Source organism: Lathyrus oleraceus, chromosome 4 (genome assembly GCF_024323335.1).
Source record: "Lathyrus oleraceus cultivar Zhongwan6 chromosome 4, CAAS_Psat_ZW6_1.0, whole genome shotgun sequence".
Lineage (NCBI taxonomy): Eukaryota > Viridiplantae > Streptophyta > Magnoliopsida > Fabales > Fabaceae > Lathyrus > Lathyrus oleraceus.
The window spans coordinates 501,434,774-501,506,862 of record NC_066582.1 but is presented as its reverse complement, the minus strand read 5'-3'; the positions used below and the strand labels follow the sequence as shown (position 1 = coordinate 501,506,862).

Here is a 72,089-nt window from a genome sequence, read left to right as displayed (position 1 = left end):
TTCGTGTTAGCGCAGGAACAGCTTTCTGTCTTGCGTTAACCGGTTAACCCAGGGTGTTAACCGGTTAACACTGTTTTGAATTGTGAAAAATTATTGTTTTCCTTGCGTTAACCGGTTAACCCAGGGTGTTAACCGGTTAACACTGTTGTGAATTGCCAGGAAGTGTAACACCCCAATTAAAATAAGCTAATTATTTAATTTAAATTAATATTTTTTTTTTATTATTAATTTAATTGAATAATTGGAAGTTTGAATTAATAATATTATTATTTTGGAATAATAATTATTGGGATTATTATTATTGGATTATTATTTTTATTATTGGAATAAAAGTGGAAATCGGTAAAAAGGTCCCATTGAGTAAAAAGAGTTACTTTCACGTGAAAAGGGAAAAGAGACAGAACGTGGAAAAGGGCAAAAAGAGAACCAGAGAACGAAGGTTGAAGGAAGGAGAAGCTTGGAGCTCAGAGGCTGCCGGATTAACTCAGGTAAGGGGGGTTTATCGTTGATTGACGGGTATTATATGATAATATGTCATGGGTAGTGATAGACCTTTAATTTACCTTTGAATTGGATGATTATGATGAATTTGTGGAAATAATTGATGAACGAAATTGGGTGATAATCGAAAGAAATTCGTAGGGATTGTATGTGATAATGTTAGGAGTTGTGAAATCGAATAGGGAATGATTCGGGTTAGATGATATGAGTGAATTGTGTGTGAAATTTGGACTTAGAAGGTTGATTTGGACAGATCTCGTAGCAGAAGAAAGCCATTGCAGATCTGAGAATTCTGATCTCTGGTCATACGCGTATGGCACTAGGCAATACGCGTATGAGATGTTGGTACGCGTATGGGGGGAAGCCTTACGCGTATGGGAGAAAAAGATGACATTTTGAACGTAAATGGGTCTCTGGTGGTACGCGTAATGGGATATTGTTACGCGTAGCATACGCGTATGGGATAGGTGGTACGCGTATGAGTTGGGCGAGGAAATGCGCAATATGCGTAAGAGAGTGGGCATTACGCGTATGGAGTTGGCCAGGTTTGGGCAATACGCGTATGGCACAGGCAATACGCGTATGGGCAGAATTGTGATTTTTCTGTGCTACTGTTGTGCAGTTTTGGTTGTTTAGGCTGAGTGATGCGACTTAGCTGAGATGTGATGTGATAGGGATCATTTCCCGTTATTTTGAGCGATATAGGTATTAGTAGAGTGTGCTAATACTGTGTTTGATTATGTGGCATGATATGATATGCTTTTGTGATTAATTATGTTGATAATGTGTGATGGTATACATGATGATGTTGTCATACGGTGAACTGGACTTTATTGGATTTGTAATCGCAATGTCGCGGTTAGCAAGAGTCGCCACCGACTTTTCTTTTATCCCATAAGGAAAGGCGGAAAAGAACAGGAAAGACCTAAATTTTAAATTCTTAGGTTCGGGAGGTACTTTATACAAAGGGAAGGTATTAGCACCCTTTGTATCCATGGTTATCCATGGGCTCTTAATTGCTCAATCATTTATGTTTTCTAGTTTGAAAAAGGTGGTTGAGAAATGTGTGAAAAATGTTTTGAAAATGAGAATTTAACTTTGTAATGATTCTTGCATGAATGTATACAAAGTGGTTATCTCATTTAGTTTTTCGAAAATAGTTTAGAAAAATATAACTTGGCAATGATCCTAGTACGGATGTATGCTAAGTGGTGATTTTCTAAAAGATGTTTGAAAGGTGTGAGGTGTGAAAAGCATTTTTGTTATGAATGAGCAATTAAGGTTATACCTGTCCGAGGTCTTTCCGGGCGTTTCCTATCCTTATGAGGGTAAAACTGTCCTTACTATTGAGAAGTAAGTAGTTTTCCCTTGGGATGTAGAAGGGTCATCGATAGGTCATTGAAGGCAACAGTTGTGAGGATACCTTAGCATTCGAAGGGACTATCATCATTTAACCGTAGGCTACACCGAAGGGTCATCGAGGGACAACATCGTATTTTTGAAGGCAACATCCGAGGGACTATGATGATTTTACCGAAGGGTCTTTGCTAAGGATATCCCCATATTCGCGGGACATGACCGTAATATTGTAATCGTGGGGTAATAGAGAGAGGTCCGATATCATTAATTTAAAGTCCATGTTTTAAGTTCATTAGGTAATTATGGTGAATTTCCACATTAAAACCAATTAAAACCAACACATTAAAATCAATCAATACATTAAAAATCGACACATTAAAATTAATTGGTAATCAATATGAATCTTCACATTAAAGTGAAGTACTTTGGACTCCATCTCCACGAAAGTCTCTCGCACGTAAGGGTACCTAGCCGGCCACTTCATTGGGGATATGGAAGCTTTTACATCATTCAACGCACGGGTTAGAGCATAAGGATAAAATATGATTTAATTAATACCATAAAATGCCATAAAATAACAGTTAGAGTTCAGGCCAAATGATGCAACAATAATGAAATACACATAAAATGGAACAGCAAAGGGACAAAGCAGCCACTGTCCCGTTCGCTGCTGCCTCGCCTAGCGAAGGCTCAGCGAAGGCTCGCTGCAGGCTCGCCTAGCGATGAGCTAGCGAGCGACCACGGGTTTGGAATTTCAGAACAGCATGACTCCAGCATATTACATATCTTATCACATTCCATTACAGCAATAACAGGGTCCAATATTCATGATGTTCAGACACATTTAAGCTTGCATGCAAAGTATGAACTCGTATCCAAAAATTCAATATATCATGCGGTGTTATGCATTTAGAGCTTATGGAATGAAGACATAAAACGGTAATGATACACAAACCTGTTAGCAACCTAGTGATGAGGCTGAATTGACGGATCCTTGCTGGTGTCGGGTTGCGTTGGGCGGTGGTAACTCCGGTGCGGATACGTGGCCGTCAAAGTTCCCGTGCTAGGGTTTCCGTCCGTCTTTCTCTGCTTTTCCGTGTTGGTTCTCCGTTTTTCGTCCGCCTCTGGGTTCTCTTTTTCGTGGCAGAAGAGCATGTATTTATAGTAGTGGCAATGGTGACCTAATGGGCTTGAAATGAGGTCCAAAATTTCCAATTTTCGCAAGCTTCGCTAGGCGAAGGAATTACTCGCCTAGCGAGCAAATTAGGTTTGGGCTTTTTCTGGACCTGACGCTTCGCTGGGCGAGTGGCATGCTGAGATACTCGCTAGGCGAAGGAGCTGCTCGCCTAGCGAGCAAGCTACTCTGGACCGCCTGTGGATTGGGCCTGTAGTGAGCTGGGCTTTTGTCCGTTTGGCATCAGTGCCTTGCGGAACAAGTCAGAGGGTCTTGGAAAATGCTTTGTAACACCAATGGGCAAATTTTGGGGTATGACAGTTGCCCCTGTTCAATATTCTCGAACCGAGAGAATAGAATGGCACGTGCCGTTCGTGGTCTGGAGGTGAAAGATTATTGAACACTAGAATGCCCCGAAAATTTGCGCTTGTCTTTCGGTCTTGCCGGAGATGGGCTTAGAGATGCCATCCAAGAAACTTGCTGAGGAGATTTCCAGATTGCGTCGTACGTTAGACGATGTCTGAAGATATGGATGTCATACCGGGTCATACGCTAGACCGTATGGTGAGCCATCCATTATGCTGTCGACTTCGCTGGGGAGTCAGAGTATGCTATATGCTGCTGGGGATATGGGATCAGCATGGGTCGTATGTTAGACCGCGTCTGAATACCAAAGTGAGCTGTTCATTAGGCGGATGACCTTGCTGGGGATGAAAGATCAGAATGGATCGTATGCTAGATCGTATCTGAGTTGCAGAATGGGCCGTACGTTAGGCTGAATCTGCTGAAAAGGGAGTAGTCGTGTACCAGACCACCATTCAGAAATGTACCTGTCCGAAGGTATCACCTGAGTAAGGGAGTAGCCATATACCAGACTATCATTCAGGAATGTACCTGTCCGAAGGTAGCACCTGAGAAAGGGAGTAACCATATACTAGACTACCGTTCAGGAATGTACCTGTCCGAAGGTAGCACCTGAGACAGGGAGTAGCCATATACTAGACTACCATTCAGGAATGTACCTGTCCGAAGGTAGCACCTGAGAAAGGGAGTAGCCGTATACTAGACTACCATTCAGGAATGTACCTGTCCGAAGGTAGCACCTGAGAAAGGGAGTAGCCGTATACTAGACTACCGTTCAGGAATGTACCTGTCCGAAGGTAGCACCTGAGAAAGGGAGTAGCCGTATACTAGACTACCATTCAGGAATGTACCTGTCCGAAGGTAGCACCTGAGAAAGGGAGTAGCCGTATACTAGGCTACCATTCAGGAATGTACCTGTCCGAAGGTAGCACCTGAGAAAGGGAGTAGCCGTATACTAGACTACCATTCAGGAATGTACCTGTCCGAAGGTAGCACCTGAGAAAGGGAGTAGTCGTATACTAGACTACCATTCAGAAATGTACCTGTCTGAAGGTAGCATCTGAGTAAGGGAGTAGCCGTATACTGGACTACCATTCAGAAATGTACCTGTCCGAAGGTAGCATCTGAGTAAGGGAGTAGCCGTATACTAGACTACCATTCAGAAATGTACCTGTCCGAAGGTAGCACCTGAGAAAGGGAGTAGCCGTATACTAGACTACCATTCAGGAATGTACCTGTCCGAAGGTAGCACCTGAGAAAGGGAGTAGCCGTATACTAGACTACCATTCAGGAATGTACCTGTCCGAAGGTAGCACCTGAGAAGATGAAGGTTTAACTTGGTCGTACATTAAACCATACTTGAGTTATTGAAGATCAGAATGGATCGTACGTTAGATCGTATCTGAGCTAGAGGTCCAAATGGGTTGTACGTTAGACCGTATTGGAGTTGCTGAGAGTGAGCCGTACGTTAGGCTGTATCTGAGGATTTGAGTATCCAAATGGGTCGTATGTTAGACCGTATTGGGGTTGTTAAGAGTCAGAATGGATCGTACGTTAGACCGTATCTGAGTTGAAAGAGTCATATGTTGGACTGAATCAGAATGAACTGTACGTTAGGCTGTATCTGATAATATTTGTTGCATTGGCGATAAATGTCCGGGAGTATATCTGGGAGGTGTAGTTGAATCCTGAATGTAATGGATACAGATGTCCGTCTGGATGGACCTTTGTGTTGATTGTATCAAGAGGATAATTAACCTGAAAAACAACATTAGCCTCATGCAATGTCATGATGCATGAGATGTTTTATGCCTGCGAACCTGGTATGCATGTATATGCCTGTATATGAAATGATGTAAAGTGTATGATGCGGAATGAAATAAATGTGGGCGTTGTATGCAGGTATGTAGTATGAAATGATGTAATGAATGCACTAGGCGTCTGAAGCATTCTTCCAGGGGACACTACTGGGGAGATAGATCTCAGTCTGATGGTCAGAGGCATTGGTGTTGATGGCCCTTCCTTAGCTGGGGATTTGGGTTCTGTCCAACGGGCCTGGCTGGGGATGGAAGAGATGACTTGTCTGTCTGGTGTTGCCGACCTCTTCTGGGGAATAACTGGCGTTGCCGGGGAATCGGATTAGCAACTGACTCCTTGGGGAAGCGTGGTTAGACCTTCTCCACGATCCTGAAGTCGTGTAGTAATTGCTATCGCTATTTTAAGCATGCATTTTTGGTAAACATCGATCATATTCAAGTGCATAAGTCAATTCAAATGAAACCAATGGACGTTTACGCAAACAAAACAGAGAACGTGAAACAAAAGCATCTTTTTGGAAATGAAATTGTATTGATGTTGAAAGAGGGCCTATAAACAGGCAATTTATGTACAAGGAGACGGAAATCCTATTAAGAGGAAATTGTCAAGAAAAAGAGAAAGCTATGCAGAAAAAGTCCTATTGATTTTGATTCCACTATTGTCATTATGTCTTTAAGTATCTCATCCCCTGCTGTCGGATAGAAGTGATTGGCTTGTTCAGTCCCTGGAACTGGGTTGAAGGGGCAGAGAACGGGACATAGTCATACGCTTTAATCCCTAATTTTTGCCTGGACCGCCTTTTCAGGTTTTCAGTCCACCGGGATACCCTTTTTTGCCCAAGCCGCCTTTTCAGGTTTTCGACTTGCCGGGTATACGTCTTTATATATTTATCCCTAATTTTTGCCCGAACCCTTTTGGTTCGCCGGGATGCCCTTACTTTTGCCTAGGTACGTCGACCTAGCGGGTCTCTTTTATGCGTAGTATTTTTTAACTATGTCCGCGTTCACAGGATGCGGGAAATCTTCGCCATCCATTGTAGCAAGTATCATGGCTCCACCCGAGAATACCTTCTTAACCACAAATGGCCCTTCGTATGTGGGAGTCCACTTGCCTCTGGGGTCACCTTGTGGTAGAATGATACGCTTGATCACCAAGTCGCCTACCTGATATACCTGTCTCTTGACTCTTTTGTTGAATGCTTGGGTCATGCGCTTCTGATATATCTGCCCGTGACAAACAGCCGCAAGTCTCTTCTCGTCAATCAAGTTTATTTGATCGAGTCGAGTCTGAATCCATTCATCTTCGTCTAAGCCCGCCTCTTTCATGATTCTTAGAGAGGGAATCTGGACTTCCACCGGTAAAACGGCTTCCATTCCGTAGACTAAAGAGAAAGGAGTTGCCCCTGTCGAAGTTCGCACGGAGGTACGATAACCATGAAGAGCAAATGGTAACATCTCATGCCAGTCTTTGTATGTTACCGTCATCTTTTGTATGATCTTCTTGATGTTCTTATTAGCAGCTTCTACGGCGCCATTCATCTTTGGCCGGTACGGAGAAGAATTATGATGCTTTATTTTGAACTGCGTGCAGAGTTCCGTAATCATCTTGTTATTCAAATTAGTACCATTGTCCGTGATAATTCTTTCAGGGATGCCATACCGACAAATAAGACTATTTTTGATGAACCGTGCCACCACATTCTTGGTGACAGAAGCGAAGGAGGCTGCCTCTACCCACTTCGTGAAGTAATCAATAGCGACGAGAATGAAGCGATGTCCATTTGAAGCCGTAGGTTTAATCTCTCCGATCATATCGATGCCCCACATTGCAAAGGGCCAAGGAGCTGTCAACACGTTCAATGGAGCAGGAGGCGCATGTACTTTATCCGCATAGATCTGACACTTGTGGCAGGTTCTGGAGTGATGGTGGCAATCAGCTTCCATGGTAGACCAATAATACCCTGATCTCAGAATCTTCTTGGCCATTGTATGTCCATTAGAATGAGTCCCAAAAATGCCGTCATGCATGTCTCCCATAATCTTTTCTGCTTCCTTTTTATCCACACAGCGAAGCAGAGTCGAGTCATGATTACGTTTGTATAACACTCCATTACTCAGAAAGAATTTAGCGGAGAACTTCCTCAAGAATTTTCTGTCCTTGATGGATGCCTCTTCAGGGTATTCCTGGGCTTCTAAATATCTTCTTATGTCGTGGAACCAAGGTTTCTCCTGTACCTTTTCAGTGTTAAGTCCATAACAGTATGCTGGTTCATCTAATCGTCCAATGGTAATCATGGGAGCCTCGCTGCCCCATCTGACTCTGAACATAGATGACATGGTAGCTAATGCGTCCGCCAACTGATTCTCCTCTCGTGGAATATGTTCAAATGTAATCTCCTCAAAGTATGGGACCAATGTCATCACCCGCTCTCGATAAGGGATGAGATTTGGATGTTTAGTCTCCCATTCTCCGTTGGTCTGACTGATTACCAAGGCCGAATCCCCATACACACTCAAAAACTTGATTCGCCAATCTATAGCAGCTTTGAGTCCAAAGATACATGCTTCATACTCAGCCATATTATTGGTACAATGAAAACATAGTCTAGCAGTGAGAGGCGTATGGTAACCTCCAGGAGAAATGAGTACGACCCCAACACCATGGCCCAATGCATTAGAAGATCCATCAAAGACCATAGTCCATCGGGATCCCCATTCGGGTCCTTCATCCGGTTTAGGTTTTTCATTATCAGTAACAAACATGACATCCTCATCTGGGAACTCAAAGTTCATAGATTGGTAATCATCCACCGCTTGATGAGCCAAATGATCAGCCAACACGCTTCCTTTGATTGCTTTCTGGGTAGTATACTGGATATCGTACTCTGTTAAGATCATCTGCCACCTTGCTATTCTTCCGGAGAGGGCAGGCTTCTCGAACATGTATTTGATGGGATCCATCCTAGAAATCAACAAAGTGGTATGATTCAACATATACTGTCTTAGTCGGCGAGCAGCCCAGGCCAAAGCACAGCAAGTTCTCTCGAGCAGTGAGTATCTTGTTTCACAGTCGGTAAACTTTTTGCTCAGGTAGTATATGGCATGCTCTTTTCGACCAGACTCGTCATGCTGCCCCAATACGCACCCCATTGAATTTTCTAACACGGTCAAATACATGATTAGAGGTCTTCCTTCCACTGGGGGTATCAGAATCGGAGGTTCCTGGAGGTAGTTCTTGATTTTGTCAAAAGCTTCTTGGCATTCGTCATTCCACATCATCTCTTGATTTTTCCTCAGTAATCTGAAGATGGGTTTGCAGGTAGCGGTCAAGTGGGAGATAAATCGAGCAATGTAGTTCAAGCGTCCCAAGAAACCTCTGACTTCTTTCTCCGTACGGGGAACTGGCATTTCCTGAATAGCTCTTACTTTAGCCGGGTCAACCTCAATTCCTTTACCACTGACAATGAAGCCCAAGAGTTTACCGGATCTTACTCCAAAAGCGCATTTGTTCGGATTCAATCTCAACTTGTACTTCTTCAACCTCTCGAACAGTTTGTATAAATGATCGAGATGCTCTTCTTCAGTATGAGATCTGGCTATCATGTCATCCACATATACTTCTATCTCATGATGAATCATATCATGGAACAAAACCACCATAGCACGCTGGTATGTTGCCCCGGCGTTCTTTAGACCGAATGGCATTACTTTGTAACAGAAGGTGCCCCATTGCGTCACAAACGTAGTTTTCTCCATGTCCTCAGGTGCCATCTTAATCTGGTTATAACCCGAGAATCCATCCATGAATGAGAATACTTTGTGTTGAGCGGTGTTATCTACCAGAACATCAATGTGTGGGAGTGGAAAGTCGTCTTTGGGACTTGCTTTATTCAGGTCTCGGTAATCTACGCACATTCGCACCTTACCATCCTTCTTTGGCACAGGCACCACATTAGCAACCCATTGAGGATAAGAAGTAACAGCTAGGAAACCGGCATTGAATTGCTTCATAACCTCGGCTTTGATTTTCTCAGACATTTCAGGACGCATGCGGCGAACCTTTTGCTTGACAGGACGGCAATCTTCCTTCGTAGGCAGCCGATGCACCACTATATCAGTATCCAACCCAGGCATGTCTTCATAAGACCAAGCGAAAACCTCTACATAGTCATGTAACATCCGAATCAATCTTTCCTTGACACTGCTTTCCAATCCTGCTCCTATTTTGACTTCTTTTCTGTCTACCTCAGTACCCAGATTTACAATTTCGAGGGATTCTTCATGCGGCTGTATAGTCCTTTCCTCTTGCAGTAATAGTCTGGCAAGCTCTCCAGGGACTTCACAATCTTCCTCACTTCCATCTTCGGCTTGGTAGATTGGATTTTCAAAGTCATAATGAACAGTAGCGGAATTATTATCAATAGGATCCAGAGTGAGTACGGATCTGCAATTTGTTACGTGAGTGTGTGTAAGAATGCATAGCTTATTTGAAAGACGACAGGAAAAATAAAGAGCGCAATATTTGAATGCGAAATGTCCATTGATTTATTGAATATGAAAATATGCTTTTGAAATGACAAAACCCTTAACAAATTAGCTATTGTGCCCCGGGTATAGACACAATGCTTTACGAAGTTCAATTAAAATTTGCAATGCTAAATAGACAATAACAATTACTCCTGACTAAAGGAGATCGGGATGATGTCTTCAGCCTTCCAATTATTGAGTCCGTTGCCAATTGTTGGGTAGATCCAGCTATCCAGGTCGCAATCACTGTCAGCATCTTCTACAACATTGATTTGATCTTTGACCATCTTTTCAGAGTTGAATCCCAGACCAGCTTTGTCAGACTTGTACGGTACGTTGATCAGTTGACCCCAGCCAGTACAGCCACCATCTTCCACTACAGCTTGAGCATCTTTCAGAGAAATCATAGCAGGAGGAGCACGAATAATCTTGGGCACACAGGGAGTTGGCTTAAGGACAGGATCGGGCGGAGAAACCACTTCAAATGACTGAGTCGGAGTCTCGAAGAATTCACCATCCATTTCAACGTATCTGAAGGTATGCACACTACTGACAATGTATTCTTCTTCCCCACACACAGTGACGATCTTACCCTCTATTGGATACCTCAGCTTTTGATGGAGAGACGAAGCTACAGCGCCTGCCTCATGAATCCAAGGGCGTCCCAGTAAGCAGGAGTAGGCAGGGCGAATGTTCATTACATAAAAAGTAGTGTTGAAGACTTGAGGTCCTATCTTGATAGGGAGAACAACTTCACCGTGGACAACACTCTTTGCACCATCGTAAGCCCGCACCACAATGTCACTAGGCTTCAGCTCAATGCTCTTGCAGTCAAGTTTCTCGAGCACGGCTTTCGGTAACACATTCAAAGAAGAGCCATTATCGATCAACACATGAGACAGGGTGATTCCTTTACACTCAATAGAGATATGCAGAGCCTTATTATGGTTCTTTCCCGCTGGTGTCAGGTCAGCATTGGAAAAACCTAGGCCACCGTCGACAGTCAGATTAGCAACATAGTTTTCGAACTGATCAACGGAGGTCTCCTGAGGTACATGGGCAGTCTTCAGGAATTTTATCAAGGCATTGGCATGAGATTCAGAAGACAACAACAAGGACAACATCGAGATTTTGGAAGGAGTGTGCCCCAACTGCTCTACCACATCAAAATCACTCTTGCGGATGATTTTCAACGCTTCTTCCATTTCTCGTTTGGCAACGTCTTCAGTAGTAGCTTCGACCGGTGTCTCTGACTGGGAAGGATTGACTGGTTCCTTTCCTCGAGTCTCAGGAGCTGGGGGTGAGATCTCTGGAGAGAAGATCCTTCCGCTTCGAGTAATTTTACTAGTCCCCACGATTTCTTTAGGATTAGCAGAATCACCAACTTGCTTTACGCCATGGATGTACACCTCGCCTCCATAATTCCACGGAATGGCCTTGCTTGAGGAGTACGGTATTGGGCCAGGTGCAGTAATGATCAGGGGAGCTGCTCTAGGCTCAGCAATGATCTTCACAGGTACCCTGGGAGCGGTAATCTTTACTGGAACTTTGGACCTTGCAATCACAGATATTTCTTCAATAGGGTTTTCCGTTTTAGAAACCCTTTCAAAGAGAATTGTACGGTCGTCCATCAGCCGTTGAATGCCATTTTTCAATTTCAAACAGTCCTCGGGCCAAAGTGTGCAGAGATTGCAATCTTCAGTACAACCTGGAAATAAACCAGCTTGCAATAAATTCCGCTTTATGATCGGGAGAGGAGATGTTAAGTCCGCTACAGTAGTGATGAGAGAATCGTCATCGAGAGCATTAACAGCCTTGTCATGATTAGGCATAGGTGCATTGATGACATTAGGAGTCTCCGGAGGCTCGAACTCAATTTCCCCAGCATCGATCATGTCCTGAATCTTATTCTTCAACAGCCAACAATCATTTGTATCATGCCCGGGGCTATCGGAGTGATATGCACACCTGGCGTTGGGATTATAACGAGGCGAAGCAGTGTTGGCATTTGCAGGAGGACCTCTGAGAGTGATTAGGTTTACCTTCAGCATACTTTGCAGTGCTTGTGCTAAAGTCATATTGAGCTTGGTAAACTGCCTTCTTGGTCTGTCTTGTCTGTGCTGGAAGTTTTGCGCTGGCGGGGCCGCGATCGTCACTGCTCCAATGGCATGGTCACCGATTTTCTTATTATGACTCCTTTGACCATACACAGCATTGGATTCATTCTTCCCATGGTAGGACCTTTTACTGCTTGTAGAAGTAGTTGCCTGTAACTTTCCACTTCGAATGCCGCTCTCCACCCGTTCACCTGTCAATATAAGTTCAGTGAAACCTGATGAAGAACTCCCCAGTAGGTGGCTGTAGAATGGGCCAGTCAGGGTACCCATGAACAGGTCTACTAATTCTCGGTCAGTCATAGGGGGTTTGACCCTGCCGGCCAAATCTCTCCATTTCTGAGCATACTCTTTGAGGCTTTCTTTAGATCCCATGGCCATATTCTGCAACTGTAGCCGAGTAGGTGCTAATTCTGAATTGTACTGGTACTGCTTATAGAAAGCTGTTGCTAAATCAGTCCGGGTGCGGATGTCAGAACTCTCGAGCTGATAATACCATTCCAATTGAGTGCTAGACAGACTTTCTTGGAAGAAATGGATCCATAGTTTCTTATCAGTGGTATGCGGCTGAATCTTTCTCACATAAGCCCTTAGATGCATCTGAGGACAAGACGCACCATCGTACTTATTGAAAGTGGGGATTTTGAATTTGCGAGGAATGGTCACATCGGAGACCAGACCCAAACTTTCGAAATCCAGACCAGGTGTCTGCTGACCCTCCATGGCTAGCATGCGTTCTTCCAGCAGTTTGTATTTATCATCCCTTGGAGAGTACTGTTCATTTTCATACTCTTCATCAACATCCTCAGGGTTAGAGAAATCGACATTCTCCTCCTCTGAATCATTTTCCTCTCCCTCTTCTGGGCCATTCGGGATTCCAAATTTGATTCCCGTAGCCTGTCCTTTACGCCTTCTGCCCGGGTTAATGAAGCTCACAGTTTTCTTGTCCTTCTTCTTTTCAACCAAAAGAGCCTTCAGCTCCTCCTGTCCCTTGGATAAGCTTAACATCATCTCCTTGAACTGAGCATTTTGAGTCTGGAGATCTTTGACAGTCTGTTCGAGATCCATTTTTCTGTTTAAGAGGCAGACCGTGAGAATATGGTCTTTTAGAACACCTGTTATGCAATGTTATGTTATGCGATGCAATGTATGAAATGTTTTCAAGGACTTTTGGAATTTAACTTTGCATAAATCCCCAACAAGAGAGAAATGTTTATTGCTACTTTTTTTCAATATTCATTACAAAAAGAATAATAGTAAAACTACGATGAAAGCTCAGGTCTCCCAGGGGCGACTTCTTTTCGGGCGAAGATATGCATTGAGTCTTCGTTCCTCGTTAAGCTGACTGGTGAGCTCTAACACTTTCTTCCTTTCTGTATTGAACTGAGCCTCGAAAGTATCTCTCTCCTCTCTCAACTGGGTCCAGGATCTTTTCAATTCCTCAGCATCAATAGGCATATCTGGATAAGAAATGATCTGAGAAGCAACTCCTTCGACCTCTGATTCAGCAATGAATGGTCCGACTGCAAGATATGGCATGACAAGTTCACGAGCTCGGGCGCGTACCCATCTGAGATAAGGCTCCATAGGAATAGAATTTTTCTTTCCTAAATTGCTCCTTTTCACCATGCTCCAGGCTCGTACAAACCTTTGGCGGAGACCTTGAGAGTCATTGTCATAGTCAAACACTGTACCTTGAATAATCATTTCATGTGGACCATCTCTTCGGGCCTGCCCAAACTGACGTAGGGCTAAGGCAGGATTATAAGTAATACCTCCTCTTATCCCCATGAGTGGTACATTAGGGAATTCTCCACAACGGTCGATGAGGGTGACGTTTTCTCTGAGACTGGAACACCAACGGATGTCTGAATGGGAGAGTGCCATTATCCTTTGAGACCATTTCAGATTTTGATTATTCTTCGGGACTGATTGAGGGAGGTGCGAAATAAACCACCTAGACAACAAAGGTACGCAGCACATGAGAGTCCCTTGCCTCCTCATAGTACGAGTGTGAAGGGAATGCAAGACATCTCCAAGCAAGGTAGGCACAGGGTTATGAGTGAGGAATATCTTAATAGCATTCACATCTATGAATTGGTCCGGATTAGGGAATAGCACCAAACCATAGATTAGCAATGCTAGAACATCTTCAAAAGCACGGACATTCATAACTTTTAAGAATTCTCGGGCCTTACTTGTCAGAAATTTGGCAAGTAAACCTTTTGTTCCACTCCTTGTTACCCAATTGGTCTCAATGTCAGACTTTGTCATGTGTAAAGCTGCGGCAACTTCTTCAGACTTTGGCATCTTTTCTAAACCACTGAAGGGTATTTGATCCAGGATAGGTATCCCAAGTAGCTGGGAGAATTCTTCTAATGTGGGTACCAGCTGATAATCTGGGAAAGTGAAGCAATGATGTTTAGGATCGAAGAACTGGAATAGAACTCTCATCATATCTTCTTTGAAACCAGTGGTAACTAAGTTGAGAAGATGACCATGTTTCTTGTTGAACTGAGCATGATCGGGAAGTTCTAGCACCAAATCCTTGAGTTGAGGAGAGATTGCTACAAGATTGATCCGGATAGTCTTCCTGGAAGCCATAACCTGTTCAAAGAGCAAAGCTAAATTCCTAAGTCCTTGAAATGGTTAGTATGATAATGCCATGATGCTATGATGTTATGATGTTACGATGTTATGCTGTTATGCAAGCACAGACATGTCACACAACAATCATTCCTAGGTTTTAAGGCTTGCATGAGTTCCATAGGTAAGTACCCTCCCCACTGAAGTTTGGTTGGTTCAACCTGTCCTAGAATAGTAACCGGGTTCTAGAAGGATCTCAAATCATCGACCTTTCTTTAAGTCCACTTCAGTGCAACACCAAGTGGTTGACCGGAGCTTCCCTAAAGTCCAATCTCAAAGAGTGTAGTATCGAGTATCAACCAACCTCAGTCGGAACCGAAGCCAGTTATCTCACTACTTTCTAATGGCTAGGATGAGTCAATTAGGGTTCTAAAGGTCTGGTTAATGCTCTGATGACACCACGCGGAAGCCAAATTTTTCCTCAAGTAACATGAGGAACATCAGGACAACCAAAGTGTCACATTAACCGTAGCCATCATTTTGACCATTCCAGTATACGCCGGATAGTCGCGATGACCTATTGCTACTTACCTAAGGTACACTAGATCCGGGTGTAGGATCTTTCACTCGGACAATCCCTTAAAACGAAAGCACAAATTCAAACATAAATGATTTTGATTTTTTAAGGTGGACCTCTCTTTAGTTACTCCCCAGCAGAGTCGCCAGTTCTGTCATACGGTGAACTGGACTTTATTGGATTTGTAATCGCAATGTCGCGGTTAGCAAGAGTCGCCACCGACTTTTCTTTTATCCCATAAGGAAAGGCGGAAAAGAACAGGAAAGACCTAAATTTTAAATTCTTAGGTTCGGGAGGTACTTTATACAAAGGGAAGGTATTAGCACCCTTTGTATCCATGGTTATCCATGGGCTCTTAATTGCTCAATCATTTATGTTTTCTAGTTTGAAAAAGGTGGTTGAGAAATGTGTGAAAAATGTTTTGAAAATGAGAATTTAACTTTGTAATGATTCTTGCATGAATGTATACAAAGTGGTTATCTCATTTAGTTTTTCGAAAATAGTTTAGAAAAATATAACTTGGCAATGATCCTAGTACGGATGTATGCTAAGTGGTGATTTTCTAAAAGATGTTTGAAAGGTGAGGTGTGAAAAGCATTTTTGTTATGAATGAGCAATTAAGGTTATACCTGTCCGAGGTCTTTCCGGGCGTTTCCTATCCTTATGAGGGTAAAACTGTCCTTACTATTGAGAAGTAAGTAGTTTTCCCTTGGGATGTAGAAGGGTCATCGATAGGTCATTGAAGGCAACAGTTGTGAGGATACCTTAGCATTCGAAGGGACTATCATCATTTAACCGTAGGCTACACCGAAGGGTCATCGAGGGACAACATCGTATTTTTGAAGGCAACATCCGAGGGACTATGATGATTTTACCGAAGGGTCTTTGCTAAGGATATCCCCATATTCGCGGGACATGACCGTAATATTGTAATCGTGGGGTAATAGAGAGAGGTCCGATATCATTAATTTAAAGTCCATGTTTTAAGTTCATTAGGTAATTATGGTGAATTTCCACATTAAAACCAATTAAAACCAACACATTAAAATCAATCAATACATTAAAAATCGACACATTAAAATTAATTGGTAATCAATATGAATCTTCACATTAAAGTGAAGTACTTTGGACTCCATCTCCACGAAAGTCTCTCGCACGTAAGGGTACCTAGCCGGCCACTTCATTGGGGATATGGAAGCTTTTACATCATTCAACGCACGGGTTAGAGCATAAGGATAAAATATGATTTAATTAATACCATAAAATGCCATAAAATAACAGTTAGAGTTCAGGCCAAATGATGCAACAATAATGAAATACACATAAAATGGAACAGCAAAGGGACAAAGCAGCCACTGTCCCGTTCGCTGCTGCCTCGCCTAGCGAAGGCTCAGCGAAGGCTCGCTGCAGGCTCGCCTAGCGATGAGCTAGCGAGCGACCACGGGTTTGGAATTTCAGAACAGCATGACTCCAGCATATTACATATCTTATCACATTCCATTACAGCAATAACAGGGTCCAATATTCATGATGTTCAGACACATTTAAGCTTGCATGCAAAGTATGAACTCGTATCCAAAAATTCAATATATCATGCGGTGTTATGCATTTAGAGCTTATGGAATGAAGACATAAAACGGTAATGATACACAAACCTGTTAGCAACCTAGTGATGAGGCTGAATTGACGGATCCTTGCTGGTGTCGGGTTGCGTTGGGCGGTGGTAACTCCGGTGCGGATACGTGGCCGTCAAAGTTCCCGTGCTAGGGTTTCCGTCCGTCTTTCTCTGCTTTTCCGTGTTGGTTCTCCGTTTTTCGTCCGCCTCTGGGTTCTCTTTTTCGTGGCAGAAGAGCATGTATTTATAGTAGTGGCAATGGTGACCTAATGGGCTTGAAATGAGGTCCAAAATTTCCAATTTTCGCAAGCTTCGCTAGGCGAAGGAATTACTCGCCTAGCGAGCAAATTAGGTTTGGGCTTTTTCTGGACCTGACGCTTCGCTGGGCGAGTGGCATGCTGAGATACTCGCTAGGCGAAGGAGCTGCTCGCCTAGCGAGCAAGCTACTCTGGACCGCCTGTGGATTGGGCCTGTAGTGAGCTGGGCTTTTGTCCGTTTGGCATCAGTGCCTTGCGGAACAAGTCAGAGGGTCTTGGAAAATGCTTTGTAACACCAATGGGCAAATTTTGGGGTATGACAGATGTGAATGTATACATTTGTGAATAGACTGTATTATGGCTTAGAGTGGGAGCATATGTCTATTTTGAGTTGTTGTTGTTGTGTTGCTAGGTGATTAGCATGCATGATTTAGCCTGTGGGGCTGTAGCTAATTCCCATGGTGAGGAATTAGTGAGTGAATTCTTGTGGAATTGTTGCTGATGTTTGCATACTAGATGAGTAGTGTGCATAGTCTAGCCTTTGGGGCTGTAGCTAATTCCCATGGTGAGGAATTAGTGAGTGAGTCATTAGATCTCAATGAGTGGGACTAGTGAGCTCAGTAGCCGTATCCAGAGGGATCGGTGAGCTTGGACTATATGTTCAAGAAGAGTCGGTACCGCATTTCATGGAGTCTCATTGCATAATGAATGCATGGCATAGCCTGTGGGGCTGTAGCTAATTCCCATTGTGAGGAATTAGTGAGTAAATCGTTGTGTTGTGTTGTTGGTGTTGAGCATGTTTTGAGATATACATATGCTATTTGTTATTGTTGAGTATGAGGTTTGCGTTGATACTGCCGTTATGGAGTGGGTAGTCTGGTTAGGGTGATTTGATGCGTTATTTACTTAACATTACATGTTGTTGTATAATGCTTGTTATATTGATTGAGGAACTCACCCTTACAACTATTTTTCAGGTAACGAGCAGTGAGTTGAGTAGAAGCAAATGCTTGGAGTCTAGTGTAGTCTCCTTAGTGGGTCATGCTCTGATAGATGTAACATCGGGATGGGATGTTTGAATATTTTATTGATTGGTTGTGAACCATTTTGCATGTAATATGTTACATGTTTGGAATAATTGGATTGATTTCTATCCGCTGCGTATTATGCAGATACTTTCTATTTTGAATAAAATAAAGGAGCATGACAGGATATTTTGATACTTTTGTGAAATGATTGTGTGGCACCCTTCGGGGCATAATTACTCTGATGAATATATTGTTATTTTTAACTATAATAATTTGGGGTATTTAGAAGGGTGTTACAGGAAGCGTGTTCTGTTGGCGTTAACCGGTTAACCCAGGGCGTTAACCGGTTAACACTGTTGAAAAAGTGAAAAATGGACATTTAAATGTTGTGTGTGTTTTAGAATGGAATTATGTGATGATTGGCCTATAGTGGTGAATGATATGTCGTATGTATGATATAGTAGGGATCATTTCCCGATTGTTTTGAGCAGTGTATGTATTAGTAGAGTGTGCTAATACTGTGATTGATTATGTGGCATGACATAATATGATTCTGTGATAATTGTATTGATGATGTATGATGGTGTGCATAATGTTGTGAATATATCTATTATGTATGCAATTGTGGATGGACTGTTTATGGCTTAGAGTGTGAGCATATGTCCATTGTGAGTTGTTGTTGATGTTTGCATTGCTAGGTGATTTAGCGTGCATATTGTGGCCTTTATGGTGGTAGCTAATTCCCATGGTGAGGAATTAGCGAGTGAATCATTGTGGATTGTTGTTGATGTTTGCATGCTAGGTGATTAGCGTGCATAGCATAGCCCTTGGGGTGGTAGCTAATTCCCATGGTGAGGAATTAGTGAGTGAGTCACTAGGTCTCAAATGAGTGGGACTAGTGAGCTTGGTAGCCGTATCTGGATTTGATCGGTGAGGTTGAACTATATGTTCACGAATAGTCGGTACCGCATGCATGGAGTCTCATTGCATAATGTATGTATGGCGTATAATATGAATGGAGGTATTCCAATATTATACGTGTGTTTTGTGGTTGTGTTGAGTATGAGTATGAGTATGAGCATGATTATGAGTTGATGTTGTCGTTGCTGAATGTGTGATCTGATTAGGGTGATTAATGTGTTAAATTACTTAACATGACATGATATTTTATAATGCTTATTATATCGATTGAGGAACTCACCCTTACAACTATGTTTTCAGGTAACGAGCAGTGATTGAGTAGAAGCTAGTCCTTGGAGTCTAGTGTAGTTCCTTAGTGGGTCATGCTCTGGTAGATGTAACATCGGGACGGGATGTTTTACCTTATTTTCATTGTTGGTTGTTGAATGATCTTACCTGTAATGTAGTACATAGTTTGCATGATTGATAGATCTCTATCCGCTGCGTATTGTGCAATGTTTTATTTTGATAAACAAATGAGTATGACCAGATATTTTGGAACATGGTGTGAAGTGTCAAGTGTGACACCCTTAATTGCATATTTACTCTGATTTATATTTGTTGTTTTAAATTAAATATTTGGGGTATTTTAGAAGGGTGTTACAGGTTCCCTCTGAGCGAGATAAAAGCAGTAGCATGTGACATATCCTTAGTGTAATCAGGTACACTCGCCCAACCAAAGATCCGTGAAAAGTGCTAGAGGATCCAACCTTGAAATGAAAATTTTGGAACACACGGATCATCAGTAATGGCTTTGCAAATATGAAATTAAAATGACAAAGAAACATGCAAAGACCAATAATTATTATCGTCAATAATGTGATGTTGCCTATGACCTGCTTCATCCTTCATATACAACCATCTCTTAGCTTTAAATACAGGTAGACCAAACAAGTCACCCCTAGTTGTACTCATGGATCCGCTCGAAATCCATGAAGTAACGTAGGTAGACGACGTTTGTATAGGTGACACTCTTGTCCATAAAAATCATAGTGTCAACCAAATAAAGTAGGTATTCTCTTAATGCATGCGATCTATGGAACGCCACATGCTCATCATCACCATCAGTCTACTATGCACTCATAAGTGCATCCTCATATACCTTATTCATGTATACAAATCTAGCATGAGCCCCTCGGTCTTATCCAACTCATTCATCGCCTCCCTTAGATCAACCCTCAGGCAATCTACCATCATCTCGAGTGCCTCATATTTGGTCATCCTCTCATAATCTAGGAATCTCCCCTTGATCGGAAGATGTAGCAAACACGAGACATCGTTAAATGTGTTAGACATCTCACCATACGGGAGATGAAACGATGAGGTATCTGAGTGTCATCTCTCCATGAATGCATTAAGTATCTCGTGGTTGATCGTAGTATAATTGGTCATGCGCAAGTCCTTTAGGCCATATGAGGATAAAATTGACTGGAACCATTCCTCATTCGGTTGAGGCAATGCAACAATCTTCCTCTCGTGGTCATGAAACTTTTATGGATCACGCTCCTGAAATTTGTCATAAATAATCAGTGTCAACAAATTATCAATTTAAATTAATGTAAAAAAATAACGAATCCAACAAAGGCTACCTCTCGGTCCCAGATATGTTTGACAGTATGGTCTGGATATAAAGGCAGTAATGAAATATCAACGGGACCTCCTCCAAATGCCTCTAGCTCACCATGGGTAGCAGCCTCACCCTTCGAAGGTGGCATTGGTTATGCATGTGCAATAGTAAGAGGTGGGAGTGGATCAGTAGCATCAGCAGTATGAGGTGGAAGTGGATCAACAACATCTATAGTAGGAGGTGACACTAGTGAAACCTGACGTATGCGAGAGGATTGAGGGAGTGATGCGTCACATGGTGAATCTCATCTCCTACGGGAATAAGAAGATGATTGAGTGGCATAAGGAGAAGTATGATCCCCATAAGTAGATGGCTCTTCTTGCCCAGGGGGATCAGGAGCCTCTATAACCTATTGACTATTCTCCTGCCGCATGGATGCGTGCTAAGCAACCCCCATGTGCCTCAATTTATCTTGTCTATAAGTCATTATGCTTATAAGTTAAAGTAAGGCAGATCATTAGTGAGGGAAAACAACATAAGTAAGAAAATAAATAAAAAATAAAAAAATTGAGAAAAATCCATAAATGCATCTCCGGTTACTGAAAAACTAAACCGTTGAAAAATTTCGGAGATGCATCTCGGAAATTTCCTGCAACTCAGAAGTTGCATCAATGGTCTCAATGTACCCCATACAATGTCAAAAAAACTTGTTTTGATCATCATTTTCAGCCAGCAAACATCTAATACAAAATGTTTAAACTATCTTAAATATTATTTTTACTCTTTAATCATTGATTTCTACTCATTTACACTAAAAATAAAAAATTTATCGAAAATTAAAAAAACTTACAAGAAATTGATGTTTTAGATGTTGTTTCTGATGTTAGAGATGATGATTGAAGTTCCTTTAACCCTTATGGTATGTTTGGATTGATGGTATAAGATGGAATGGAATGGAGTGGAGTGGTAACTAATGAGATTCCATTATTTGGATTTGCAAATAATTGATGGAATGGAATGGAACATGATGGAATCCATTTCATCTAAATCTCTATTTTTTGTTTGATCCAATTTGGGGTGTATGTGATGGAATGAGACATTTTTAACAAAATAACCAAACAATGGAATGGGATCTATATTCCATTCCGCTCCGTTTCGTTCCGCTCCTTCATTTTCCATTATGCTCTGCTATGTTATGTTCCATCAATTCAAACACAACCTTAATGATTAAGTTTTGAGCTGATGCCGAGAAAATTTTGAGAGAGTTTGAAGAATGGTTTTAATGAAAATGATAAATGAGGGATGAGAAGGGTCTGCCGCGATTTAACCTCAAAAATATTTCGGAGATGCATCTTCAAAAAAATTTAACGTTAATTGACTTTTGGGTGTGTCTGGAGATGCATCTCCAGAATCTATGGACACTTATATATTTTTGCATGGTGTGTAAGAAGCATATGGGGTGCATTAAGAAATCATCTTCAATAATACTCATTGTGAGAACTTAAGACAAAAATCTGGATAAAATATCCAGTAGTGTATTCCAAAAATCATATATCTTTTGAAATTTTTTGGATTTTTTTAAAACATTGGCGGTTCAATTCTGATGGGCAAAACAATCGAAATTAATTTTACTGGATTTGAAAAATTCGATAATATATTTTGAAAAATCTGGTAAAAATGCATAATTTTTTTAAAAGACCGATAGTGTATTTTAGAAAATCCGATGAAATCTCAATGTTTTGGAAAAATCGATTAGTGTATTTTGAAAAATCCGATTAAAATTCATAGTTTTTTAGAAAAATTCGATAAAAACTCATATTTTTTTTAAAAAATGGGAAAAATTCATAGATTTTTTTAACAATACGTTAAAAACTCATAGACTTTTTAAAATTTTTGGTAAAAACTCATACTTTTTTGAAAAATCTAATAGTGTATTTGAAAAATCTGGTAAAAACACATAGGATTTTGAAAAATTCGATAGTGTATTTGAAAAATCTATTAGTTTAAATCCAGTAATTTCTTTAAAATCCGATAAAAACTCATAGATCCCCCAAAAATCTGGTAAAACTCGTGAAATTCTTTAAAATTCGATAAAACTAAAAAAAAATCAAAAGGGTAATATGGTAAAAGCATAAGGGTGTTGGATGCTAAGAAGAAAACTCAAACTTTAGGGAATTATTAATCTCGCCTAAGTGGTGGGAAAACATCCTATGAAAATCTAAAATTGCCCATTTGATTATGGAAATACATATCCGGACGCACCATGCGCCTCACTCAAACACGCTCCAACAAAGTCTCAGTCCATGTTTTTTCCAAAATTTATTTCGGAGATGCATTTTTGGAATAACTCCATGTACACCTCATGCATTCCTCAGTGAAACACCATTTTTGACATAAAATTGTTTCGGAGATGCATCTTTGTATTCACACTAGACAAAATCAGGAGATGCATCTCCGAAACCACATATGACAATACTTTTTACCTTTGTCTTAGAGATGCTCATATGAAATTTACGATATACTACAATATATTATATCTATAATATCATTTTCAATTTTGTATAGATTAAACCACACACTTTCGGAATAATACGAAAATAACATATATAAGTTAATAAATCTGGAGTACACAATAAAGTCAAAATAAAATAGAATCAAAAATAGTGTTCCTAATACAAACATTATATATTACTGTGTTTAACAGACTCGGACCCCTTTGTTCCTACGTTGCCTCTTGTATTGCACTACCTCACATGTTTCCCCTATTATGGCATCTAAAATGTCTCTTACCTCAGAGCCATCCAAAAAGAATCCTCAATCTATATGTGTCTAGATAATATCCACGATAAAACGACATCTAAGAAACACATCAATAACATGATCTACCCTATCCTGATCCTTCTATAGTATCTACTGATGAACTGGCGTAGGTAGATCTCCTGGAGCATCAAGTATCATATAAGGATGTGACACCCTAAAATACCACTAAATGTAATCGTGTACAACACTCCAATCGTTAGAAGTTATGGTACTTTGTGCCCCATTTGGTACCAGATGATTAAGATAATCAACAAATATGGTATCCATATTTATCCGTGTCATATATGGAGGAGCAAACTCAGAAGGGTCTATATGAATAAACTGCATGTAATTGAATTGCTACATGACGCGATCAAGCAAATAAGGATACGTCAAACGTGAACCTCAAGCCAACAATCTTGAGTATATGGCTATGTCGTCAAAGAGATGTGTATAATGGCGAGTGACATAAGTATGAAAGTGTATATCCTATACTACCAGATGGTCAAGATACACTCTATACGACTCTTTCACTAGTTCCCTCTTAGTGGGATGAATGTATAAGCATGTGGCATATCCTCGGTGTAGGTCGGAACACATGACCAGTCAGATATGCATGGGAAGTGTTGGAGGATGCAAGCATGAAAATGGTACATATTATTTAGTAGTAAAAGATGCATAAATGAACGTAGGAAAAGTGTTATGAAAATGACACGCAAATACTAAAAGATACATAAATATTACCGTCAACAATGTGATGATGATGCATGTTGTTCTTGCTAAAAAACACTAAAATGTTTATTTCCTTGTTCTAAGTCAATGAGAGCCTAAAATGAATGGTTGGGGTATTTGTTATGTGTGTTTGTCTCATTTTTATCCTCCAAACATCCTCTTATTTATATGTCTCTTTCTTATTTTCTCCCCATTTTGTGTGACTTTCCATATCCCTCATAAATTCAGTTATCAATAATGTTTGTCGCCCTTATAATTGCCATGTAATGTCTGTCTCTTCACTAATTATAACTCTCTGCCATAATGTATCACCCTATAACCGTTCTTTATGACTCATTTGAATAACATCCCGGACTTGTCATCGGATTCGACTTGTACTAATTGGACCATTCTCGACTTTATAGGAGATCGACTCCTTCTTGCTTACTCGGATATCTTAACTGGATTCTGATTAGTAGTTTTTATGTCCTAGTCATATTCCGATTAGTGTACGACAACTTAAATATCCGATTTTCTAAGCCTACCATACTCGGTTTCCATGCCAACCCGAATTTAAAGAATCCATATACTCAAATAGGCTTCATCGATCTCATACGTCTGTTGGTCAACTAATTTTCTGGGATGCACACCTGTCACATATTTTATCTTCCATATAAAACCTTAAGATAACTCGGAGTACAGGTAGAGGAAACAAGCGGATCCTCAGATGTACTCATGGATCCGCTCCAATTCATCGAAGTATCACAGGTCGGCCACATCTACATAAGTGGCACTCTTGTCCATAAAAGTGAACGTGTAAACCAAATACAACATGTACTCTCTCAAAGTGTATGATTTGTGATGTATAACATGCTCATCATCACTAGTAGCCTACTTTGCATCATGTAGTTAATGTGTATACAACCTCTATATGAATTGAAACCTAACATGAGCCCCTCATGTGGCTTCCAACTCCTTTATGGCTTTCATGGGGTAAGCTCCTGGATAGTCTACTATCATATCTAGTATGTCATATTTGTTAATCCTACCATGGTCTAATAGTCTCCCCCTGGTCGAAAGATGTAGTTGGCGTAAGATATCGTCTAGTGTGATAGACATCTCACAATATGAAAGATGAAATGATGACGTCTCAAAGTGTCATCTCTCTACAAATGCAGATAACATACCATGGTTAATCGTAACATAACTAATCATGCACAAGTTTCTCAACCCAGATAGTTGCATCACATCCTGAAACATTACTCATTAGGCTGTTGTAGACCTGAAATCTTTTGGACATGGTTGATGAATTTTAAAGCATCACAATCCTGCAGAAAAATAAATCATCATCGAAAACTTCAAATATTATAACAAAAATGATATTTTAAAGTGTGAATACAAATTAATTTTACCTCTTTATCTCATATATATATCATGCACTATGGTCTAGGTATAGAGGCAACATCGACAAATCTGACAGGCCTCCTCCAAACCCCTCGGGTGCCTACAGATGCTCGGGTGCCTCTGTAGGTGACACATGGTTCGTATAGGAGGACAAAGGTGGAGATGCATGAGCCCCATAAATTTATGCATTTGCATCAACCAAACTAGAAACGACAATTGCCTACGATGATCGAGATAGTTCCCTAAAAAATGATGGATGTTGCACAACTCTTTCGTGCCTTAATCTATATTAGTTATCAGTCATAATGTATGTAAGTAAACCACACAACCATTATACATATAAAACATAATGACAATAAAGCAAAAAAAAGGCAGATTGATAAATTTCGGAGATGCATCTCCAGATTCTGGAAATCAAAACGTTGGAAAATTTCGGAGATGCGTCTCTGTAAGGTTCTGCAACTAAGAAGTACATTAATGACGGAAATGCAATCCATACAAACCTCCAAAATAATATATTATTCATTTAAACTACTCATCAAACATGTTGCTCATTTCAATAACATATATAAAATACATATTATATATATAGTAGCAGTGGATCCACTTGATCCACATGCTATCAGATTTACCATGCGAATTCCATAACAATTTGATCAGGCAAGCCTTATTCTAGTTCTCAATATCAATGATATTGAGCCCACCATGCCTCTTGGGAGAGTAAACATTCTTCCAAGATATGAGAGACTTTCTAGTAATTTTGTCAGTACCATACCAGAGAAAGGTCCTAAAGAGGGCTTCAATTTTCCTAATCACAGTCTTTGGCAGAAGTAAGCACTACAACCAATAATTGGTAATAGCAAAGAGGACACTTTTGATCAATTGAGTCCTACCTACAAAAGATAACAGACCATAGATTCAATGGTTGATCTTGTACATCATTTTATCTTTCAGAGGCATGTAGTGATTGATGTTGAGCTTTCTACTGGTTATAGGAATGCCAAGGTATTTGAAAGCAAGACATCCATCAGCGAACTTAGTAGTGTCTTGAATTCGCTTTTTCACATCTTATGAAACATTTCCAAAAAACACCTTAAACTTTGAGGGATTCACCTTGAGCCCAGTTGAATTAAAGAAGGCTTCAAAAACTTGCATCAACACCTCAACTGACTCTTAATCACCCCTGGAAAAGAGGAGAAGATCATCAGCAAAGTTGAGATTTATGATGCCAAGTTTTTCACACTTTGAATGGAAATTAAAATCAGGCAGGTTTCTAAGGTTTTGAAAAAATCTTTGTAAGTGTTCCATAACAACAATAAATAAAAAGGGTGATAGGAGATCCCCTTGTCTAAGGCCCCTTTTGGCTTCCACCACATGGGAGTGAACACTATTAATTTGAAACTTGTAAGACACAATCCTAACTGTAAGCATGGTCCAATTGATGAATTAGTGGGGAAAATTAAGCTTCATCATGATGCTCTCCAAAGCCCCCTAATTCACTGTATCATAAGCCTTTTGTAAAACCATTTGGATCATAAATCTAGGAGCTCCACTCTTGACATTATAACCTCTAATTAGCTAAAGGCTAGCAGAATATGGTCATAGATCTTCTTCTTAGAAACAAAAGCAGATTGACTGCTATGAATAATGGAGCCAAGGACTTTGCCAAGCCTCCTAGACATAACTCTGGAAATTATCCTGTATATGTGCAACAAGATATTGGTATGAAATCTTTAATCATACCATATGTGTTTCTCTTGGGGATAAGAGTCACTAAGGTGCAATTAATATCCTTATACAACTTCTTATTCTCAAAGAAATCTTTAACAACCTTTATGAGGTCCTGTTTGATAATATCCTATGAACTTTTGAAGAATTTAGCATTACACCCATTTATGCCAGGAGCAGATATATCTTTTATCCCTTTGAGACTAACAAATATTTCACTTTATGTTATATGAGAAATCAAAGCTTCCCTATGATCATCCTTGAGATGAGGGCCCTTTCTCAAAGCTACAATGTATATACCAGTTAGGTTACTTTGGGCAATTCCAATGAGGTTTTTGCAGTACCTAGTTATCTCCTGCTCAAATTCCACTTGGTGATACATATTATTTCCCTCTTCATCCTTCAGGATGATAAATTGAGTTTGACTCCTTTTAGACTTAATGGAGGCAAATAAGTAGGCATTATTGCCATCCCCTAATCTAAGTCAGTCCACCTTGGACTTTTGCTTCAAAACATGCTCCTCAATGTTACTCAGTCTAAGGACCTCTTTTGTACACTCTTTTAACTTGTCAATCAATTGGACATTCATTTTATCCATCAGTAAATTATATTGAGCTAAAGCTATGTCAATTCTAGCTACCCTAAAATACTGGTTTATGCCATTAAAAGTTTTACACATTCCCTTGATGACAGGTTGCAATCTCTATAACTTATTCCATATGACATACATAGGCTTTCCCAAAAAAGATTTATTCTAACTATGCAACACATAATCATTGTAGTCCATCTTAGTTACCACTATGTTTTGGAATTTGAAGGGAGTTCTATTGATTCTTCTTGGGGGAATCTCTTGCAAACATATCAGGGTATGATCGGACACTTCATGATTCAAGATGTAGAGAGTTGTGTCCATGCTTTGCTGCTACTAGCTAATGTTGCCCAAGACATTGTCTATTATAGAGTAGATAATCTTATTTCATTGGTTATTGGTCCTAGTGAAATGGTCACCCATAAAGTCTTTTTCAAACATAATGGCTTGCTCTATCATGGCAGTGAGGTCCTTATAATCATTTTCATGCACCACATTACTTCCTATTCTATCTTGAGTTCTCAATACATTATTGAAGTCTCCCATAAGAAAACAATGATCTCTGATGTTATTATGAATGTGTTATATGTCTGCCCAAAGCTTTTTCCCTTGCTCCAATTAGTTAAGAGCATAGATAGTTGCGCACCAAATTTTCAAGTCACCATTGGGTAGTGAATACTACATTGAATGAACTAAGAAGAACTGCCATGATCGATCACCTTTATTCTAGTTTCATCCCACAAAATCCATATCTTGCCATTGTTGTGATTCACATAGTTGTCTATTAACTTCCACTTTTTTCCAAATTTGTTAAACACCTTCTTAGCATTATTAGGCTTAACTATTGTTTCAGGAAGAATAGCCATATTAAGATTCATCTTCTTGAGGCGGGAGATAACCTCATGACACTTTCATGCGTTATTTATCCCCCTAAAATTCCAGGAAATAATCATGATGGGCTTGCATTTGATCCCCCAGGATCCCCAATCATAAGGGCCTTAAATCCATTCCTAAAAGAAATGTCCTCCTGGATGTTTTAAACCAGAGTCTCCTTGCCTTTGTTCCTTCCATTAACTTTTACATTTTCCCATCCAGTTTTCTCTTCTTCCTCGTTATTCTCCTTTGTCTCACCTTGGCTAGGTAGTTTCTAAGTAGGTTTAGGTTGTCACTGCTTTTTAGCCTTGGGTTTGCACTGATGCCCAACCTTTTGACAGGTTTCATAGAAAGTTAGTTTTCACTCATACTCAAATGGTTGCTTCCTTTTATTTCTATAATTGTCCTTTATAGTAATGTACTCTTGTTGTTTATGTGTAACATCAATTTCCACTAGTATTATAGCATACGACACCCTTAACTTGTTTGCAGTGCATTCATCTATGAATAGAGGATTCCCTAGGGCACAACCAATCTTTCCCAAACTTCTAGCCCCCCACAAAGGTAAAGGGAGATTAGGTAACTTGACCCAAACTGGTAGGGTACGCTGCATATCCCTTTTGAAGTCAAAATCAGGGCTCTAATCTTTCAACACCATTGACATATTTTGTATGGTGTAAGGACATCTCATCACTATTAGATCTTTATCTTTGTGGCATCAAAATTTCAATAGAAAGTATCCCTCATCATGGTAGTAAAGATCAGGGAGTTGAACAAAATTCCAAAACTTTATCATATATTGCTTAATAGCATTCATACTCAGCTCCTTATCAATAACATACATGATTAAAGCCGAGTCCTGTAACTTTACCTCAGATTCAATGTCTTCTTCTTCAATGGCTAATCCAATCTCTCCTTCCACTAGGTTTGGCGCAACAAATTCGATTGGGGCTCCATTTGTCGGCATCTTGTTGCCACCGATTACATCTACCTATAATTTGGGCAATATCTCGTCATGTTTCCCATATGTGTTTGCCTCGTTGTTCATCGGAGTGGCAATCTCCGATTTGTCTTCTAGGGTATTTTTCTTTTCCTCATAACTCTCCCCTGAGTTGGATTTTGTACCCACCGTTTATCCCCTCTCAAAATCATCTCTTATGAAACCTTGTTGCAAGAGTGTGGCTAAGTTTGAAGGTGATAGAGCCTTGGTCTTTTTTGGTCTCCCCTCCCTCAACCCATAGTACTTCCGATTAAAGAACTCAACTTTTTCCAGTTGGTCCCTAGTCCATGGACTAGGAGTTTAAACCAACCTGAATCAAGTCTTCACCGTTAACCACAAACAAGGACGCTAGGTCTACCACCATCGGAAAATGCTCAGTGACCGAAAATCGCTAGAGGAAATCTTCTGTTACTTTATGACATTTTATTATTGATTGGAAACTAAATTATCTTATAGTTTTTGAGTGTACTATAAATTAAATTCCAAACATTCTCAAAATACAATTTTATTCAATAACAACAAACAAGAAAATTATTTTCAATATCAATAATAATAATTTACAAAATAAATAAATTAGATTCTACTATTTGAATATGCCATAATATTATATTTTATATTTTATAAACAAATACTAAGATTAAAATTAGTTAAATGAATGTGTACACTTATTTATTTGAGATTTTAATATAATTTTTTTATAGAAAATACTATACAACATTTTTAATAAAAAATATTAATTTGACCTCCATTAATGAACAACTTCATAAATTATAGTTGATGTCAAACGTAGAATATTTAATTATAGAATTAAATATATTTTAAATCTTCTAAATATATATAATTGGTGATTAAAGATTACATGATTTTTTAGTTATAAAAATACTAAAATAAAACAAAAAAAAATCAAATTAATTTTTAAATTTAGAAATAAAAAAAATTGTTTTATAATGAATTAAAAGTAAGTGGTCAAAATAAGTTTTACTCTATTTTTTTAAAGTATATTATTAATACAAATATTTTGATAAATGAATTTTTTTATATAAACATGAAAAAGTTTATTGTTGATACAAATATTTTTATAAATGAGAAAAATATGTTGTTGATACAGATATTTTTATAAAAAGGAAACAATATATTGTTGATATAAATATTTTTACAAACAGAAAAAAAGTATATTGTTGATACAAATATTTTTATTAATGAGAAAAAGTTTATTGATGATACAAAGAATTTTATAAATGGGAAATAATGTATTGTTGATCAAAATATTTTTGTAAGCTGGAAAAAGTCTATTGCTGATACAACTATTTTTATAAACGGATAAAAGTGTATTATTGATACATATATTTGTACAAATGGAAAAAGCGTATTGTTGACACAAATTTCAGTACAAACGGTAAAAAAAATATATCGTTGATACAAATATTTTTATAAACAGAAAAAAATATTTTGCTGATACAAATATTTTTATAAACATAAAAAGTGTATTGATGATACAATTATTTTTATAAATACAAAAAAATTTCCTGTTGATTCAATTATTTTTATAAACGAGTAAAGTGTATTGTTTGTTACAAATATTTTTATAAACAGAAAAAGTCTAACGTTGATACTATTATTTTTTTTATAAACTAATTTTTTTTTATTGTTGATACAATTATTTTTATAAACAAGAATAAGTGTATTGTTTGTTACAAATTTTTTTATAAATGAGAAAAAATATATTGTTGATACATATACTTTTATAAACGGATTTTTTTTTATTGTTAATATAAATATTTTTATAAATTGGAAAAAATGGATTGTTGATATAAATATTTTTATAAATAAGAAAAGTGTATCATGAATACAAATATTTTTATAATCGAGAAAAAATCTATTTCTTCAAATGAGAACATTATGACATACATATATGGGTGAAACGGTGCCCCTTGTATATTTCCATAAGGTTTTTTGTTAATTATATTGGTGGGAAAAAAAACTACACTATCCAATCCCACAATTTATAACTATCATTTTTATTTTATTTTATTTATTATTATTCTTTATTCCTTTTTGAAAAATCACTGATTATTTTAATTCATGCGTGATTCTATAGTTTCAATGATGGAGATAGTCAAACATCAACAACTAAACTTCCTTTCTATAGTTCCAATGATGAAAAATTGTTTCTTTTAATTCATGTGTCTAACACCAAATATGAAAGTGATACATACCTTTCAGAAGCATACATTTCAGAGATGTTGCCAAACATAACTTCCTTTCTATAGTTCCAATGATATAAAAGTGATGACATGAAAACCCTAATCCTTACATTATATAGCAAAGTGTAAATGAGCTTAGATATGGATTTCAGCCTGCATTCCCAATTAATGAGTTTGAGCAATATACATTACCCCTTAAAAACGGTTTTATAACCGATATTATATGCAATATATACTGATATATTTATATGTGATAACATATGTATTGTCTGTTTGCAAAACTAACTCATTTTAATTTTTTGTCTGTTAAACTTCGAATCACCAACATTATAAATGTAATATGTAAAATAAAAGTGATAAATGAAATACATAATGCAGCTTCTACATTAAAATTATCAAATTTAGCATTAGAATACATAAATATCAATATCATTAAGGTACTAATTATAATTTGGTTCAGACATTCGAAAATTACATCAAAGTTTTTATATAAAAACTAAAAAACAGACCATCCATGGCATGTCAGAACTCCATGTCATGATCATCATAGACTCCAAATTCGATGATATACACACCCATCAACTCCTCTGCAATTTTACATATACGTAGGTAGAAAAACACAACATACTCCAACCCAAGGTATCGCCGTCACATATGTTTTTTCTTTTTGCAAATTCATACCATCCTAAAGACATGTACATTTCATAGGCGTTTGGTTCATTTTTCCTTTTTGTATTGTGAACCCTACATTTGAATATTTTGGTTTCTTCTACATCAACGACTTTGATCTTAGTTTGATTTGTTCTAAGACATGTTTTTGCTATTGCTATTGGAAAAATGCCGCATATATATCAATTGCACAACACTAAAAGTTATAAACCCTTTGAAATATAACACAATGGATCAAATTCAAATATGTGCTTACCATAACATTAACTGCGCCGCTTTTTGCATTTTCTATGTGGCTCTTCCAAGAATATTGTTTAGCCCTCATGATCAATTCTTCGATAACTTGATTCGAGACTCGTGCGTTCACTATAGATTTTTGTTTACCTTTCTTATTCACAAATTTGCCAACATATTTCTTCTTGCCAACATGTTTTTTCTCTGCAACACACTTTTCAACATGCGTAACGCTCTCTTTCATAAATCTATTAACATTTGCAGTATCAACAACTTATTCCTTAATATACTAAATAACAACTTTTCCATTGTTTGTGGATTGTTTTACAACAACAACATTGGTAATTTGAGTGATATTCGTAGTTTTTATAGCAGGGATATTACGGGTACAATATTTCTTCACACACTTCTTTCTCTTAACTGAACATTCACCAATCTCAGACACCATACCCCGAACGATCTTCATGGTAGTTTTGTTGTTGAAATTCAAAATTTATATATGACATCAAAAATATAATCTTAATACCAAATTACAAATTCAAAAATATATTTTTCTATAAAATGAGTTAATAGAAGATGAGATATTTATTGAAGTTGAAAGTTAAAATGATTTAAAGGGTGTGAGGTTTTTTATGGTTAAGAAGGAAAAAGAAAGAAAAGAAAAGAAAGGTGTATGTTGGGTTTAAAGGGGAGTGTTGTCCAGTGAAGAAGACCTAAGCCCTCTTACGATGGCCTCTCCAACGAATACTACTGTGCGTTCCCTCCCTCACTCTCTTCGTCTACTCTAATTACACTGCAATCTCTCCCTCATCAATAATCGTTCCTTTTCCGTTGCAGGATGAACAAGATCTTTTCCGACGCTTGCAGGATTCCTCAGACGACGCCTCTCTACATTTTGACATTGTCTGCTTTTCATTCCTTCTTTCGTTTTCTTTCTTCCGTTTATTACTCACTAATACACATGATGCATCATTCAGGGCTTACTCTTGTGGAATAAACAACACGACCAAGATGCAAAGGAAAAAGCTGCTCAACATTTTCTCCTTTCCGCCAAATTAAACCCTAAAAACGGGGATTCCTTCAAATATCTCGGCCATTATTATCGAAGTGTTTCCCTTGATACCCAGAGAGCTCTTAAGTGTTACCAGCGAGCAGTTGCTATCAATCCTGATGATTTCGAGTCTGGGGTAACTATTCCTCATCATTATTTCTCTTCTTTTCTGCCTCCTCCTCCCTCCTCACCATCATCCATACTTTCCTACCAGGAACCTCTCTGTGATTTATTTGACCAACAAGGAAAGGACACTCTCGAGGTCGCAGTATGCGTCCAAGCTTCTCAAATGTCACCTAAGGCTTTTTGGGCTTTCCGCAGATTGGGTTTCCTGCTGGTTAGTTCTTTCAATTTATCACACAATACACATTCTTTTCTATATGTATGTTGCAACAAACAATTTACAAAAATTAAAACAATATTTGGAGTCAAAATGGAGACAATGCTTTGCACTCAATTGCTTCCTATTTCATTAACTCATTACAACACTCTTCTCTCATATCCATGGTTCTCAAGATCGGGATCTTGCATAACAACAGTAGGGAATAGCAAGATCATAAGATTTTAAATCGTAGCTAAGATTGTAAGATCCTACAAATTATTTTTGTGAGATCAAGAGGAGGTAGCAACATTGTGAACCATAAGATCGTAACAAAAATCGTAAGATCCTACTAAAATGAAAAAATAATACAATATATTTAAAGCATTTTTACGTGATATATTATAGTAGGCAAGTGTATTCGTGGGAGTGAATCTTTTTCTTATTCTTTAGACATGTATGATTTTGTTTTCATACCTTATTACTACCACATGAAACACTTGTTAAACATTAATAACTCAATTATTTATAACAAAGTCTACATATTTGATCAATTACTAGGTTTATCATAAGTCAATTATTTATAACAAAGTCTACAAGTGACTTGTTTATTCTCTAAACCCTAAGTCTAAAAATTCATCATTTCAAAAGGCATGCATTCAACGCCGCCAAACCACAATTGTTATGCCTCTGTATCTTGTCATCCTTCTCAGCTTTTAATGGTGGTGGCCGGAAAACGGCCGATCATGGCAGAAACGGGCAACAATCGCACAAAATAAATGATTTTACGATTTTTTCACAATTTGGCTACAGCATAGGATTTTACTTAAGATCGGGATTGTTGGGGGTGAGTGAGATTGTAAAATCTTAAGATTTTAAGATTGAGATCTTGACAGCCATGCTCATATCACTCTTGAATGGGCATATACACATGACTACACGAGGCACGGATTTTCGTGACCGCAAATTATTTTTCCATAACAAGTACAGCGGGTAGGGGGATTGGGAAACACGAGAGAACCAAATACCTAATAGCGAGGGAAAAGGGTGGAGTCTTGGGAGGCAAAGTTTTTAGAGGAACAAAGAAGAGCAAAGGGAGCTGTAATGATAATAGGTCAAGGCGTGGTGGTGTTGAGACACATTCTTGAGCTAGGAAGATTGGTCAAGTGATTGCGACTAGTGTGTGACTTTGAGACTGCTACAGTGGCATCAGATTCGCTGGTTAGTCATCAATGGTAGCGAGTATTTCTGATCCTTGTTTCGTCTTTTAAGGATGGTCGACTCTGCTTGATTTTATTGTTGTGATACCACATAAGTAACACAATTAACAAAAATGAGATTAAGAGGACATTTAAGATAATTGATTCGAAGTGAATTGCTTCAGATTTCGTTTACCAATTATGGATGTGCATTTGGTATTTATAGACCAAGGACCAAAGAGACAACATTCCATAACATCAACTACAAGCTGAGAGGAATATTCAAGATTCTTGTGAGTAACAAACTAGTAACTTATTTTGTTAGTTGCTAACTAACTCAACAAGTAAATAAATCTGGTTTACATTAATTATTACAACATACTAGACTATAGACTAACTGTTGGAAGTTTCTACTTCTAGTCAATCATTCAAGCTCTTCACACCTTACCTCCTTGAGTCTTTGGATCTACATGTTTTGTTCATCATCTCATTGCAATTCTCGACAAACTCTCACTTCACTGTCATAAGTGTGTCTTTGTAGGTTATACCTTGGTGTCATAAGTGTGTCTTCGTAGGTTATACCTTGGTGTCATAAGTGTGTCTTTGTAGGTTATACCTTGGTATCATAATCAGTTCTTGAGGATTTAAGCATGGTTCGCAATAAATTCGACCATTTCGTGTTTGACAGATATTACCATTTGTTGTTTATGTGGATGAGATTGTTATTATTGAAGTTGGCCGGAGTGGTATTCAGGATCTCAAGCTACATTTGTTTCTACTGCACTTCTAAAAACCAAGGACTAAGATTATATTAGTGAGAGTTATTCCTCACTTAGTGGGTTAGTTTTATAGGTTGAGTTAGGCCCTACCCAATTCTAAAACAAAAAATAATAGTAAATATTTTGTACAATCAAACACTCCCTTAAAGAACATATGCTAATTTATGGTCCTAGTTAACAAATGCATTATGTAGCATGGACTTTTAATATCAGACTAGATCAAATACTTTCATTTTTGAATTTGTAGAAATTTTGCTGACAATCTGATTATAGATTTAATCTCTCTATTGTTACATAATGCATTCTGTTGATACCTGCCATGAATGTTTTATATAACTTAACAGGTTCATCAAAAGAAATGGTCTGAAGCTGTTCAGAGCCTCCAACATGCTATACGAGGCTATCCTACTTGTGCTGATTTGTGGGAAGTAATATTTCCTCTCTTTCCTTCGTTATGTTTCCATTCTCGTAGATCTTTTAATAAATATTTTAAAAAATTGTTAGGCTCTGGGACTTGCTTATCAGCGGCTGGGCAGGTTTACTGCAGCTGTAAAGGTACCTCTCTGCTTGGATTCCTTTTATATTTAAGAATTGATGATTGGATGATTGATCCCTTACTGTTTTACTTTGGATTTTCCATTAGTCTTATGGCCGTGCAATCGAGTTGGATAATAAGATGGTCTTTGCTTTGGTTGAAAGTGGAAATATCTCGTTGACACTTGGTCAATTTAAAAAGGTACATTCTTCTAATCATTAGATGTTATCTTGATGTCTTTCTTGTCCACAATTCTTGTTCTCAGTGGTTCTTTTTGTTCCTTACATTTATTTTATTTTAGTTTGTTGCAGTGATGGTAGTATGATGATTGACAGTATTCGATTTGATCATATTTTAAGGAGCTTAAAACAGTGATTGAAGAGAACATTTATTTGAGAAACGTTAGTTAATTAATAAGAGAGTTAGGTTTTTATGAACATAAACTGATTTCTATTGGATAAGTTAGGTCCATCCAATCCATTAAATGGACTAATAGATGTCCATTAAAATGGATAATGAAGAGTTGATTTTTTAAAAACTTAGGGATCCAAATTTGTAGACGACTGATGGTTTATTTTTATCCCCTCATTATCTAGTCCGACATTCATCCGTTCCATCCATTTGCCACTCTTGAGTGTAAAAGAAAACTACTTCTAAATTGGACTATTTTTGGTTCGAAACTATTTCAAAGCAGATTATAAATATTAAATTTTTTGACAAGATAGTTTGGTAAGTTTTTTTGACCGAGACTCACATGTAACGTCTGTTCCATCACCATATCCTGTGCAGTAATCCAGTTTTTCGCTGCTGTGTCATTGTGTATTGCTGTAGCCTCGGCTTCTTCTATCTCTTTGCAAACAAACGCTGAAAAACTCTATGATAAACATTTTCCTTCTCTAGTAATAGCAAATTGACCCAGTCCTCAAGAGAAACAATTGCATAATTTCCTTGTTAATCCTCTAATTCCTTAATTCTTCACAGAAAGTGACTCTGGTTCAGGATACATCAATCCTTACTATCTAGAGAGCCATATATGGCTGAAAACAGGCACCAAAAGTTTGGTGTAAGAGGCTAAAAGTTATTTTGCTGGTTCTAGGGTTTAAATCAAGTTGGCGGCGTGATCTTTCGCTTTTCATTTAACTTATTATGCTCACATCGTTTATCGACTTGGTTTTTGTAGTTTATATTATATTATATTCACATGCAATTCATCTCAGTTGTTTCAGTAGCCAATCACAAACTACACTGATGAACCAACTATACACACACCTCCTTTGTATGATCTTGTTTGATTAGTGTCAATCTGTTTCTGTACATTAAAGAAATATGTAAAATTGCTTCCTTGCCTTTCTTCATGAAGGGGGTTGAACAATTTCAACAAGCTTTGGAGATTTTGCCAGATTGTGTTCCTGCACAATTTGGACTTGCTTTGGGTCTGCTTAGTTTGGCAAAAGATTGCATTAACCTAGGAGCATATCAGTGGGGAGCTTCATTGTTAGAGGTTTTTTTCTCTTCTGTTCTTTTTAATAATTGTACATCATTTGTTATTTAGTTGAACTCTATTTTGGCAACATTTAGTTAAACCCCATTGAACTGATTGCAGGAAGCATCCGGGGTTGCCAGAGAGAGTGCTCGTTCTTTCAGGAATATCTCATGTATTTGGAAACTATATGCAGATATTCAGGTCTCATTTTCTTTTTCAGTTTTCAAAGGTTTCCATTGTTTAAGAAAATTATTTATTTTCGGTATTATTGTCTGCAGTAGTGCTTAAATATGCCAATAAGTTGGTATTACGACTTGGAGTTTTCTTCACTGCTATTTTAGGTATTATTTGTTGCTCATGTATTATTATATGCTATTTTATTTTGATCTATGGTAGCTTGCATATGCAAGATGTAATCCTTGGATTGAGGAGGTTCAACAATTGGAATCTAATAAGGAAGCCTTCAGTGCTTCTATCAATTCATGGAGGAGGACCTGCTTTTTGGCTGCAGGACGTGCTAAATTTTCGTACCAACGGGCCTTACACTTGTCTCCGTGGCAAGCAAACATCTATAGTGACATTGCAATAACTTCAGATCTTATTACCTCATTAAGCAAAAATTGCAAACAAGACTTAAGTGCACGGTATGATCTATGTAATTTGATTATTTTTAATGATCTTTTCGACCATTGTGCTCCTTCAACTTAGTTGTTTCAGCAGGCAGCTAGCAGAAAAAATGTCTATAGGAGCCTTGCTACTTGAGGGTCACAACTATGAGTTCTGGGTGGCATTGGGGTGTTTGTCTGATCATAATGAACTAAATCAGCATGCTTTGATCAGAGGACTGCAGTTAAATGTATCTCTAGCTGTTGCTTGGGGATATCTTGGAAAGGTACTGTCTCATGTCATCTGTGAACAGTAAAAATCCAACTGGGTACCCATTTGTTGTAGAGTAATGTATATAGAACTCCTTTTTCACATAATAGCTGTATATTCTGCTATATTATTATTTTTCTTTATTAGGACTGTTTTAAAAATTTGCATAAGCCTTTATATCACCTATTATTCGAACTATTATTTGTGATTGATAAAGAATTAGAATTAAAATCTTGCCAAAGAATCGTGTGAATAATATTTGGACTACTATTCTTTCATCTCTTTCATATTGATATTAGAGCTCCCGTTTTGAGAGTCTCTGTTCCGCTGTCCAAGCCTTCATTGCTGACCCATCTTGCAAACCTAGCGTTTATTGCAGGATCTGTTTTTCTGTGTTTTCCCCCATGAACCCTACTTTTTCATGTGTTTTTCGGCCAACACAATACATTCAGGACCCAGCAGAAGCCCTGTATAGGTTTGAAAGTCTTTGACTGGCCAACCTCTGAAGTACTGTCACCGAAAACTGCAGTGTCCATCTGCTGCCTTGTGCCACCTTGCTGCTGTTAATACCAAAATGGTCCCTATCTGGTCGTTGGCATTTCTTATCTTCATTTCAGGCACTGATAGATCATAGATATAGCTTATGGTTGTAAAAGTGTCCTTCATCAATCTTGTTGATGATAATCAATAATCATTATTACTGCATCAGTATTCTTTCTTTCTATATATCCTTTCCTCTTATTTCTTGATAGACTTTCATAGTTGTTAAAAGAGTCTTACATCGGATGATATATGGCATGATCATATGTTTATAAGTGGGGACAATCTTCACCTTACAAGCCAGTTTTGTAAGGTTGAGTTTAAGCCCAACCACAATTTCTAGATGGTATCCGAGCCTCGTTTAAGGTACAATGGGCCACCTTCTATTAGGTTTTTTCTACCAGGTCACCCACCATTTATGTCCACGCTCTAGATGTCCAGACCTGGACGTGAGGGTGTGTGTTAAAGAGTCCCACATCAAATTGGTTTGATTATATGTTTATAAATGGAGACAATCCTCATCTTACAAGTCGACTTTTGTAAGGTTGAGCTAGACCCAACCACAATTTCAAGAATAGTTACCATCAATAGCCTTGGTGGTTGATTTGTTCCTAAAATTAAGGGATCTTGACAAATGATATTGTTTCTCTTGTATTACCTGTGCAATTCTTTGAAAATAATTAGAGAAATTTAGATTCAATAAAGTTGGTATGATATTTAGATCCAAAGGTGGGGATGGAGTGGGGGCACCTGGATGGCAGTTAAGAGGGGGAGTTAGTGAGGTTCTTGTAGAAGATATTAGAATATTCTCTATTTATTAAGATTTGTTTTGTTTTATTTATTGTTGCTTATATCACTACTTAATTTAAGGAGCTGACATTTTGTATTTCTCTAGTGAAATAAATTTTGTTGACCATAATGTTTTCAAGGCTCATAAGCCGCACAACTAGTTTGTGGCAGACTCTCACTGGTTCATCCTATAAATCCTACCGGTGGTACATGAGACTCACCAACCGGAATCGCAGAAGGAAGCATCTGTAGTGGTGGCGTTGGAGGACCCAACGCAAGCAACACTTGCGTTAGAGGAAGAGAATTTAGGCCATTCACCAAATTTCTCACAAATTTAGGCTTCACCCATAGACTCATTTGTCCTCATACTGACTATCAAAGTCGTGTTCTTAAATGCAAACATAGACATATTGTTGACCTTGTCCTCACCTTACTCAGTCATGCCCCCCTTCCCTTTAGGTGTGTTTGGGCTATGCAAAGCCAAAGAGATTAAAACTTTCTCCACAAGGAGGAAGGTTGATTGTACTTCTTGTTTATGATGATGCCATTATTGTTATAGAAGATGATTTGACTTAGAGAGTTACAGAAGATGATTTGACTTAGAGAGAGCTGCTCAAGGAGAAGTTATCAGCAATGTTGATAAAGGACTTTGGGCAACTTTTGTATTTCTTTGGAATTGAGGTGGCCTACTAAAAGCAAGGAAATTTTATCTCTTAGATATTTTGCAAGGAACGGGCAAGCTTGAATGCAAATTTGCAGGTGTTCTCATGGAGTAAAATCTCAAAATGTATATGAAGATGGAGATTGTGCTCTCAATTTTGTTGTTTTGAGGAGTAAGAAGCGAAGTGTAGTAGCTTGTTCAACCGCTGAGGCATGATTTAGAGCTACTACACAAGGAGTTTGTGAGCTACTGTGAATGAAAGTTGTGCTACAAGATTTGGATATAAAGTGTGAAGGTCCTATGAAGTTGTTGTGACAGTTTACCAACCATTAGTATCGCTCATAATCCTATTCAGCATGACAAAACAAAACATATTGCTATAGACTGACATTTCAGTAAAAAAAAGCTAGGTAGTGGATTGATAACTACAACCTACATTTCTTCAAGGCATCAGTTGCCAGATGTATTAACAAAGAGATTCCTAACAGAACGTTTAAACCAACTTGCTTGCAAGCTGGCAGTGATAGTATTCGCCAACTTGAGGGGGATACTTGTATTCGGCTCAATAATCAGGCGCATTACGTTTAGAATAGTCTATTCAAATAGATTATTGCATGCAATTTATTTACATTTTGAAATATATCAGAATTAATTTTTACAATATTGTAAGTGGTAATTAAGCATTTTCTCATTTTGTGATTGTCATTTATTAGGATTAGTCTGACTATAGCTTGACTTTTTACTCGTTTAATAAATTAGAATAGTATTCTATTCTCATACATGTCCTTTATTAGTATAGACTCCATTGTGCCTGTTTATTAGCACTCCATCTACAAATTCATTAAGTGAAATACAATTGTTCTCTATTCTTTTCACGTGATTCACCGTAACACCATCCATTTCTCCTAATATACACCATAGATACGAGTGGTTGTCTATCATAAGTAATGTATGGTTTGGTAACATGACAATTTTGCACCTCTGGTTTAATGTTGTGATGTACATCATCATACGAAAGACATTGGAATTTCTTTATGTGGAGATTTCAGCTTGGTTTTGTCTAAATTTCAGTTGTATCTTAAAGCGGATGAAAAGCAATTGGCAAGGCAAGTGTTTGATCGTGCACGAAGTATCGATCCTGGCCTTGCATTGCCATGGGCGAGCATGTCAGCCGAGTCTTACGGGAGGTATTATTCTAGTGTCATTTATCTTGACATTATCATGTATCATGTACATGTTAATTTAGTCTATTAGTTCACCAGTTTTCTAACTATATGCCATCTTTATGTAGTAAGGAGTCTGCACCAGATGAGGCATTTGAAAGCTGTTCCCGAGCAGTGCAGATAATGCCTGTAATTTACTAATTTCTGTGACTTAACATGCAAGAAGTTGGAAATGTGTTTGTATTTTCCCTTACTGTCCGTGTTTGCTGTTTATTTATCATCACCCTTAATTTTAGCCAAATATCAATATATCAGGAATTTTCCTCTCAATACCTGTTTTATAGATTTATATGGCACACATTATTTTAGCCAAATAGTTTTCTCTGGCGTGTTAGAATATATTTATTTCCTGATTTGAAATATTTGTTGGTTACTGTGCAGTTAGCTGAATTCCAAATTGGGCTAACTAAGCTTGCTTTGCTGAGTGGCCATCTTGCATCTTCACAGGTATTTATTTCCCAATATTTATTTCCTGATTATATGGTAGGTTAGTGATATTCGATGCTGATTACGCATTGTCTTTTGCCTCTTGTTACTTTGCAATGACCAAGAAGAAACTGAGAAATTTTGAGAAAGTTTGCTCTGAATTTTATTCTGTATTTTCTGATTTAACCTCTGGTTATAGTGGAATGTCCAACACTACAGTTTTAACTAACTAATGATAGAATGATAATTGTAGTCAGCAGCTATGACATCTACAAGATTCTAGTCAAACTGAAGTTCAGAGACCAACTTAGAGAGTTTGAGCGATACATCCTGCCTTACATAATTATTGGGAAAGGGGGTACACTCTGCTCTTGGAACACGATTGAAGGAACTTGGGTGGGTGTCATAGATTTGGTGTGGATGTCTTCCTAGTGGCCTTTGATCTTATCGTGGCACATGAATAACAGTCGGCTGTTTTCTTTAGCTATGTCCAATTCCATCTGTTTATTTCAGGCATTCATGTTGAATTGGACTGTGACCAAGAGTTATGGTGTTCTAATGTCACAATAGAAAGTAGGTTGGAAAGGGAACTGAAAGCTTTGAAAGGAGTCAGTGGCCCAAAGTTTTTGTTTTTGTTTGAGCCAAACTTGTATATTCCACAGGAACATTAAACTGCACCTTAATAGAACTAATTCTAGATCTTGTAGAACCTCTTCCTTAACCTTAGAAAATCCTCCCAGAAAGGGCTCATAGAACCTGCATTAGTGTGTATTGTACTCCATATTTCTCAAGAAATTGAAGCTTAGAGACCAAACTGTCGTGAGTTTAAGATGTACAATCTGCACTAAATGATGCTCCCTATTACGCCTCTTAAGTAACAACTGTCTACCTTGAGTATCATCATGCTGATGCCGCATCTAATTGTCACAGGTTTTTGGAGCTATTCAGCAGGCTGTGCAGCATTCCCCTCACTATCCTGAATCCCATAACTTACATGGCCTGGTATGTGAGGCTCAAAAAGATTACAAGTCTGCTGCTACATTTTATAGGTTAGCACGCCATGCAGTTAGCATTGGCTCAGAGAGTAATCAAAACTCACGTATCATGGATATTTCTATCAATTTGGCTAGATCACTTTCCAAGGTAGATATACTTGACATCTTAGTCCTATTTATTTTATAAAATCCTGAGATTATGTTCGTTAACTCGATACCTTTTTTTTTAAATATATTTAGGCAGGGAATGCTGCTGATGCTTTGCAGGAATGTGAAAATTTGAAGAAAGAAGGTTTGGGTTCAAATTTTATAATTTTTCTGTTTAGAGCCACTATATTTCATATTTTTTTTTCTCAAAATTTTAAAGCTTATTAGAGTTATATCTTAGGATATGAAAAATCAGCACTATAGAATAATTAAGACCAGCCTTAATTTAATAGAATAAGAAAAGTTCAGCACTATAGAATAATTAAGGTCATCCTTAAATGTAGAGCTTGAATGATTCAACTCTTGAATGTTCAACTCCTCTTGTATAAATAGAGCATCATGCTCCATTCCAATAATATACATAAAAACAAACAGAATTAGTTTCTCTCTTTTCTCTTTTAGCTTTCTATCTCTTCTCTCTCATATCTCACTCTAATATGGTATCATAGAGCTTCGGTTCTATCCATGGCAGCGACTCCGGTAACTACAGCTCCGGCCACCGCAACATCTATGTCATTCCAACTCAAAATCACAGAAAAACTTGATGAGAAGAATTTCCTACTTTGGCGCCAACAAGTAGATCCTTTCGTTAACGCGAATAATCTTCAAAACTACCTTTACCTTCGTGACATACCGAATCAATATCTAACTGATGAAGATCGTGAAGCTGCTCGTGAGAATCCTGCGTATCGCACCTGGATTACGCAAGATCAGTGGCTTATGACGTGGCTTCAATCCACGCTTTCACCTTCGATTCTTTCACGTGTTCTTGGATGCGTTCATTCCTACGAGCTCTGGGAACGTATTCTTGCGCATTTTCAAAAGCTTACACGTGCGGAACTTAGATCTACAAAACTTGAAGACAAATCTGTTGGTGATTACCTGGTTCGCATCAAAGTTCTTGTTGATGCGCTTGCTTCAGTCGGAGATCCAGTTCCAGATCAGCAGCACATTGATGTGATTCTTGAAGGTCTTCCTCAAGACTTTGCCTCTGTTATTTCAGTCATTGAAAGCAAGTTTGATTCAGTAGAACTTGAAGAAGTTGAAGCTCTTCTTCTTGCTCATGAGATGAGATTCAACAAGTATAAGAAACACTCTCAAATGGAGGTGGCTGCCACAGTGAATCTCACTCAAGCTAATTCTCAACCTGAAACTGATAACTCCAATAACAAGAACAGTGAACAAGCTGTGAATTCAACCTTTAATCCAACCTATTCAAGAGGAGGTCGTGCATCTGGCCGTGGTGGTGGACGCGGCCGTGGGAGAGGTAGGTTCAGCAACATTCAATGTCAAGTTTGCTTCAAATATGGTCACCTTGCTGCTAACTGCTATCACAGGTTCAATCAACAGTTTCAACCTAACATACCTGCTGATTTTCAAACAATGAACCTACAAAATTTCTACAATCCGTATCAACCAATTGGTGGACCTCAGTTTGCTCAGCCCATGGTTAACACTTGGTCACGCCCAAACTATCAACCAAGACTTGCTCCTCTCCCTGTTCCTCAATCACAGATCACTCCCAATGCTATGATTGCTAACACAGCTTCAGTTCCAAGCAGTGCCTGGTTCCCAGACTCAGGAGCTTCTTATCATGTTACCAATGCCTCTCAAAACATACAGCAGACCACACCTTTTGAAGGTCCTGATCAGATCTTCATTGGTAATGGTCAAGGTTTGCACATTCACTCTTCAGGATCTTCTTATTTTCCCTCTCATTCTAAACCCAACACTCCATTAGCTCTTCATAATTTACTGCTTGTTCCTTCTATTACAAAGAACCTGATAACTGTCAGCAAATTCTGTCTTGATAATAAAGTTTTCTTTGAGTTTCATGCTGATATGTGTTATGTCAAATCTCAGGCTACCAATGAAATTCTGCTCCAAGGTCGTGTAGGAAGTGATGGCCTGTACCAATTTTCCCACCTTCAGCTTCTTAAGTCTCCTTCAACAAGTCAAGTCTCATGTCTCACCTTAGACTCTAATGCTCCTGTTTCAAGATCTGATTCCAGCACTAGTGATAAGGTTTCAGTTTCTAATCAAAATGTATCAGCTAATAACTCATATAATTCTCAACATACTTGGCATTTACGCCTTGGTCATCCAAATCCTAATACTATGAGACTTGTTTTAGCTCAATGTAATATTCCTTATTCTAATAAAGCTGAATCGGTCTTTTGTTCTGCCTGCTGTATGGGAAAGGCACATAGGCTGCACTCCCCTCAATCACAAACTCAATATCACTCTCCTCTTGAATTAATTTTCAGTGACCTATGGGGTCCTGCCCCAGTCAAATCCTCTCAAAACTTTACCTACTACATCACCTTTGTTGATGCATACACTAGATTTACTTGGATCTATTTGCTCAAAAATAAATCTGAAGCCTTAACTATCTTTAAACAATTCAAAGTCATGGCTGAATTACAATTTGGATTTCCTATTAAATCTGTCCAAACTGATTGGGGTGGTGAATTTCGCCCATTTACAAAATTTCTTTCTGATCTTGGCATTATTCATCGTCTAATTTGCCCTCACACTCATCACCAAAATGGTGTAGTGGAGAGGAAGCATAGACACATTGTTGATCTTGGTTTAACTCTCTTGAGTCATGCCTCTTTACCTCTCAAATTTTGGGATCATGCCTTTTTAACTGCTGTCTACCTAATAAATAGGTTACCAACCATGTCTCTCAATCAACATATACCATATGCTGTCCTTTTCAATCAAAATCCTGATTATAAATTCCTCAAAGTCTTTGGGTGTGCTTGTTTTCCTCTCCTTCGCCCATACAACTCTCAGAAATTTGATTTTAGATCCCATGAATGCCTTTTTCTAGGGTACTCTACAGCTCACAAAGGTTACAAATGTCTCTCCCCAAGTGGTAGAATATTCATCTCTAAAGATGTTCTTTTCAATGAGTCCAAATTTCCTTACAATGATATTTTCTCTCCTAATGTTTCTCTCCCCTCATCAACCATTCCATCCTCTTCTTCATCTAAAGTAACCCTTAACACACAAGCTCTCCCTAATGTTTTTCCCGTTCCTACTGCTTCCACTACCTCACACTCCTCTTCTTCTTCTCAATTCAATTCCAGCCACACACCTACTGCCTCTGTGTCAGCCAACCCTATAACCCAAACAGCCAGCACTAATCCTACTCCTTCACCCTCTTCAAATGCCAACAATCAGCCCACTACTACCACTTCACCATCCTCCTCCTCTATTTCTACTCCTAGGGATCCTAACCTTCAACCTCTCCCCACCAATACTCATCCTATGACTACTAGAACTAAATCTGGTGTACCCTTACCTCGTCTAAATCCTTCCATTTTTCTTGTCAATTCTGAGCCTAAGAGTGTTAAAACTGCTCTCCAAGATCCTAAGTGGTTTGCTGCTATGCAAGATGAGTATGGTGCCTTGATAAGGAACAACACTTGGTCTTTGGTACCACTGCCTGCTAACAGGAAAGCAATAGGCTGCAAGTGGGTTTTTCGTGTAAAGGAAAATGCTGATGGGACAGTAAATAAGTACAAAGCTAGGCTTGTTGCTAAGGGGTTCCATCAAGTCCATGGATTTGACTTTAATGAAACTTTCTCCCCTGTTATTAAACCGGTCACAATTAGAATTATTTTGACTCTTGCTCTTACTTATAATTGGCCTCTACAGCAATTGGATATAAACAATGCCTTTTTGAATGGCATTCTTGAAGAGGAGGTCTATATGATGCAACCCCCTGGATTTACTGCCCCTAATTCATCTCTGGTTTGTCACTTGCACAAGGCCTTGTATGACCTCAAGCAGGCCCCAAGGCAATGGTTTGAAAGACTGAAAACCACTCTTTTATCCTTTGGATTTCTGAACAGCAAGTGTGATACTTCATTGTTCATCTACAAGCATCACAGTGCTGTCATTTATATGCTAGTTTATGTTGATGATATAATCATCACAGGAAACTCTCCTCCTCTCATCAAGCAAATTACTCAACAACTAAATCATGTGTTTTCTCTCAAACAACTTGGTGACTTGGATTATTTTCTGGGCCTTGAGGTGAAGAAACTGTCCAATGGTAATCTCCTTCTCACTCAATCTAAGTACCTAAGGGACTTGCTAATCAAAACTGATATGGAGAATTCCAATCCAGTTGCTACTCCTATGGCATCCACCACCAAACTCATCAAAACAGGGTCTGCTGCCTTGTCTGATGCCTCTCACTACAGGTCCATTGTAGGGGCCCTGCAGTATGCAACAATTACACGCCCAGAAATCTGCTATGCTGTTAACAAAGTATGTCAGTTCATGGCACACCCCTTGGAGTCCCATTGGCTAGCTGTCAAGCGTATTCTACGCTACCTAAAAGGCACTATCACCTCGGGTTTATTGTTCACTCCTGCCTCCACTGTTCCGTTCTCTCTGCAGGCCTACTGTGATGCTGACTGGGCTGCTGACCCAGATGATAGAAGATCCACCTCTGGGTCAGCTGTGTACTTAGGCTCTAATTTGATCTCTTGGTGGTCTAAAAAGCAAACTGTTGTTGCTCGTTCTAGTGCCGAGGCAGAATATCGCAGCTTGGCGCACACCACAGCTGAAGTTTTATGGGTTCAAACTTTGCTAGCTGAACTAAAAATTCCCTTGACAACTCCAGCCATCTATTGTGACAACCAGAGCACAGTTGCTATGGCTCATAACCCTGTTCTTCATGCAAGAACAAAGCATATGGAAATTGATCTCTTTTTTGTAAGAGAAAAGATCCTTAATAAGTCTCTCACTGTCTGCCACATTCCTGGTGTTGACCAGACGGCTGACATCCTCACCAAGCCTCTCTCAAGTTCAAGATTTATGGAGCTCAGCAGCAAGCTCAACCTGTCTGCCTCAAGTCAGCCTTTGCAGCCACCTTGAGCTTGTGGGGGAGTATTAGAGTTATATCTTAGGATATGAAAAATCAGCACTATAGAATAATTAAGACCAGCCTTAATTTAATAGAATAAGAAAAGTTCAGCACTATAGAATAATTAAGGTCATCCTTAAATGTAGAGCTTGAATGATTCAACTCTTGAATGTTCAACTCCTCTTGTATAAATAGAGCATCATGCTCCATTCCAATAATATACATAAAAACAAACAGAATTAGTTTCTCTCTTTTCTCTTTTAGCTTTCTATCTCTTCTCTCTCATATCTCACTCTAATAAAGCTGGTTGAATGTTACTAAAATTATCCCCGTTCAGTCCAAGTTTTCTAACTGATTTTTGTTCATAATTCCTGAGAATGAATGAATCATGAAGTAAATAAAAGCTGTGTATTAATGCCGCATGTAAAGCACGTGAGTTGGGCATGCTATACTTGTGTTATGACCTGTGTTTTTTGCTGAAGATTGTGTGAAAAATCATTTTAAATTTTGTCATCCTAACATCTTTGTATGGTATGTTGTTCAAGGGCCACTTGATGAAGAAGGTTTGCAAGTGTATGCTTTCTCGTTATGGCAACACGGTGAATATGATTTGGCTCTCTCTGTAGCTGGGAGTCTTGCTTCAAATCTTTCTTCTATGAAAAAAGCATCTGTTGCTTCATCCATTTGTTTCATCAGTAGATTAGTGTACTTCATATGTGGACTGGATGCAGTCATCACTAGCATTATCAAGATGCCAAAGGAGCTATTTCAGAGTTCAAAAGTTAGTTTTGTTATGTCAGCTATCAATGCTCTTGATGGACAAAATCGTCTTGGATTGGTTGTCTCAAGTACCCGATGTTTTCTCAAATATCAAGAAGAAATTTCTAGGATGCAATTTTTAATAGCGCTTGGGAAATTGGTATTTTTTCAGACTCTTGATTTTGATTCCTCCTGTCTCCTCAATTTCCCCATAAAAAATGTTTTAAAATGAAGACGAGATGGAAAAATGTAATGGTATGATTTTGACAGGTGAAAAATGGATCTGATTGCCTTGACATTAAAAGTGGAATTGCCTACCTCAGGAGAGCACTGCACATGTTTCCTAACTGTAATTTGATGAGGTAGATTTTTTATGAGAAGATTCGTACACTAAATAATAGTAATTTGATTTAACTGATTTTAAGTTTATCAAAGTGTCTCCCCTAATACGATTTCACATTATTTATATCTAATCAATCTCCTTCCGGTCCCTTCTAAGTTCTAACTATCTAGTATTGAGTAACTAACAAAACAGTTGTCCTTATTCTACACTAATGATAGATCCCAACAAGTTAAGAGTAATAAAGTGAAAAATTGTTGATAGGATGTGAATATGATTTGAATAACCTTGTACTCACATATATAGTACTACATTAGGTCAAGTACTAGTTCAATGATAGGTGAACTCTTCAGTTAGTTAGTTTGATGTACGATTAGGCTGTAATGTATATGTAAATAAAAGGAAGGGCATTAGAGAGGGCATCTTGTTATTTGGAAGAGTTAAGGCCTTTGACCAGGCAGGTGAAGGCTCGCAATTCGCACTATAACAGTGTTTTTTGTTCGCCCTATTTCAGTCTAATCTATGTCAGTTTATAACTGTATCAATTAGTATCAAAACTCTTATCTTGGAGCTGTGGGGATTGGTCTTGAAAACGATTCTAACATTTGATGAAAGAAGGCTTATTGGTGGCTGATCAAGATAGAGCTGTATTTTGGGGATAGGGGAGTATCAGAGGTGATAAAGATACCGTAAGTTGTGGCACTAGAAAAATGTCAGGGAGAAATAATTTAAAAGGAGAAGCTTGATTAGTTCCAGTAGCTTGTGTTTAGACTCGTTCGTAAGAGTGGTAAGGTGTAATGTTTCAGATAGATTTTTTGTATCTTGGGAAATAATACTTCCTTTAGTTTCAACTTACCTTCCAAGTGTTAGAAATTTTTTTTTGGTCGGTAACCTCTGCCCCAATTTTTTACTCATGCATTTTTCGATATTGCTAGCTTTGTGTGGAGTTTGCTAACATCCTATCTGTTGCACATTTCACTGGGACAGGAATCTTCTGGGCTATCTCTTGCTATTTAGTGAAGAGCTAAACGATGGTCACGTGGCAACTAGGTGTTGTAAACTGGATAATCCTGATATGTCTGATCAAGAAGGTTTAAAATCAGCCTATGATATTCACGGTGCTGGAGCAGTTGCTTGCTATGCCACCGGCAACAACAATCCAAAGTTTACTTTTCCAACTTGTTCAAAGAAGTGTTTCAGTCATCCACGAGCTATCAAATCCCTGCAGAAGTACTACTTTTATTTCCCTTTATACGTTATTTCCTGTAACTGCCCAGAAATTTGATCCCAAAATTTTGTTATTGTTTAAAATTCCTTCATGCTAGGCTATGAATATAACACTGCTAGGTCAGATTGTCGTTTAGTTAAATCAGGAAAATAGACATTCTTTTCCATAAAATTTGAGTATGATTGTAGAGCTTTCTCTTAAAGATTTTGAAGCACTAATATTCCCACGACAAGGATAATCATTTTACATTTCTCCCCTCAAAATTGCAGATACATTCATCAGAAACCATGGAATCATGATGCCCGATACTTGCTTGTTCTTAACTATCTTCAGAAGGCACGTGAACAAAGATTTCCTCAACATCTTTGCCGTACACTAAATCGTCTAATTCAAGCAGCCCTTTCAAATGAATTGTATAGCAAAACAGAAATGAATTATCAATATAGGCATTTCCAACTTCTACTTTGTGCTTCTGAGATCAGTTTACAATGTGGAAATCACACGAGCTGCATCAATGATGCCAAAAAGGCTTCTCAACTTGTGCTTCCTGATAATTATTTATTCTTTGCACATCTACTATTGTGCCGTTTGTATGCCATGAAAGACGATCATCCAAATTTTCAGAAAGAGTATGCAAGGTGTTTGGAGCTCAGGACAGATTGTCATATTGGTTGGATCTGTCTCAAACTTATGGAATGCCAATACGAACTGCAGATCGATTCAAATGCCATAGACTTGAGCTTCGAAGAATGCATTAAAAGGGATGGAAATTCATGGGATACGTGGATGGCTGTATATAACTTAGTGAGAGGAGTGAATTTGTTGCAAAAAAGGGATTTAGTCTTAGCCGAAGAGTTTGTGGCACAGGCTTGTTCATTGGCGGGCTTTGAAAGCTGCCTTTTTCTATGTCATGGTACGTATTTGCGACAAAGCTGGCAGTCATTTCTTAAAAGTGTTTATGTATTGAATATTCTGAATTTCTTAGTTAGTTATAAAAAGGTTGGTCAGCTATATATAGGTGACCTTAACCAGCACAACCTGAGTTATCCTGCACTAACTGCCGAGCTGGCTGTAACTAACTTCTACACACTGTAGCTTGTTATGCAAGCTACTTGTATTTTACAATCTGAAACTCTGGCAGAGACTAACTAGCTGATACAAATCAGTTTCAACTAACTGGTACACAATTCTCATAGGGGTGAGCATTTCAAAAAACTCTCGCTTGAATTCTACATAGTATCACGTTACCACTTGAAAATTGTAATACTCTGAATTACTTCAATTTGAATAGTAGACCAAAAAATTGGGACCGAAGTTAACAATAAGGTTTTTTAAAGGATAATAAGAGATGTTAAGGGTATGTTAATATGTTATACCATGGAAAAATTTATCTGATATATCATGAGCATATACAGTATGATAGTTGTTCTCAAGTCCTGTCTTGTAAATATTTAATGACAAGTATTTTTGTTATTAGCTAATTTACTGCCCTCAAATCCCAAAAATAGCTGTATTATTTAATTAGAATAAAATCCGTTGATATTCTTTTTGCGTGAATCAATTAACAGTTCCTCTCCGGATCCTTTTTGCTCTCATCTCTGAATATTTTTTTGCATTGGATTATATTGTTTTATTTTAAATCAGGTGCCATCTGTATGGAGCTTGTGAGGCAGCATAATAGTGGTCACTTCCTATCACGGGCCATTAAGAGCCTTACCAAAGTTCACGAGCTTTCATTGATTCCCTTACCTTATGCCTCGATATTATTGGCGCAAGCAGAAGGAAGCCTCGGTTCTAAAGAAAGATGGGACAGAACCCTCCGTCTTGAATGGCATAATTGGTCACCAGGTTTGATTTTTATGCTTTTTTTCTGAAAATTATAATTTTAAGTTGTGAAAGAGTGTCATTATTATTGCATGTTGGGGCTGCGATGCGGGGTTATTGAATTAATCAAACTGTTAACTGGTTGCAAGGTTGAGTTGGAATTTTAATTTATTTATCAGGCGGTCTTCCAACAGATGAGCAGAATATCATGCAATAATTGCTAACCTCTGGTTAAATGTGTGCTTGTTTTGTGTAGAAATGAGGCCCGCAGAGGTATACTTTCAAATGCATTTGGTTGCGAGACAGTTGAAAGTTGGGGTGAGCTCTAAATCAAGCACAGAGTCCTCTCAAAGTCCTCATAGATGGGTTATTCGGGCAATACACATGAACCCTTCTTGCATGCGATATTGGAGGGTCTTACAGAAGCTTATGGAATAATCTTGAAAACAGGAGGAGCAAGTTTCAGGATCTGATGATTACTTTATACTCGAGCAAACAAACAACAAAAAGATGACTAAATGCTTGCGATATAGAACGGTAAAAAAGACTAACTTGCCCATTAAATTAACTGGTCACTTGTCAGCAAATGAATCTTGCATACATGTCTGCGTAAATATTTGTGATTTAATCATGCAAGCACATTAACCTAGCACTGGATATACAATGTAATTTCTGTAAGAATATTCCATTTCGAAATTCACATGATAATTGTTTGCAATTTAAAGTACAAAAGAATTAAAACTAAATCTCGACTACACAAGATAGACATTGCTACGTTTCTCTTCCCGTATACTCCCTCCGTTCCTTTTTAAGTGTCACTTTTTGACTTTTTACACATACCAAGGAAGCTAATCATTAGTGTTACTTTTCAAACAATAATTCTTCTTTTACCTATAATACCCTTAATTATTTATTACATTCACTTTATTTTTTCTCTCTATGCAATCATTATCTAAGGGTAATTTTGACAAAATTGTAATTAATACTACCTTGAACTTTGTAAGTGACAATTAAAAAGAAACAAATTTTTTGCAATAAAGTGACACTTATAAAGGAACGGAGGGAGTATGTTTTAAACAATATTGAGTTATAGACCTTTCATATCCAACGACCAAGTGGATATCCTAATTAATAGGCACATTGAAGCGAATAAATATTATATTTTTAAAAACATTTTGTATGTTTTCTCTTAAAAACTACACTATTCTCAAAAGAAAGAAAAATAACACATATTTCAATTAAACATTGATTCAATATATCATTATTATTAGAGAAGAAAGGTATTTCTTCTAACTCACCCTTCAGTATTATTTTGTGATGTTTCAAAGTATGCATTTTTCTTTATAAACTTTTTTGATATACCAGCTTCAGAATTTGGACAAGTTCAAAGTCTGAACATAAAGTTAGTTTACAGTGGAATGATAAATAAATAAAAATAAGAGCAAAGCACACAAAATTTATCTTGGTTCATCTATTAAATTGAGAGTAATTCAGTCCCCTTGTCCAACAAGAGATTTTTACTATAATTAAATTGATTACAACTTTGCTCAATCAAACCAGAAAGAGACTTCAATTATTCAATGAATTCAGAAAGAGATTTTTGCTCAATCACGCCAGAAAGAGACTTCACTCCTCAGGCAACCTTGCAGTTTAGTAAAAATGATTACAATTATACTTTGATACACAATCAGAAGTATAAAAGTGGTACAACAACCACAATGTTTTTTAACACTTAAGATTCTCTAAGATATACAAAGATAAGAAATCTTAAGAGTTTGTGCAATATAAATAGATGAAACTTTAGCTAAAAATATTATGCTAGATTATGTAGGAGTTGTTAACCTTCCTTCAAATTTTCAGTTCCCTTTTATAGAGGCAGAAAAAGAGTCGTTGGAAGGTTGTTTGCACATATAATCTTTTGAAATGCAGCAACCCAAGAGAGAGACGTTGAAAGATGAATCATATTAAGATCTTCAGCAAACGAGTAATAGCACAGTCCATTGCATCTTTATCATACTAGGTATAAATCAAATGAGACGGCGAACTAGAGAAGTCACGTCAACTTTTCTTGAGCCTTGCATCAAGGAACTCTAATTGACTTTTTTCCTAAGTCTGGAGTTGAAGTACGAGCCAAAAGACTGAGCTTTTCAAGCTGAGGTCTCCATAGTCTGAACTGTCACCATAGGAAAAAGAACCATGATCAGAGTTTGAACCTTCAGAGGATGAAGCACCACGTTCAGAGTCTGATCCTTCAGAGTTATCAAATTTTAATCCATAAGAATCTGAGACATTCGACTTGTCAACAAATGCTTTTAGCAAGATCAATTTTGACTAGACTTTAAACTTTATAATCACGCACACTTGAATATATGTTAGTATAACCAATTGTTTCTTAAGTACTTTATTAACGTCAAAATTCAAGGGATGTGAATAAATCTTATTCAAACAATCTACCTGTAATATCTCAAACTTGTCCTACATATTTTACATTGCAACTGATTTTTATCTGCATTAGTGTCACAATATTTTCATCAGTTTTAAGGATCATTTATTGGTATAAGTGGATTTGTTTTCTACACTGGCTAAGTACATTCATTTGCATCTTTGTTGATCATTAGCTTGCATATGAAGCAAGGCTAAAGTCAATGTTTGATCTTCGATTTTATTTCATTCAAAGCCTTATTTCACACATGCTTTTAGTCTTTCCGGTTATTCTAATTTTTTTTTTAACCTTTTATTTTAAGGCACATGTTAATCCTTGGTCATTTTGCTAATTAGTATTAGAAGTTTAATAAGATAAATAAGTTTTTTAATCTGTTTAGATTACTTTGCATTGTTTATTTTAGCCCGTTTTTATCTTAATCATCTTTTATCACACTCAACTATTTTACATAAAAAATATAACCAAAAAAATTAGAAAGGAATTTGTTTTTTTATTTCACATTTAATCACCTTTTCACTACATCCATCTCACATCCATAAGAAAAAAAAGCTTGGTTTAAAAGAGAGAGAAAAGATATTGATAAGTAGAATTGAATTACACATTAGAAATTTACATTAATATTACAAAGAGATAATTAATGATAATACATGATTTGAAAAATAAAGAGAGAGAAGGGTGAAATGAGTTTTTGGCAGGTGTTCTTGTTCAATCCACCTTATGTAGAGAAAAAACAGAAAAGCTCAAGCATATCACCACCGCCATACATACATCATGTTATCTTCAATAAATAACCAAAAGTTTTACAATGGTAGAAGTCAGGATAAATTATAGTAAAAGTTGAGTTACCAAGCAAAAGAAAATCACACATTCTACTCTCACGCAGGTTTTTCAAGTTTTTACCACAAAATCAGAAAGCAAATTCTCATACACTCTCAATGATGAAAATTTTACCTCGTACCCATACATTTAGCCTCATACTCCTACAATTTTTAAAAAATTTCAATTCTACCCTTAGCTGATTTTAACCAATTTACCATTTTATTTTTACCATTCAGTTGATATTTTCAAAAATTACACGTTTTACCCTCGCACCGGAACTCTTGAAAAAAGACTTCCGGTATGTATTTTTTCCAAACTGGAAGACTTCACAAATGACTTCCGGAACACACAAAGCAATGAACTGGAAGTCCTCACGAAAGAGTTCCGGTTCTTTAAGAAAAAAGTCACGTTCCGGAAGACTTTTTGAAAGAGTTCCGGTAAACAAAGTTACACATACTGGAACTCTTTGAAGAAGTGTTCCGGTTTGTGTAATATGTGTTCCGTAACTCTTTCAAGAAGTGTTCCGGTTTGCTTTTTTTTATTTTTTATTTTTATTTTATTTTGCAGGAATGGAAAATCTTTCCCAAATATGTGTAGATATTACTGATGCGTTTATAACGACTGAAAGATTTGGTACACGAGAAGAGGTTATCAGATGGATTAAAGAGGTTGAAATCGATAATAAAGTAACTGTTATTATCAGTCGTTCAGATACTGAAACAGGGAAGAGAGGGAGAAGTAACAAATTAATATTTGGTTGTGATAAAGGTGGGAAACACAAGAGTACTGATAGTGGTACCTAAAGTGCGTCCAAGAAATGTGGATGCCCATTTAAAATCAGGTCGACTCCGACGAAAGATGGATCTGGTTGGAAGATTGATGTAAAATGTGGGTTACATAATCATGGTTTACCTGATAGATTAGAAGGTCATTCTTTTATTGGTAGGTTGACCACAGATGAGAAGCAACATGTCGCTGATTTGACAAAGAGACATGTATCACCTAGATACATATTGCTTTCCTTGCAAGATCGAGATCCTGAGAATGTCACTCGGATTACGCAAGTATACAAGCATAAGAGTGTGATACAAAAAGACATAAGAGGTCCTAGAAGTGAGATACAACATATGTTTAAGCTTATTGAGGATGCAGACTATGTCTATTGGAGTAGAAAAAAGGATGACTCGGAAGTTGTGAGAGAGATATTTTGGGCACATCCTGATTCAGTTAAGTTGTTGAATATTTTTTCGATTGTGTTAGTTATGGATAACACCTACAAGACAAACAAATATAGACAACCTCTGTTTGAAATTGTTGGCATGACATCAACCGAGTTGACTTTTGCTGTTGCATTTGCGTATATGGAGTCTGAGCAGACAGAGAATTTTTGTTGGGTATTGGAGAAACTAAAAGAGTTGTTTGTGAAGAAAGACATGTGTCCACAAGTGCTTTGACAGATAGAGATCTTGCTTTGATGAAAGCAATTGAAATTGTGTTTCCCAGATCGATTAATTTGCTATGTGGATTTCACATTAACAAAAACGTTGGTGCCAAATGCAAACAACATGTGGTGAATGACCTGCAAAAGACGATAGACACATTATGGATGGAAGTTGTTTGGGCTAGTGATGAGGTTGAGTATGGTCAACGGTTGCATCAACTTGAGCAAGCATGTGTTGATTATAGTGGATTTATTAATTATGTGAAAGACACATGGTTGACTCCACATAGGCATAGATTTGTTGGAGCATGGATTAATCGAGTGCTACATTTGGGTAACACAACGACTAATCGGTACGTCTTATAATTTTTTATGTGTTATTTTTCTATGTGATATTTTTTCTATGTATTTTTTATGTGTTATTTTCAATATTTTTAGGGTTGAATCTGCTCATTGAAAATTAAAGCAGATGTTAGAAAATAGTATAGGTGACATGGTCAAATGTTGGGAAGCTATGAATAACAACTTGAGGTTACAACTGGGAAACATTAGAGCTTCTTTTCAAAAGAGTTTTTACAAGTTGAGCACGCGCACATAAGTCCCTTTTATGGTTATTTGCGTGGTTCTGTATCTCGAGCTGCTTTGAGACGTATTGCTGAAGAGTTATTGAGAGTTGATTATGTTGGAACTAACAGGCAAATATGTGGTTGTACTCTTAGAACATCTTATGGGTTACCTTGTGCTTGTGAGTTAGGAAGATACACACTAGGTGGTATACCGATACCCGTTGATGTTGTTCATGTTCATTGGAGGAAACTAACTATGGAAGTTGAGTTAGAGGTAGGTGCAGATGATGGATCAGAGGTAGATATGACTTGTGCAATGGATGAATTGTGGAAACGATTTAGGTCATTAGATGTTATTGGGAAAAGGGCATTAAAGAGTAGGGTATGTGAACTAGCATACCCAACAATGACTCCATTATGTCCACCACCTGAGAAACTAAAAACCAAAGGAGGAGTGAAGAAGAAAGGGTAAAACCAGCAGAATATGATGTTTATAGGGACCCTTCGTATCATGAGTATGCTGATAAGGCATCTCAATCTTCACAAAGGCAATCTCAACCATCACAGACTTCGAAGAAGTTAAAATTATCAAAGAAGCAACCACAATTCATTCTTCAATTTCCTAATCATTTTAGGTCATACATTGAAGATGTAGTTAATGTTGAATCAGATGGTAATTGTGGATTTAGAGTCATTGCATCATTGCATGGATATGGTGAGGATGGTTGGCCAATGGTTCGCAGAGAGTTGGGGTTGGAAATAATAGACAAGGATAGGCCAACTTTGTATGACAAGTTATTTTCTAATCGGTTGTCAGAAGTGAGAGAATCTTTGATGATAGAATCCTTTGGTTCACAGCCACCTGAAAAATGGTTGACTATACCAGATATGGGTTACTTGATAGCGAATCGCTATAATGTTGTACTTGTCTATTTAGGCAATCTGTGCATGACTTTCTTTCCGATGACAAGTTCACATTTACCAAATGTCTCTATTTATTGCATTGATTTTGTTAACCACAATCATTGGGTTCAGGTATGTATTTTGTATGACAAGTTATTTTATATGCCTTAATATTTTACTTATTTCACTTAATATTTTATATGACTTAATATTTTAATTATTTCACTTTATCAGTTTAACATGAAAGAGGGGTTTCCGTTGCCACCGGTCACATTAGATTGGAGGAAATTTCGTTCTCATACAGCAACTACTTGGATGTTAGAATTTGCAGGACGTCTGCAACATTGGCAATTACTTACACTTGTATTAGCATGAATATGTACTCAAAACATGAATATGTAATCAAAACATGAATATGTAATCAAAACATGAATTTTATATTATGTCTATTATATTCAGTTCTAAAACTTAATACATCAATCAATGTGAACGAGAAATATGCAAAGCTTCAAATAAATCAGCAAATTGTGGATCTTCCTCTTCGGCATTAACCTGTCTCAGATATCGATGAATCAATGTAGATACACGAGCCCAATCAGGATCAGATGGTCCAGCGTCATATACAGGAACTGGTACCTCTCTTGGATCGTCACGATGGGGAGGGACCAACCGTGGATGCGAAACACAATAATACCACTCCAGATAACCATCTTCTACATCAGATGGAGTGGTGGCCAGGGTAGTTGGACGGATCACAGCGATAACACTCTGATGGTAACCAATTCAATCAACATCAATATCCGTCGCCATCATAAAATCAAGAGGTGGGGATGGAACATACTGCCTGTACCCGAACTGACGTAAACATCTGTTAGGCAAGTATGGAATAACTGTGTCACCCCACTTCAAACAGCCCTGTAGAGACATATCTCATCAAATAGACGACATGCTCTATGATCCTCAAATGGACGCCATATGACGTCGGCAGGTGTCAGCTCGTCCAAAATAGGTCGTAAATCATCAACCTTCAGGACTCCTTGCCTATACGACAATCTCGTCGCTCGGGGAAGACCACAATTATCAGCTGGTTTCCAATTCTCCCCTCTTTTTCCAACAGTTGGAAAGAATTCGTGAATCCAGCACTGTTACAAAATACAAACATAATAAATAAAATAAATTAAGTTAACATATTTTATAAAATGGATCCAACACTTAATAAACAAAATTAAATTATATACCTGTAGGAGAGTAGGATATCCACCGTGTTGTTTGCAACTGTACATGGACGCATCTCCAAGATATCTATATAGGGTAACTAGTGCAGCTGCTCCCCAACTATATCCTGAACATCTATCTAAGTCCGTAAACAGGAGGAGGTATCGTGCCTCTACAAGTGTAAAGGTCTTATCGGCAAAAATGGTGGAACCCACCAACATCAACAGATATGCTCTGGTCGCATATGCCCAGCTGGAAGCAACTCTATGTTGTACGAATAAATCGTATAACTACTCCAACTTATAATACGAACCCCTGTAGCTACGAACATGTGACTGTGCCTCACCCTGTGACACTCCTAAGTAGTCAACAGCAAGTTCAACAACTACCTCTTTCGTGACATCTTGAGGACTCCAGAAGACACCCCTGATGGGCAAGTGAAGCAGACATGAGACATCATCCAAAGTAATGCTCATTTCACCAAACGACATGTGAAATGAAGATGTCTCTAGATGCCATCTTTCCACAAATGCAGAGACAAGATTTGTGTCTATCTTGTTCAGACTATTTCTCTAAAGTGAAGATAAACCAGATCTAGATACCCAACTCTCCATCTGTGGTGGAAGAGCCAATGGAACCCTAGATGTCAGCTTCAGTCCATGTCCATCAACCTTCAACTCTTTCTTTGGACCTCTTTCCTAAAAACAATTAAAACACATATTAGAAAATACAATATAAAATATTCAACTATTATTCATTTTCAAATATATCCCGTTTATTTACCTCACCAAACCATAAATGCCGAGCAACATGATGCTCGTACTTCACCAAAAGAGACGTATCGTACGCCCCTCCTGGATATCCAGCCGGCTCAGCTGCAGATGAAGATGTGCCCCGGTCTAAAGTGCGGTCTGGAATCCTACCATCGGCACCTCGTCTTCGAACCACTACAAAAAAAAATTATTAAAAAATTATTAAAAATTATAAATAAAAAATTAAAAAAAAAACACGCACCAGAACACTTCAAAGAAGAGTTCCAGTGTAGAAAAGTTAAAGGCTGACTACCGGAACACTTTTTAAAAGAGTTCCGGTTTAGTTCATCCAAACCGGAAGTCTTTAAGAAAGATTCTGGTATACAATCAACCAAATCGAAAGACTTTCTAAAAAACTTTCGGTTCAATGCCCCCAAAAGGCAACAAACCGGAAGACTTTAGACAAGTGTTCCGGTATACAGTATGTGAACCGGAAGACTTACTCTTAGTGTTCCGGTTTACAATGCCAAAAAATGTAAAATTTTGTCTTCCAGAAGTCTTCAGACGAAAATGGTAAAAAGTTTCATTTCTGAAAAATATACCCTATTTATATGAGGGTATTTTGGTAAAAAAAATTATATGTAAGGGTGTGGGTACAATTATAGGGGTACGTGGTAAAGTTTTCCTCAATGATCCTTAGACTCTCTCCTCAGGTTGTTAGATTGGGCCTTAACCACTTTGCTATTGTCCCCCCTTTTGTTACCTGTGTACCCCCTATTGTGGGCTCTTGGACTTTTCTCTTTGTTTTTTTTTTCTAATATGCATTTGTTTGTGTTGATGTTTTTATTTTATTAGTATATCAATTATCATAGAAATTTATTTTAAAAATATTTAAGTGATATTAAAAATATAATTAAAAAAGACTTTTTTCCCATTTATTTTATTTTATTGCTTATTTGATTAGCTTTGACTATTTAGTTATCCCTAATGAATTAAGTAAATACATACTACTATTAGATGATTAAATATACTATTAACCTTAATTCTAAAAGGTTTTTATTATTTATTCTATTATTTCATTTATTATCTATTTAATTATTGTTGTAAAATTAAATAAACAAGTATATAGTAATATTGAATAAATAATTATAACTTGTTCTAAAAACGATTAAACCTTGACTCAACAACAAGTTTTTCTTTCTTAACCCGATCAAATCATTCTCAATTTGATACAAATCTTCTCCCGATTTAAACAAAGCTAAAATATTTTCTTAAACAAATACAAAAGAAATTGGTTCTTGGAGTCTCGCATTCCTTGAATCTTTGAATGATTGCTCTCGAGGGATACGTCTTGGGTTAGCTTTGCATTCACTCTTTTCGTTTCTAAAATACTTTACTTAAAAACTTGAGCAAAAAGAGGGGTAATTGGAGTCTAGCATTATGGTGGAACCTTTGAACGATTAAAACCGAGGCACACGTCTCGTTCTTGTTGAATGTTCATCGTCCATCAAAACAATTTCTTAAATACATTGAATGAAAAATGTATTGTTGGAGTCTAGCATTTCGGAAATAATCCGAATAATTGGTTCTAGCGCTCACGTCTTGTTCTCACCATATATTCATCATTCACCTTTAAAAAACACTCAACATATCAAACCTATTTTCTCGCCCCCGTGCGATCGAAACCTCTTTTTTAAAAGAACATTTGTCTAATCCTTTTTGACGTATACAAACTTGCGCGTAAGTCTCCACTGCAAATAAGCAATCCATGTTTTATCGTTATAATGCAATACAAACACATGTTCAATCTAAAACACTTTAATCAATCAAAATCTCTTACAAAAGAACATTGCTTGATCCTTTATAATGCGTATACAAACTAGCGCTTAAGTCTCCACCGCGAGCATGCAAGCCCATGTTTAATCTTTAGAGCGTGATCTAAGTACTTACTAATTAAAATAAACCAACCATCAAACTGTATCCCCATGAACTACGAATCTTTGAGTTCCTCATTGTACCCGAGGATACATAAGAGCAAGACTCACAATCTTGTTAAACACCCTAATAAAAACTTTTTTGCGATCCCTTTTCTTTTTATTTTGCACTTTTTTTCATTAGAAGAAAATAATTAACATAAACCGACATTCAATCGCAAGTTTTAACTAAAAGGTTCTCCTTGAGTACAATGGGCGTGAGGTGTGCTAATACATTTTCCTTGCGTAGTCGACTCCTGAACCCCAAATTTGGTTGCGATGATCATCATCTTTTTTAAGGGTTTTATCAATATTTTCCATTTCCTCTTTTGGAATAAATAAAGTTCGGTGGCGACTCTATTTAAATCATTTTTCCATGACCATCGTGAAGGATCATATTTTTCGAGATGCGACACTCCCCGTTTTTTAGATGACAAACAAATATATTTAAGAATGATGGTTGGTCAGTTTAACTAACTTGACAATATTAAAGTATGATGTTTGTAAGCTCCCTCTGAGTCGAATGGTTCTAAGGTTGAATTTTGTAAGCACCCCCTAAGTCTTATCCAAGTTCATTAAACTTATCTTGATAGCATAAAACATATATGTTTAGATTTAAGCATTAAATAAGTTATGAAGAATGTTTAGATAAATAAAAGCATTTCAAAAATACTTTTATCCTCTTAAATACTCCCATAATATTCTTCTTTTTTTGTCATCAACAAAAAGTGAATAAATGCATATATATATATATATATATATATATAAATATATATATATATATATATATATATATATATATATATATATATATATATATATATATATATATATATATATATATATATATAGAGAGAGAGAGAGAGAGAGAGAGAGAGAGAGAGAGAAGATATTTGAGAAACTAAATACGTGGGAAAATTTAAATTCTGAATAAATAAATAAAAATAGTTTTATTTATTTTAGGGTTCACGATTTTCAAAGGAAATAAAAATGACTTAGATTGGTTGAAAAATTTTTCTCCACTTCTCAAGACGGTCTGACTTAAGACTTTTAGTTTTGAGGAATTTGAACTATCATAAGTAATCATTGCAATAGTGAGCTAAAAGAGCTAGAGTATCATTAAAGAGCATATATGATTTTACCTCTATAAGAAACTTAAGAGACGCCTACGATCCTCTATAAAAGCACACCTTCATAGTATGAATTCTAACATCTTCATCCAACTCTTTTCCTTCTTAATCAACATGAGCACTCCTTCTGAAGCATCCAACATCACCGACTCAAAATAGATTATAATGGTGAGGGAGACCAATGCTACTATGGAACACCAACAACTGACAAATGAAGAAACCCAGCCTTATGGGTCAACCACTATCGGGGGGGAAGACTTCCAAAAAGAAGAAGACTCTCAAGAAGAAGAAGAAGAAGAATAAGAAGAAGAAGAAAGTCGTCTACTTCAACTCTGATGAAGTTTGAAGAGGCAAATATATAATGGGAGACTGCCTTCTATGCTCGAGGATATTATGATGATTTAGATAAAATTATGTAGATCAATGCTCTTGTACTCTTCTTAAAAAATTAATGAAATATGAAATGCTTTCATCTTTTTGCAATGATACTTTCCATAGTCACTTGATTCCTTTTCAATGATCTAGTCGTCAAAGAAATAAAAAAAATTAACCAATTGAGCATAAATTAACAAAAACAATTTTTAATTTTGTCAGAAGACATAAATATTCCCAAAAAATATAGCCCATAGCATAACACACACAAGTAAATGAGACAGAAAACAAAATCGATAAGATTTCAAAGAAATATTAACATTAAAAAAAAATCAGTACAAGAAGATGAATAAAGAAAAACACAAAATAGGTTCTAAATCCTAAGCCTATGTTTTCTTCAGAAGATTCAGTTCAACTTTTAGATCAACACCCATAATGTCTTATCTGCCAGTCATTGCCTTCATCCTATCATCCATTTCTACTTGCTTGATAGCCATAGCTTGTTGAGTAGCAGCAACATAGGCCAATTTTGCTTCGAAAAGCTCTTGTCTTTTGTTGGAAGAGGCGACACATTCTAAAGTTGTATCCTTCATATTTTGAATAATTAATACAACATAGGTTTAGAGAGAATCCCACTTAGAAGTATAAGCTACTAGGTCAGAAGAAAAAATTCTCTCATCAACCAAATTTTGTACTTTATCAAGAAAGATAATTTTGATTTCTTCTATGTTGGTTTGGATAACAGGTGGAAGGGATGAAATGTTAGACTATGAAGGGCCAAAGGTTTGGTTTTCTTGGACAAATAGGTTTATGGAGGTTTCTAGATGAACAAGGTTAAAGTTGATTTGTTCAGATTCAATCCTAGGTTCAGATGTAAATTGAACTAGAGATAGATCCTGAATAATTTGTTCAGTTTCAATATGGAGTTCAGATGCATCTTGATCTTGGAATTGAGTATGAATAAGGCGAGGTTCTTTAAGATATTAATATTTAGGTGATGTTTGAGGTGGTTGAGTTTCTGGTGGAGAAGTAGGTTTTGGTTGGATTAATGTTACATGTTCAACTTAGAAGTAGAACATGTTTGATCCATACCAAAACCATAGCTTTCCAAGCCAGGAACTTTGAATCCACGATGATCAGCCATTATATATGAATGAATGATTGATGCATATGAATGAAGCATGAGGGTATATAAATGATTCTCAAGTTAAGGATTGAATAAAAAGATGAAAAAAGGAGGGAAATTTTTAGGGTACAATAGAACGCATCACTTTTCTGCACTAAAAAGAATGTCTAAGAATATCTAAAAAATTCATCAACAATCACTAACGCATATACATTACCTTAAAAGCTTCTTGTTCTTGATGGACCAAACAAGTCCACATGCAACAATTGTAGTGACCTTGAAGTAGAAACCACATTTTATGGTTTGAAAGTTGACTTAGTTTGTTTTCCCTTTGGACATGCATCACATAATTTATCTTTGATCAACTTTATCTCAGGTAAACCAATGACAAGATCATGCTTGACTAGTTTGTTTAAATGTTTCATATGAATATGAGCAACTCTTTATGCCATAGCCACGAGCCATTGTTGTTTACTATTAGACATTTTACTTTCAAATATAAATCATCTAAGAAAATCATGAATATATTATTAATTCTCTTACCTTTGAGTTTTACCTCTTGAGTGGCTTTATCTTCAATCAAGCACTCATCCTTGATGAACTTGATCTTGAAGCCTTTGTCACAAAGTTGGCTAATACTAACAAGATTATGCTTTAATCCTTCAACATAAAGAACATCTTCAATGGATGTGAAAGATGGTACTCCGACTTTGCATATTCCAATAACTTCCTTTATTGTTGTCTCCATAAGTGACATATCCCTTGGCTCAGGGACGAAGCCAAAAATATTGAATAGTGGGGGCATTATATATATATATATATATATATATATATATATATATATATATATATATATATATATATATATATATATATATATATATATATATATATATATATATATATATAGCTTTAAATAATATAGCAACTTGTTTTTCAAAATATAAATATACATCACAACTATTTTATAAAAAATTTCATATTTAAAATTAATTAACAACTTTTTATATTTAAAAATAATTAAAAAATTCATATTTAAAAATAGATAAAATAGAATATACATTGACGGTATAAATTGTCAATCAATAACAATCATATATCCTACTAAGTAGGACGAAATTTTTTAAATTACTGATATAATATACCAGCGTGATGAATTTCTATTGAACTATAATGTAAAATTTATTTTATACTATAAATATCCATTAAACTCCTAAAAATAATTGACTTATGTTCATGTGCATATGCGTCACTATAACATGTGTGACAATTTGATTTAATTGAGTTTTGTTCAAATTTTTAAACTTATATTTGATTCAATTGGATTGTTATGGCAATAAATACTATAAATTTAGTTGGACATTTAAATCCATATTTAAATATTAGAACTATATGGCAACAGCCCCACCTATGAAATATAAAACCATATTTAAATTAACTATTTATATATATATATATATATATATATATATATATATATATATATATATATATATATATATATATATATATATATATATATATATATATATATATATATATATATATATATATATATATATATATATATATATATATATATATATATATGGGTGTAAATGATTTAAAAGTTAGTGGGGGCATGAGCCCACACTTCAATGTGAATAGCTTCGTTCTTGCCTTGGCTTTTAGCACTAGATTTGAAAATTTATTAACATTTCTCGTCATATGTTTAGAACAACCACTATCGAGATACCATAGATTTGTAGTGGTTTTTAAGCATACGTACAAAACAAGTTAGGTTTTGTTAGGTACCCAAATTGCCTTGGATCCTTCATAATTGGTTCCTTTCTTGACCCACACATAATACCCATTTTCCACACTAAAGTTCCTTATATAGCAAGCATTAAGTGTGTGATCAATTATACCACAATAGAAACAAGTAGGAACAAATTTACTTCTATATTTAGGAACATACGATTTCTTATTAACAAAATATTTTCGTTTTAGGATAATGATGAACATTGTTTGCTTTCTTAACCTTTTCTTTATTGGATTGGTCACTAGCCTTAACAAAGACAATTTTACTAGAACTTGGCTTATTAAATTTAGAATACCCAAGTCCATTTTTATCATTTGTATATCTTTGTTTCCTAAGGACACCATCAAATCCAATTTGTCCCTTTTCATATCTTTCAATGACTCTTTTCAATTGAACAATTTGGAAAGAAAGTGATTCACGCTCTTTGCATACAAAATTATGTTTTTGTTCTTTAACAAAGTTTTGTTTTTCAACTTTAAAATCTTTTTCCATGGTGTAAATCTTTTCTTCAATAGATAAAATTGATTTCTTTTGATTAGGCATCATTTTATACAAAATTTTGCATTCGTTGAGAAGTTCATGTATAGCACCCTGTGCATCATTATCATAAATGGAAAAATCATTACTAACCTCTTCATCTACATCGTCGAAATAGTGTGAAGCCATCAAGGCAAGATTTGTACATTTCTCACTTTCCGAGTCAGATGATGAACTTACTTCATTATCTTCCCACGCAATGTAGGTTATTTTAGATTTTGAGTCCTTTCTACTTTTGAAGCCATTTTTCTTGCTGAGTTCTGGACAATCCTTCTTTATGTGTCCTTGCTTTCCACATTCATAGCAAGTGACATTTGGTGTTGAAGTAGAAGCATCTTTTTTCCTGAAAAAAATCTTTCTTTTTGCATAATACAAGGATTGTTCATTGTTACCAAAAAACTTACCAAGTCTTTTTACAAAGAGCATGAAGTTTTCATCCTCTTCCAGAGTATCATCTTCGTGTTCTTATTTTGAGACAACTTTCAAAGCAATGCCTTTGAATTTCTTCTCTTGATTCTCATGCTTTTCGAGTCTCCCGAGTTCAAGTTCATACTCTTGAAGTTTTCCGAACAAGGATGTGGAAGTCATGGTAGACAAACTTTTCTTTGCCGATATTGTCGTTAGTTTTGGTTGCCATTCTCTGGTTAAATACCTAAGCACTTTAAGATTAAGACTATCGTTAGTAAAAGTCCTACCAAGAGCAATCAAGTAATTTGTCAAGTGTACAAATATCTTTTGCAATGCAACAATGGATTCTCTGGGTTGCATTCTGAACATCTCGTACTCTTAACTTAAGGTATTTAGTCTAGACCTTTTTACTTTAGCGGTTCCTTCATGAGTTTAAACTAATGTATTCCAAATTTCCTTTGCGATTGGACATTGAGAAGCACTTAAAAATTTATCCATGCTAAGAGCATTCTGAAGTATATTGATTTCCTTTTTGTTATAAAGTATTTTTTTCTTATCATCATCGTCCCATGAACTCTTAATCTTTATTGTCCCAATATTTTTGACAACACTTACGGGAACAAAATGACCATTTTCCATAACATCCAAAATCTCATCTCACTGTGCTTCTAAATGAGCCTTCATGTGTATTTTCCAAAAGTCGAAATAATCACCAGAAAATAGTGGAGGTTTATTGCTACTTCTATCATCTTTGAAAACATGATTTGCACTTGCGGAATCCATATTGGATATTTTAGGAACAAGTTACCTATAACCAACTTTGATGCCAATTGTAAGTAGTGATTGCAGATAAGAGGGGGGACGAGGTTGAATTAGGTACTTTGAAATTATACTTTTAACTTTCTGGTTTGGTGACGATTAGAAAGTGGTAAAGTGCAAAAAGATAAAGAACACGATAATGTATCCTGATTCCCCCCACAATCCGAGAGTACTCCAATCCCCTTATGCAATAATATATTTTACTATCTGTTTAAAACTTTGTACAAGTCTATCCTATCCACTATACACAAGATCCTAAACCAATCAATAAGGACAATCCCCTTATTATCTCTATAAAGTGAAACAAGAACAATCCTCCCTTATTCACTCTCTTGCTTCCGACAATCCTAGACAACAAGGTATTCCATAATAATATGAATTTTTACAAGAGTTTGAAGTTTGATAACAATATATATTAATTACTAGAATTGATCTTCTATATCAAGTAGGTAATTCACAATATGTTATACATGTGCTCAAGGAATTATAGAGTTGAAACTTTTAGTAATGTAATGAAAATGTATGCAGAAGTTTCAACAAAAAATGGCATGGCAAGACACTTGTTTTGAAAATGGGAGAGTAAGAAATTTGAATTGCAATGAGAAAGGCAGGTTTTTCAAAATCTGATTAGTAGAGTATTTCTAGGCCCTTAACACCTTTTTGAAAGTGTATGAATCAGTGAAAATATGCCATGCTTGACGAATGCAAAAACAATTCCGTTTGAGTCAATTTTTGAATAAACCACTGCCAATGCTTCAATGATAACCGGTTATCACAAAGGGCGTAAGCGGTTACACCTGAAGTGGTGTTAAAAAAATGGAAATATCGCGCGTATAACCAGTTACCAAAAATGGTGTAACTGGTTACACCTCCCATATTTAGCCAAAGAACACAAATGTGCTACTATGTAACCGGTTACCAGGAAAGGTGTAAACGATAAGACCTGCTTTGAAACTGAAAAATACTTATGGAAATGAGTTTTGGCCAGGTTTCAAAGGTGTTAAAAACAAGTATGCAATATGACATGATTACCATAATTTTCCTTGAGCACTTAATAATGAACATAATGGAAATGCTTACTTGTACCTCAACACGAATGAATCAATCAATCTTTCCAAAGCTATTCTTCAAAACATGAATTTGAAACTTGATACTTTAGTCTTTAAAATGAAGCTTTTTCCGTTCTTTTGTCATGAGCTTATTCTTCTAACTTGTCTTTATCAAAACTAACATTTGAGGAAGCTTGTCTTCACAACCATGACCTAGCTGGGAGAATCACGAACCTCTTCCTGCACAAGGGTATGTGAGCAAATAATAATTGACCGAACATTGTGAACTTCAACTTGAACCTCCATAATAGTTAGAGATTTGGTAACACCCACCAATAGGGGGTATGACCCAATAAGTCATTTTCATCAGCTACATTATTTTGTAACATTTCATTTATATTCAAGCCAATAATAAACAAGTTAGAAAGATATCAACTGCCTTTTCAGGTAAATATCCTCTTGAGACAGATCATCCATTTTTCAAACATAAGATTCGAAATCTGCCAAGAAATGACTCTGACACCCAAACTTTGAGAACTTGTTCGAGCAATGATAGGGAGGTCCGAGCTCTATGGTACATATATTGGAATGAGTCACCTATTTGAGGGGAGTCACATGGAAGTACTGGTATTTGAAATGTTTCATGCTCTCCAAGTAGACCTTAAAATCTTGGTACATTGCTTGAGAGATATCAGACCTTGACTTCCTGCCGAGTCAATAGAACTACATTGGGCTTTAAAGAGATGTAAGAACAATGGCATGGTCGACACACCCTTCTTATATTCACATTAATACTTGAATATCTTGATGTAATCTCAACCCATATGATGCAATTATAAAAGAGAGATTAATAAATGATACAATACGCCAACCTCAAAATCATTAAAAGGAAGACAAAAGCCGATCAAAGAGAATAATCACCCATGAAGAGGAACAACACATCCATCATATTGTTACATATCTTTTTGTCATATTTATGGGGGATCACCCCCAATCTTTAGGAAGTCCCACCATGGTGAAGGCATGGTTTAAACTGCCCCCACCAACGAAGACATAGACAATATTATCTCTTGTTGCCTTATGAACTATGGGTTGAGTGTCCTCCAATGAAATGGATTTTGTCAACACATGAAATAAACGAACATAAATAACAACGTGAGGCAATTTTAATCATAAATCTAGTGTTCCTACTGAAGTACATGCAAATGCCCAACAAGCCATCAATAAACCATAATTTACTCCATCTAACCCCGTGGTCTTTTCGCTAGAAACCCTAATAAAGATAGCAAGACTAAAAGAAATGGTGATATGAGTGTTACCTTAAAATATGTAAATCTTAGAGCTCACGCACTGAAAGAAGGGGCATGAACTTGTCAGGGATGAAGACTTGTGCAAGAAAGTGATATAAATGGAAGAAATCACAAATGAATAAGAAAAAAAGTTCTTAAACTCACAAGCTGCGAAATAAATAAGATTAGTAGTCTAAGAACTTCTTAGATACATTCATGCTGCATTAAAATGTGCGATCTACCACATTGGGAAGTGCAAACCACACCACCAACATGCAAGATCTCATTAAGAATTGTTTAGAGTACTTGGGTATCATACAACATATTTGACATTATTACCATCTGTCATAAGGGCGCATATCAAAACTTATTTGCAAAACATCGTCGATCAAAAGAAAAACATTTAATGCACTTATTTCCAATGCCAATGACATTCCGTTCAGATTCGTCACTTACTTCTCATAAAAACCGACCTAAAGATGTGCGCGACAAACCCTCATTTCTACAAAATATAAACAAGGGCTTTGGTGCAACTGTTGTGAGCCATTCACAATGCCTAGAGCAAAATGCCCCAAGAGTGAGTCTCAAGTTAAGAAGCACACATAACAAGTAGACCATTGTTTTTTTTTTGTAAGAAATAAATATGAATAAATGGAAAGTTGAGTGATCGA

At 36.9% G+C, this 72,089-nt stretch overlaps 1 protein-coding gene across 1 annotated transcript; it reads left to right on the top strand.

Moving 5' to 3' along the window:
• The first annotated feature begins 33,262 nt into the window (after positions 1–33,262).
• LOC127076885 (tetratricopeptide repeat protein SKI3) lies at positions 33,263–53,493 on the top strand. Its single transcript, XM_051018680.1, has 22 exons — positions 33,263–33,408; positions 33,494–33,559; positions 33,634–33,843; positions 33,922–34,044; positions 36,349–36,432; positions 36,509–36,559; positions 36,648–36,740; positions 37,900–38,040; positions 38,143–38,223; positions 38,419–38,666; positions 38,743–38,914; positions 41,960–42,075; positions 42,180–42,240; positions 42,493–42,558; positions 43,468–43,680; positions 43,773–43,824; positions 49,170–49,543; positions 49,654–49,745; positions 50,711–50,953; positions 51,221–51,864; positions 52,596–52,799; positions 53,032–53,493. The coding sequence occupies exons 1-22, from the start codon at positions 33,385–33,387 to the stop codon at positions 53,211–53,213; spliced, it is 3,540 nt and encodes a 1,179-aa protein (XP_050874637.1). The 5' UTR covers positions 33,263–33,384; the 3' UTR covers positions 53,214–53,493.
• The last annotated feature ends 18,596 nt before the right edge of the window (positions 53,494–72,089 follow it).

What these genes read in the sequence shown, in the direction of transcription:
- LOC127076885 (XM_051018680.1), top strand. Translation starts at nt 33,385, where the DNA reads ATGGCCTCTCCAACGAATACTACT. An exon ending in CTGCCTTTTTCTATGTCATG is followed by an intron (nt 51,865 to 52,595) that starts GTACGTATTTGC and finishes ATTTTAAATCAG; the next exon opens with GTGCCATCTGTATGGAGCTT. An exon ending in ATGGCATAATTGGTCACCAG is followed by an intron (nt 52,800 to 53,031) that starts GTTTGATTTTTA and finishes TGTTTTGTGTAG; the next exon opens with AAATGAGGCCCGCAGAGGTA.